This window comes from Leptidea sinapis, chromosome 37 (assembly GCF_905404315.1).
Source record: "Leptidea sinapis chromosome 37, ilLepSina1.1, whole genome shotgun sequence".
Lineage (NCBI taxonomy): Eukaryota > Metazoa > Arthropoda > Insecta > Lepidoptera > Pieridae > Leptidea > Leptidea sinapis.
The window spans coordinates 3947583-4019671 of NC_066301.1; the positions used below are offsets into that span (position 1 = coordinate 3947583).

A 72089-nucleotide genomic window follows, 5' to 3' on the forward strand; every position below is an offset into this window, starting at 1 on the left:
TTATGTGACTCATATTCCTGACTCTGTCTATCACATACCGTCATTCTAGGTTCCTAATTGCCTCAAGTTATTATTTGTAAACGCTGTACATTAAGTATAATTAAAGCAGCCCAAATAACATGCGGTTAGAGTAAATCGTTAGTTTTAACTATAATTTGTAGCCGAGCCCGTCAGCTATTATTGTAACTCGATTCTTGTTAGACGCAAATTGATCTGTAATTATTGACGTTTCGGTAAAGTTTGATGGAATTATAATAACTGTGGTATTTAATTGATTTAATTGGGATGTGTGTGAACAATTTTTTTATGAAAGTAAAGGATAAGACAAGCAGGACGTTCAGCTGATGGTAATTGATACGCCATGCCCATTACACTGCAGCTCAGGATTTTTGAAAAATCAAAAAAAATCTGAGCGGCACTACAGTTTAACTCGTCACCTTGAGATATAAGATGTTAAGTCTCATTTGCCCAGTCATTTCACTAGCTACGGCGCCCTTCATACCGAAACACACTTCACGGGAGGAATAGGCGCCGTTGTGGTACCCATAATCTAGCCGGCATCCTGTACAAATGAGCCTCCCACTGGTATACAGAACAGTTTGTAGAGGAGGAGCTGTATGAGAAACAAACGAGTATAAGGGACACCTAATAGGAAGTGATCACTGCCAACAATACTCTTTAATAACCCAAGTGGAATCACAGAAGCGTTAGCAGCCTTTTAGGTAGATGTACACACTCGATTGAGTTGTATCATATAGTTCGGAATACCGTGCAAGGTAATACATTCAAAGCTAAGCACGTGGTCGTATGTCTCTTGAAAACCACTAGAAAGATGGTACAGATGATAAATAAGTTTGTGGCGTGTCGTGCGATTGTGGAATTAGGAGGCAGTGATCAGGTGAAACAGCTGTCCGGTATACCCCCGTGATGAACACGGAAAAACACACAAAATGAATCCACTTCCCTACGCAGGCGAAATAAAATTCAGATAAGCTAATTGGGTACTCAAACTAATTCATTTGAAATTCCAATATAGTAATTCTTAAATTAAAAGTCTTATCAAATCAATCAATAATTGACAAGTACGAATTACGGTTGATGGAGGAAATAGAATTTATACGAAATTCATGTAAAATAAAATTATATTAAGTATCAGTTTTACTTATTGCAGGTTAAGGCATTAAGCTCATAATGTTGTACACATATTATAATATTAAATAATTAATGCTTTAAAAGGCAAAACAAAACCAAATTAATAGTTAATTTATTCAATTTTTTATTTTGTCAAAAAAATTTTTAAATAAAAAAATCTTTGAAACTCCTAAAAAACTTTTAAGTATTTATTTTTGTTCCCGTCTATATCCCACAGCCCTGTTTTTATTGCATGTCAAACACACAAATTTCCAATAACAAAAATTTATAAAATTCCTTTCATTTGGAATATTCCAGTATATGAGTATATGCTTTAAACATATACTTATATACTGGAATATTCCAGTAATACCAAATAGTTTATGAACATTTTACAATTTCATTTGTGCTATGACAATTGGTTGAATACAAAGGCACTAATATCGAATTTCAGTGGCAAGGCGAATGGAACAAGCCGCAGACGCCCTCAAACATTTGGATCTTATTACTCGTCAAAAAACATTTTACACGAAAAATATTTGTCCTTTTGTGAAATAATACTTGTATTTTATAGCCCTGGGTTGCTATGTAACTGATTTAGATAGAGTTTTCAATGAGAACTAATCCTGTTGGTATTGTGTCCCTAACATGTCACTATTTTATAATGAACCATGTGTGATTTTTATTAGGGTTCTGTAGCCAAATGGCAGAAAACGGAACCCTTATAGATTCATCATCAATCATCATAGATCTGTCTGTCTGTCCGTGTATGTCACAGCCACTTTTTTTCCAAAACTATAAGAACTATACTGTTGAAACTTGGTAAGTAGGTGTATACTGTGAATTGCATTTTTCACACAAAAATAGAAAAAAAAATTGTTGGGGGATCCCCGTACTTACAACTGAAACAAAATTTTTTTTCATCAAACGTGTGGGGTATTTATGGATAGGTCTTCAGAAATGATGTTTAGGTTTATAATATATTTTTTTTCTAAACTGAATAGTTTGCGCGAGACACACTTCCAAACTGGTATAATGCATCCTCCAATGAGTTTCTTGCGACTTCTTCTCATTAGCTCAACCCTTTACGAAGTAGCGGTAAATTCAATAAGAAAAAATATTTTTATTTTTTGACAATCATAATTGTCATTTCCGTGACCTACGTGAATAAAGAGTTTTTGAATTTGAATTTGAATTTGATGATGATTATGATTCAGGGCCTAATGAATTTAGATTTGACTTAACTTTACCGAATCCTTTATTCAACCAATCATTTATTTGTTTGTACAGGATCAATGTGACGCTAGAATTATTCAGCAAAACCATATAAAGGACCTCTGGGAATTGTTCTTACAGACTCAGTAGCAATACAATAGCAAGTTTATAAATTAAAGTGGCATTATGCTCACAGCTCACGCCATTACAATTGTCAACAACAACAAAGAAGCAAGCTCCCTATTCTCAAAGCCTTCTACTTTTCAATAGAATTATGTCATCCTACTCGTTACAATTCACAACAGTTGACACGGGGATTTGAGAACCGCCGCTGCAATGTCAACCTTGAGCTCTTGTAATAAGATGGAAGAGACGTGAAATTTTCATTGAGGATTATCGTGATCATCTGACGCAGAAGGGCGTACAAATAAGCCGTATTTGTTGATGGATTTGATGCAATTGGACAAGGGTTTTTGGTTTCTCTATTGATGCGAACATAATAAAATACATTACAATTTGACAGTCAACCCATATTTGAAATAGTTTTTATTTATGTAGTATTAAAGCAGATTAATGAAAAAGTGATTAAGAATTAGTGTCACAACGAACAATTCTAATGAAGTTACAAAAATAACTATAAGTGTTTTAAGAATAATTCTTATAATACGGAGAGTGCTTAAAAGAGCTGTTTAGGTTAATTCCAGGAAGCCGGCACACAACGGCGCCTATTTCTGCCGTGAAGCAGTAATGTGTAAACATTACTGTGTTTCGTTCTGAAGGGCGCCGTAGCTATTGAAATTACTGGGCAAATGAGACTTTTGCGAAATTGTAGTGTCTCTTAGAATTTTTGGGTTTTTCAAGAATCCGGACCGGCACTGCATTGTAATGGGTAGGGCGTATCAATTACCATCAGCTGAACGTCCTGCCCGTCTCGTCCCTTATTTTCATTAAAAAAAACCGCTTACCCCAAAGTGTAAAATTCCACACAACTGCGTCACGTTGGTGTCTGGAATTTCACAACCTCACGTTTCTCTTGAAACTTTTTGCGACGAAAAGCAACTTTGTGGAATCATCTGCCGACTATTGTATTCCAGAATCGCTACGACTTAGCATTCTCCAATCTCAAAGGCTGGCAACGCATTTCTGTGGGCGGCTGGATTTTTACTTTCCAATGAGTGACCCAAAAGATAAACATTTGGCGGAAAACATCGCTATCTTAATTGGCTATTGAAACGACATTAGTTACAAAACTCAAACCAATATGGACATAACATGGTATACAGCTGTGGGGACTCCCAATAGTATCACTGATATAAAAGAAAGATTTCTTTGTAAAAACATTGAGAGCCATATTAAGCACCGGCAGTGTATCACTAATAAATACATGTACCTTGACCTTGGCATTAAAACTGGCCAGTAAGAAATAGATGAAACCAGCCTGAAATACCAAATGAAACTTACAACTCATCTAATTGAGCTAGCCAAGACTTTAAGCGGAACATTCAGTACACCAGGCTTAAAAGACATGACATCACTTTGAATAATAGATTTCAATAAAAACAAACGAATATTTTAATGTGAAGTAATCTTACATCAATCTCGAACTCTCCACGATTACACTTAAAAAAAAAATTCTTATGGTTAAATTCGAGCATATATAAAAAAGGCTCTTAATAAGTACCTAACGTACTTTACAATATTTTCCTCAAATTTTGTAATCTTTTTAGTTTGATATAATTATTGTATTTGTGTTCGTGGTCGCTGATAACCTTGTTGTTCTAAGCGACCTTAAATAAAGGAAAAAAAAATATTTTGGATATTTATCAATACAATTTTTCTTTTACTAATTCATAAGATATTTCTGAAGTAAAAAGTGATGTGGCCTGATCGAAAATTCGTAAGACAGTCGTTGAAAATATGGTTGAAAGTTAATTTTTCGGAGAGATAAACTTTTTTGTATAAAATAATTGTAATAGTTCTGAAGTGTTAAATTTTTATGAAATTTTACTGTCAGTTTTGTGTACGATAACGTAATAAATGAATATTGTATAGAACCAGATAAATTCTAGTACTTTTATACTGATAAATAAAGCAATTCGTGCGAAATTATTCCCTAACCATTCCGAAATATTCAAAAATGCCGGCAGAATTGAAGTTTTCATTTCTGCCGGCACTCGCGGAGTGCAACCCGTATTTTTTTGTTTTATTAAATCTATTAAATATACTTTTAATTTTTACAATGATATCGCTTAACAGACATTTTAAAAGATCGGCCTACTGTTTGGTATTCTTTGTGTTGTGTTGTTTGATTGCCAGAGATATATTAAATACTAATAAATTAGATGTAGGTATAATTATAGCTGTACATAATACGATATAAACAAACACACAATCAATATAATATATACCAATTGACAATTACTTATTATTATTATTATTAATATTATGCTTACAATGTCTATTAGCTCAAATTTCATTAATTACTTATTAATAAATTTACTCGAAAAGATTTAAAAATAAGTGGATAATTATTTTTCCTATGTTTATTATTAGACATATAGGACATACATACAGACGAATAGACAAAAATATTTTTAAATATAGAATTTGTGTAGCCATAGTACTAGGAATTCTGTGTGCTACAAATATACTTAGATCATTAAAACGTCTAGATAGACTATGACAGCTGTAAAAACGTCGAAAAAATAGAGTTTACAATAAACCTCAATTTGTGTTTAGTTGTAGTTTATGTTCGCATCAATAGAGAAACCAAAAACCCTTGTCCAATTGCATCAAATCCATCAACAAATACGGCTTATTTGTACGCCCTTCTGCGTCAGTCAGTCAATTTGGAACAATGCACGCACACTAACACAATGTGGTATACAAATCGCGAGTGTAAGACGTAGCTTTTCACGCACTAAACGAATATTCCTGGCCTGTTTTTATCAGTTGTCTAAAAGCAAAAGACTATATCGAAATGCATTAATTATCTAACCAAATGTACATATGTATTTCATTTCGTCTTAATTCTGTCATAGAAAAATAATATACATATTACAATAATTTTTACAGAATGTTTTGCATAAAAAAAATCAACGATGTGCCTTGATAAAACGATACAATAGTAAGTAATTGTTCATTAATTTGTAAATAAAAATTCTCGTAGTATTTTCAATTTATTTCAAGTCATTTAGTATTTAGGGTGGGATGAATTTGTTATGAAAGATTTTTATTTGTAAGACCGATAGTTACAATTATTTTGTTTGAAATTATTACAAGGTTCTGGTGGCTTTAATGTATTTTTTTTTAATGAAAACAAAGGGCGAGACGAGCAGGACGTTCAGCTGCTGGTAATTGATACGCCCTGGCCATTGCATTGCAATGGGCAGGTCGTATGAATCCGCTCAGGATTCTTGAAAAACCCTAAAATTCTGAGCGACACTACAATTGCGCTCGTCACCTTGAGACGTAAGATGTTAAGTCTCATTTGCCCAGTAATTTCACTAGCTACGGCGCCCTTCAAACCGAAACACACAATGCTTACACATTACTGCTTCACGGCAGAAATAGGCACCGTTCTGGTACCCTTATGGGTATGGGTATGGGTATAGATTATTCTAGCATTCGGCATCCTGTGCAAAGGAGCCTCCCACTGGTAATATTTAAATATGCAAACTACTAGTAATAATATAAACAAATAACACTAGGTATATAAAAAAAACTTGCATTACTCGAAAACCGTGTCAATTGGTATAATGAATCGCGTTGTTGATTGGAAAGGATAAGTTTTAATATTTAATGTATTTTTTTTTAAATTTATTCTAATAAAAGAAGAGAAATTCTTTTATACATATATACTCAAAGTTCTTTGTACAATTTCTATTATTTATTTTATTAACTAGGTACTTAAAGCGAATGTACCAAACTTGTCTTAATAAATTAAACTTTATAAAGAGTTTTAGTACTATTTAGCTTGTAAGTCAAATTATTTCAATTTTCATTAAACCAGGCCTGATTCAATATGCATTCAAAACAATAAGTCAACACAAAGCATGTAATTTCATAATTTACTTATCGCCTCTAAGCCTTCACAAACATGCAAGCCAGTTTCACTACTAAACATAATAACTGTTTGAAGAATAAATCAACCACATGAAGTGTGATAGCGATCAAGATCTAGAAGGATAACATTCATTACTGCATTAAAATATGCCGTATTGTTATTTAAATAAGGTTTCATTTGATCTCAGATAAAATAAATCTGTTCGTGGCAGCTGTAATGACAAATCCATCCGGCGCTGTCAAAAGGCGTACATTCATGCGAATAATTAGCACTCGACTCGACAATACCATTTGGTCGACAATACAGAGAGTTGTAAATAGACCCCTATAATCCGTCCTTTAGGAAGTTGTATTAAAATTTGGAATTAACAATTGGCAGCTATTGTAGTTTTCTTACTCGTATTCCAGTAAAATTTAATCGAACATAGTTACTTGCTTGTCGAAAAAAACGGAAACATATGTCAGCAAATCTTGTTTTTTTTTTTTGTTAAATTTGAATCTTACACAATCCCGTTTAACTAATTCTGCTTATAATATAGCTCTTCTGGAATTGGGGTTGGAATGATAAGTAACTGCCCACTAACTTTAACCTCATTGATCACATTTCAAATATTTCAATATTTTAGATTTAAAACAATCTAGGGAAGTCTCTATTTTTGCCGTTATACGGATCCAATTATATTTATTCGAGAGAACTCGCAAGACATGATCTAATAATAGCCTGTTTTTTCAATGGTCTTATAGTTCGTTTCTCGTTAGCATCAACAGTCCCAACTGTTGTTTTCTATAACGAAGGTTTGTTATCCTATTGTCAATATGACAGCGTTGACAAGCCGCTATTGTGGCGACGGCTGAATGAGATTGTCAAAACGAGGTCGGCAGTCGGCTCCTGTTTCAAGTAAGGGTGCTGTAATCCGGGATGAAAGGACATTTAGCCTGAGTTAGGGTGAAACTATTACTTTTTTATTTGTTTCGTGAATATTAGCAAGTTTCAGCCTAACCTGGTGATAAGATCATAGATACAACACAAACTAGCAGATGTGAACGATTGTTTTCTTTAAGAGGGACACGGACTAGTAAAAAAAATAAGGACTCCGTGTCACCTTACATAACAGTGTAGCACTAACACAAGCCGATTAACGTGTAAATACATAGCCCCACGCACACACTTACACTACTACAGGCCGATAGGCGGCCATTATTGAATTAGTTTGCGACTCAATAAAATATTTTAAAAATGCCGTCGTGCGTTGTGAAAAAGTGTAAAAATCAATACTATACATATAAGTATTATCCCCCGTATTCGCACACACACTAGCATAACGGTGCTTCACTTGCACTTCACGGCGCAGAGACCTTCTTTTTTTTACTCGTCCGTGAAGAGGTAGTATTTTCGTTCTTCCCTTATTTATATCCATTTAATGATAAAATATTGATGATAGAAAAATTTAACACGCAGTAGCTGAGTTTTGATCTTCTGATAATTCAGAAAATTTATTGAAGTAGGCGTTACTTTGCGGAGTAAATATTGGCGGATTTACCAATTAAGAAAACTTAAACTTAAATCATTTGGATACTGATAATTCAGATCACCTTCTACACATACCTAATAGGTACCTATTCCACATAAGAAAACGATGTAAAACTAATAAATAATATAATAAAGTGCTTGGGACGGCTAAAGAAATGTTCACTTTATAAGTAACTATAACATTAAAGTTATATTACATTATTTTAAGAAAAAACATGTGCATTTCATACATGGTAGAAGTGAAACCTTCAAAAATTTTGGCTTCAAAATGACGAGACGATGAGGATAATTGTAGGTTTTTGTAATGATCATAGTAATACAAAGTTTGATAATCATTTTACATTTTATTCGTATATATTTATTCAGACTCAGAGCTTACATTTTCGATAAACGACAAGAGGGTTAAGGTAACTAAAGTATGAAATAAATACTTTGGTCTTAATATGGTTCATATATCTTTTGAATACTGCGTCAATTACATATTTGATCTTATTGTTGATACAATACGACTGCTGCACATTTTCAAATTAAATTTGGCGTCGACAAACTCAATCAATGTATACAATGCTAAATTTACATTAAACCTCTAAATAGCACATGAAGTCCTGGTACTTGTCGCTAGGATGACACATGATTTCAACCGCTATGAAAGACATTACTATCACTCGCGGTGATACAGCACTTATGTTATACTGGTGTCTATGTAGTAATACGTCGTGCGTATGACGTCAGAATATATTAAGGTATACTCATACATAAGACAATCTCTTCTTTAAGTTTGATCGCCTGGTACCAAAACTCTTATAGTCTTATGAATTTATGTGTCTGTCTCTTTTTACTGTCCGCTTTTTCGTTTCATCGACTTTCACAACGATGCTAACGAAGTTTTCATTTAAAAAATCATAAACACATTACATTTAACCAAAGTATTGAGTACACCACAGTGGTATCATATTTTAATTTAGTTTTATCTATGTCTTGTTCGACGTTATACAAACACAATAAATTAAAATGACTTTATAAAAGCAATAAAATGACACAACAATAAAAATGCTATTCATATTGCCTTCGATAAATCAAGTAATCAATATCGCGTAATGACAGACCAACGTATTCCGGCCTCGCGTATTCATACTACGTATAGCTAACACTATAATTTTGTCATTTCAATTTACAATTCCCTTGCAAACATAATATCTTAATCCATGACGTGTACCTGTACGAAGGCAACACGTCAGTTCTTGAATATTTTATATAATGTTGGTGGGCATGTTGTTGGAAGGCTAATAAGTAGCAACGCTTTGAATATTATTACAGGATTTGTACATAGAAAATAAAACGCCGTTACATAATTTATGCAAAATTATCAAGTGATGTATTGCTAACATATTTTTTCAAGGCGCTATTTTTTTTGTATTAAACTTAGAATAATGTTACAATTTTTAATAAATATTCAAATAAGCAATTGTATTTATAGAGTGAAAAACTTCAAGCTCGCAAGCATAATTGTGTTCAATTTCGAAAAGCGCCGTAGATAATTAAATTATTGTGCTTATGAGACCTAATATCTTATACCTCAAAATGACCAGTGCAATTTCATACATATATATATATACATATAAACACCTAGGCTCACAATCACGCTCAAAAGTTGTCTGATTGTGAAGCAAAACAAAGGCTATGTTTTCGTTGAATTTGTGTTTCGACCGCGCTTTGAATACAACGCCACGCAGTAATAGATTGATCAGTGAAAAACTGTCCAAATAACAGCATACCCAAAGTTAGAAAGGATGAAGTGTCGTATTACAAATAAGTGCCCCTTTAAACGAACAAAATTGTGTAACGAAATTCACGTTTTTAATCATTTTGCTAAATAATTATATTTTAAAGTATAAATAAAAAGTTCGTTTAAACATTACTTGCCACGGTATAGGGTGATAATTTAAATGAATGTTTAAATCCTGTATATAGTACACAACGCCGGTCGCACATTTTTTGACGATCTTTTGACCTTTTAGCCTAGTTGTATATATGACGTCAATGTTCGTAAGCCTGGAAAATATTGTTGTATTACCTTTTTATGTTTTTTTTTTATGAAAATGACGAGACGAGCAGGACGTTCAGCTGATGGTAATTGATACACCCTGCGCATTGCAATTCAGTACCGCTCAGGATTCTTGAATAACCCAAATTTCTGAGCGACACTACAATTTCGCCCGTGAGACGTAAGATGTTAAGCCTCATTTGCCCAGTAATTTCACTAGCTACGGCGCCCTTCCGACTGAAACACAGTAATGTTTACACTTTACTGCTTCACGGCAGAAATAGGGTACCCATACTCTAGCCGACATCCATTGCAAAGGAGTCTCCCACTGGTAAACATGTTACGAGGTAGGGTAAAGATTACTTAAGCATGAGAAAAAAATTATTGGAAACAATTCTACGTGTTACTCGATTAAACATCTCAGCTTACCAGTATAAATCAGACATCGGCTACAGAATTTACGAAGGTTTAGAATGGGACAGCCGACAGAGCGTTTCACCAGGCAATAAAATATTCTGTAAGGTTACTTTTGCCGGTGATATATGGGGTTAGGTCGAGGTGTGAGGTCCGGGTGGAACATTCATCACCCTGACTCCAACTAACATAGCTTTCACATAGTCCTTAGCTTGTTGAATCTGTGCGAGTCAACGAATTAGGTGATACTAATGCGACAATATTATGTATATATTATAACTATTATGATACACTATTGAACTCACACAAATTAATATTTATATTTAAATTAAATGATTTTTCATTACTTATATCTGGACGTAGGTTCTGAAAAACGTTCCAAGCCTCAAACATCATATTTAAAGAAATTTGTGTTTAAAGTTTAATAAATATTAGTGTGTGTTACATACATGTGGGTTCGGCTACTACTTCGGTAGTTATGATGTCATCGGAAGAGTGACAGTAGGGCCGCCATTTTTTGTCAGTCCGTTAACATGATTCACGTGGCCAGTTTTGTGTTCTTAGCTCAATTCACCATGATTGTGGTTTGGAACGTTTTTCTGGAATTACGTCCAACTAAAGTTCGAAATGGAACATCTATTAAAGAGTATACAGCATTCACAAAACAAAACAGCAACACAATAGTAAAAAAAATATTGAAAATTAAATAAAAACAATATTAAGCTAGTCGGTCACAGTTATTGGACCAGTTTCGCCAAAGCAAAATTATTAAATGCTTTCAGTATGCCCTGTAGATGATGACTGGACTTGAATTAATCGACATAAGTTCCTGTACCCCCTATCTGGGGCAGAGGGCATTCACAGTGCATCTCCATTGCGATCGGTCCTGAGCATCTCTCTTAATTTCACTCCACTCCACTCCTGGTTTTTCCGATGTCTGGACTGTATTTGTAATAATAATGAGGTACCAAAACAAGCCGGTAAACGTGTAAATACATAGCCCCACGCATACACTTACACTAATACAAGCCGATCGGCCACCATTATCAGATTTGCCATCGTCTGTAACAGATCAGTTTGCGTCGCAATAAAATATTTAAAAAATACCGTCGTGCAAGTGTTAAAACAATAATATACAACTATTTATGGATATATGATCATTTAAGGGAGAAAAAATTGTGTAACTGGTATACGCCGTAGCCGCACACACACTAGCATAAAGGAGCTTCACTTGCTAATATCAAGGCGCGGAGTCATTCCTTTTTTACTAGTCCGTGGCCTTTAGTAAATTAATTAATTTCTTTCTTATTAATCTATTAGATTACATATTATAAATATCAAAATTCTTGTACATACATAAACTCATTCCAATTTCACAGTGTACAAAAGTTCATCGGAATACATAATATTATTTAAATTTAAAGTTTAATATTTAATTATAGTAGCGGCACGCTATGATGGCCGTTTTGACATATTTTTAGTAATGTGAAATGTTAATTTATTCTCGAAAAAAATATAATCAAACCTATTAGTTTTTGTCGCAAGTAGTATCTGATTTAAAAGATTGAATAAAACAAAAATATTAATGTTTACGGCATCGGCATCAAAGCTCTCGATGCCTACGACTGGTTTTGCTTGTTTTCTCTTTTTTGGTGTGTGAAGTTTATTTTCTTCTGTGCCAGTCTCGCCATATTTTTCTTTATTACTCGTCTAACAGTTCGTTGTCCAATATTAAGCGCATCAGCTACGCGTTAGCCACTGACGTTATAGGTAAAATTGGCCCTCCATTTTGAGATTCACGATCGAAATAGTTACAAAGGCGTATAACGAACTCACGTGTCTGACTGTTCAGAACAGTTATCTGCGTACGTTCGGCCATATCGACAAAATCCACAACAAAAGGCGTAAACAGAGTCCAAATTAACGAGCAAGGGTCAACAGTAATGCAGTATCAATATCCGAAATCCAAAGCCAGGTCAAAACTATATCACAATCGCAGTGCACTCACAATTTGTACTTTTCGAAGCAACGTCAAGTCGAACTGCATTGTTTTGCATTGAGCATTGACAAGATTTTGCCGGAGGTTGTAGTTATGCTGGCTAGCGATCCTATGTGACCATCGTATTAGATTTCATATTTAAAAATTTTGATTTTCGAAAAACAAATGCCGTAAATGTTCGCGATACCCTAATTGTATTGAGAAATCAATGTGATAAATAAATTTTGTGTCCTAAAATTATACATTCGATCAATTTTTATGACTAACTGCACGTCACTATTGACAATAAAGAACAGTAATTTGCTCCTTCAATGTAATTATTAATTAATACGAAACTTCATGAGTGGACAAACGTCAAAACGGCCATCATAGCGTGCCGTACTCACGTATAATTATAAAAGATATAGGGAACAACTTAAAACTACATACAAATATTCATTATGTAGAAAAAAAACAAAAACATATACATTTAGGTGCTAAAACATTATTTAAACAACATAACAAACTAAATAATTTACGAGTACCCTCAATATTAACACTAAAAGTGTTGTTGCTTTTTATACAGAGTGAAATATTGTGCCTTAGTGTTGAATTTAACCTTAATTATAGAATCCGCGACATCCAAGTTGAAACAAACAATGTCTCAGTAATTGTCGTCATTTAAATAAAATCTCCCAAATAAACCGTCACTGCAGTTAACCTCCAATGAATATTCATAAATGTTAACAAGATTTATACGCTCGTAAACTCACAAGTTATATGCAGCTCGTTTTATATTTCGTGTCGTTTAACAATATAGGTCAATGGGTCTTTATATTATACCCGAAGATTTATGACTGCTATGGTTTCCTTTTTACTTAGTTACAAGTCGAACCAGAGGCGTTTGCCGCTTTGCGCTTTCTTTGAAACGTTACCGTCACACGTATTTCCAATGACAGTCTCCTTTTTTTATGACAACAATGGACGAAATGAGCAGGACTTTCAGCTGATGGTAATTGATTAGCCCTGCCCATACAATGAAATACCGCTCAGGATTAAAAAACCCAAAAATTCTGAGCGGTACCACAATTGCGCTCGTCACCTTGAGACATAAGATGTTAATTCTAGCTGTAACACAGTAATGCTTATACATAACTGCTTCACGGCAGAAATAGGCGCCGAAATTACTGGACAAATAAGACTTAACATCTTATGTCTCATGGAGACGGGCGCAATTATAGTGCCGCTCAGAATTTTTGGATTCATCAAGAATCCTGCATTGTAATGGGCAGGGCGTATCAGTGACCATCAGCTGAACGTCCTGCTCCTCTCATCCCTTATTGTTATATAAAAGACGGAGTTGCAATACACTACCATTATTCTTCTTGACTTGCCTTTGCCATACTGGAAATTAGAAATTAGCCCTCAGATCAGCGGCCTTCATCCAATTTTGTGCCAAACGAAACAGATGTTGAACTCTATTAACACTGGTCCATCCCCGGATGATTTGTGGCCATAATATGTTTCTTTTTCCCTTTAGTTTGCCCATTATTACAAATAATAGGTCATATTTTAAAAGACATTACCCAGATATATATCCAGACGAACTCCATGAGTTTCCCGGTTTCTGCTGACTCATTGGTATACCTTGCCGTTCCGTCTAGCTGATATATACAATTATCTACAGCCAATGCTACATAAAAATGGTAAATCTAAAACCTAACTGTCAGACTTGCAAGACAAAAACAAATTTTATTGACATAAGAATAACCAAAAGCGACCCATGCGTTTCTCCTCTACAGCATCACAAGGTAACAAACATTCATAGGTGCACAGGAAAAACAGCGCCGAACATCCCGCGGTGTCAGGGAAAAAAGAAAAAGAAAGTTCAAAAGAAAATTGTTCGGCGAGCTCTGTTTTAGTTGAACGTAAGGAAGTCGAGCGGGCCGGATGGCATTTTTCCAATCGTGCTTAGAACGTGTGCCCCTGAGTTGACGCCGGTGCGCTGACTCAAGAATTCCCGAAATTCACGAAATTAGGATATCATCCCCACCATCTAAATGTGTGGCAGTCCTCCACAGTGCGGTTTTCAAGGAACTTTCTTCAACGTACCACAAAGCTATCGAATGAGCCTCCTTGTGCAATGTTTCCGGGACGATATATATGACATCCTTTAAGACCAGCAACGCGGCAACGCTCCTGTAAGGAATCACAGGGTGTTGTAAGATAATGTAGGCGGCGGTGATCACTTAACACCAGGTCACCCGTACGCTCGTTTGTCCTCCTTTTCTATAAGAAACAAAAGGCACATAGCCGAGTAAACATCTTTACAAAACTTAAACTTTCTTATAATTGACGAATCAAAAACTAACCCGTGAAGCAAATAAAGCACTCAAGGAAAAAGCGCTTACGAAATATTGTATTTGGAAGAACAAAATTGTCAGAGTAACTGTTGGAGAGATTAGCGAAAATCTTCAAAATACACGGCGTGTCGGTGGAGGATACAGTAGAATGAATTTGTCAGCGCTTGATTCCTGGCGGGCGCTGAGCAATATATCACGAACGAGTGGAGCGCGGTACACTCGCGACGACAGATATTTATTTATTGTTGCCGCCGAATTGCTGCTTCGACTTGATACAAACGAATTTATGTCTTTCCTTGCGTATAAGCAGATAAAGTCGTAAAGTGATTTGAAGCGTTGCATAGTCTACTATTTAGAAATGACAAGTTACATAACAGAATGCTTATTAATATCGGTTGATCAATCTATTGGAAAACTAGGCTTTAATAATGTAACAGATATTGTTTATATGAGTTGATAGGTATTTCGAATCGACGCTTTGACAGTGAATTATCTGGAAATAAATATAAAATTAATTAACGGTGCAATTATTCAAATTATTTTAATGGGATAGGAGTACGAAATAGTCAAATGATCACTGTCTCAGGAATCATAGCAGAGTGACCAACATATTATGGAGAAAGTAAATGCATTAAAGGTGACAACGGCATAATGACATAACAAAAGCAAACGCCTTCCTTGTCCACGAAAAGGTTTACATAAAGCAGAAAAGCGAAACATCTTTGACGTAAATTCGTGAGCCGGGCAGTACAGAAAGTCGAGACCAAGTGATTTATTACGTGATGAAGAACTTCCTCCATAAAATACGCCTGCGGACGACCTCCCCTCCCGGCCCTCGCCCGGCCTGTGGCACTTCACACCCTCCTCGCAAGATATCATACATAAAATCATAGAAATACACAAGTGGTGTTCAAAAATCTTTAATCAAACTGATAATTCATAAATAATATTATGTTAAATATCACTTCAGCTGATTCGTAGAACTTATTTTGTTTATCGTCAATGTTGACACGACCCAATAATTGCGTTTTTATCTATTGAATCTGTATAAAACAATGGTTACATTTTAAATTATATTAAAACAATACATACATACACATGTACATAGAATTTCTAAGATGGAACGTTATTCAGTGTTAAATAATAAGTTTTAGTGTACGATATTACATTGTGATAATAAAGGTAGTTAAAAAAAAAACTAAAAAACACGCTTTGGTTGAAAAGATAAATGCAATTTAAAATGAACATCAATTCCTGCCTTATCGACGATAGATTAAAAAATTATATTAATTAACGAAAATCTTATTTTTCAAATTGAAAAATGGAAAAATTTTATCAAATTAATGTATTGTCATCGGTCCTCGATAAATCTACGAAGTTTGACTGAAATCAGCGAATGGGTGATAGTTTTTTACTTTCAATAAGTTACATCATATTATCCTATTTTTTTAATAAAAATATTTGAATTCGAATTAAGAATTTCAACACAGGAAGACGCGGAAAATAGTGTAAGAAATACTGACACCAGTGTTATATCGACGAAAGCGTATTTTCATTCTGTAACAGTTAAAATGTTATAACAATTTGTTTAAAACACCCTGCTCTCAAATATAACCGACAGAATGATAGACTGAACATACGAGAAACAATTCAAAGACAAACTAGAGTCACGTCATTTCTTTCCCATAAAATACGAGTTCGCTAGACTTGGGGTTAAATCTCCGGGGAAGTACATTTTTGCAGTCAACAATAAATCTTGTAGCGAATTGCTTCCTCTATCAATCTTTCTTTTACGTGTTTAATTAAAAACATAAAACTCTTTTATATTGGATCGAGATATTGTTTAGTAGACAATTTGATTCTAAAATAGCATAGTATTATAATTGCGTATCTTCTATCGTATTCTTATTTGCTATCTTATCGTACCAGTGGGAGGCTCCTTTGCACAGGATGCCAGCTAGATTATATACCACATGGTGCCTATTTCTGCTGTGAAGCAGTAATGTGTAAACATTACTGTGTTTCGGTATGAAGGGCGCCGTAGCTAATGAAATTACTGGACAAATAAGACCTAACATCTTGTCTCCGAATTTTTGGATTTTTCAGTAATCCTGAATGGCACTGCATTGTAATGGGCAGGGTGCATCAATAACCGTCACCTGAATCTGAAAATCCTGCACACCTCGTCCCTTATTTTAATAAAAAAAATATCTGAATGTGGTTCGAAGAACTTTGACGTCGAATAGGATTCATATGGTAAAACAAAATTGCAATTTCGTTTCATACGTCATTCAGCAATCGAGCACCGTTCTATTATAGTGAATTTTGTCGTTTCTGTTTGTTTATAAAATATGTATATATATAAGATATTGCTGTTTTTAATACACGCTACTTTAATATCTAGAAAAATTAAATTTCCTATACAATGACGTAAATTTTATTCCAATATAATTAACCCATATGAAGCTAGCTAAATTAAAATAGAGTCAATATATTTTTTTTTTTCAAATTTTTTACATTTGAAAGACCGACATCTTAAGTCAAAGTCAAAAAAAAATTGGATTGAGCAGGTTATCAACTGTGAAGTAGATCTCGTAGATGATGCCACAACCTGAGAGTAGACTAATACAGATTATTGAAACTTACGTCACTCGATGAAATTGGCTCAGTTGAAAAAGCGCTTGCACGATACGCGAGAAGTCACGATTTTGAGTCCCGCATCGTTTCTTTTTTCAAATTTAATTTGTGTAATTAATCCCAGAGGTGAGGGTTATCACTTTAAAAAAATAACAAAATGTCGTATAATTATAACACTAAATTCAATTTCAGCAAATGATCTCAATTCATGTAAAGGCTTACTATAGGAAACAAAAAATATATATAGAACGAAATGAATCGCTGCATAAATCTCTTTCATAGAAGTCAGGTGTTAGAGAAATATATGCTCTGTGTCTCGCTTACGACAGCGTGCGGTGATTTATGAACGCTCTTTTTATTTGTCGGAGCATTTGAGCTACCGAACACAGACATACAGATATATAATGGCGTGAACAAAGCATTAAAAACGGCGTCAAGGAGCGAAGTATTTTTGTATTATCTGCCCTTACCATTGGCTGACTTTATCACACATGAGACAGCGGGTGAGAGGTTTTAATCGCTTGTGGCAGCGTCATGGTGCGGGTCGATCCTTAAATTCCAATAATATGTTCAGAGAGTCATCTTATGAACTCTACTTTTTCCGAACATATTATGGTAGATTCAGTAATTTAAAAGAAATATTTATATTGTCGCTTCAAAAGCGCCTAGTTGAAGCCAATTTGAATTGAGTTTACTTACCACAACAATTACTCTATGTTTATTTTACCCCATCCCAGTATCAGGTCGGTCTAAAATTGTCGGGGACCCAGTGCTCTGTGAACGGCTGTATCTTTTGGCGTTGCGTAGAGACGTCGCTTCATTGTGTGTCTTTTACCGCATTTATCACAGTGAGAGTTCAGATAAGCTGTTTACTCTAATTCCTGAAACCGAATTACATCTTCGCACGTCACGCATAACTACGTCACTATCTGGATGTGTTTCTTTCTTTCCTCCACAGTGCGGTTTTCAAGGAACTTTCTTCCAGAGGATCCGTACGCACGTTTTTCCGTCTTTTCCATATAAAAAGTAGTAAATGGTAAAAAAAACAACATTCATTCCTTGTCCTAAATAAGTAAAGTGATTTTTATTTGATTTGATTTGTTCTACAGCGGCCATACTGTCAGTAATACAATAAAATAAATAATAATTAAAAAAAAAACTAAAAAAAACACGTTTTTTATAGAAAAAGAAATATTATTTTGAAATTTAAAATTAACATCAATTAGCCTTAATTAGCCTTATAGACGATAGATGAAAATGATATAAATTAACAAAAATCTTATTTTGAAAATTGAAAGGTGAAAAAAAATTATCAGATTAATGTATTTTTATTGGTCGTCGATACGAAGTTTAAAGTGGGTCAAAATCGCGTTCAAATGAGTCGGTTACAAACAAACATACATACAGGTGAAGCTAATAAAAAGCGATGAATAAAATACTCAATGTTCGAGCAATTAGTAACATCCATATCCGAAATGGTCATTGTTTACCGCCGTTCATCAGATTAGCCACGGGTTAATCTCCTCTCCCGTTCACCAGCCATATTTCAGAGCGGGAAGACATTTTTACGAGCTCTTAATCAAGAAATATACGATTGTAGGGGACGATTAACAGGCAAGATTTAGAAGTGCTAATGTAGTTTGTGTGAAAAGGCGTTCCCTTATAAAACTAATATGAGTACTTACAAGTTTCCATAATTATTTCCCCCTCATTTTCTAGCACTTATATCGGGATATGATTATTATTATTATAATGATTATTGTATGTTTAGTTTCCAGATATCTGATTAACGTTTCCCGATTAACATTTTTCCAAACAGCATGTTCACGGGGCGATAATTTATAAGTCGGCCAATTAGAGTTTGGGAATACTATTCCCCTGCTATTTATAAAAAGGCTTTCCAAAAGGTTTCAGCTGTGTATATTGATTTAAACAAAATTATTTAAACATTGAGTTAATATCTCGCTCTCATTATAATAGCGCTGTCAAAGCGCTTTTGTGCCTGTTTGATATTCGACATTTTGGCGCTGTTGGCCATGTAGCGAGAGTCTGCGGGACTAAAACTAGTGATGAAAACCGCAGCTAAACAAACATCAATAGAAAAGCTATGTACAAAAAAAATGTGTACTTTATTACGTTGATTCCTGAAGTATAAATAACACGGAAAACGACCGAAATTAATTCAAAATGCAAAAATTCTTCAGAGTATTGTACGTTTCTCTCGCAGCCATTTGTATTATATGTCAAAATTTGTTCTCTGCACGCTCGCGAGTGGCGCTTCAAATAGGCACAGAAAAATTCCTGTCAAACATATGGAACAGCCTGTCCAGTGGTATTTACACAGGTCAGTGACTACGTACAAGAGAAAACGTCACACCTTGTTTATTTGGAATGCGAGTTATAGCCAACGCACTTAGTGTATGTTAAGCGTTTGAGATTTAACACGCATATTCACGTGTATTGAGATACTGTTTTAATAACTATCAAAACACAAGTATAAGATGTTTGCAACAAAAATCAGTGATTGATCATAACAAAACTCAAAAGAATAACGAGTGCAACAGATATGTATCAATCCGCATACCTCTGTAAATAAGTAGAGGTATTATGCGAGTAATTAAATATTATTTAAACTAATAAATTAAAATGGTTTATTATCAATATAAAATTTCATCATTAGTAATACTAACAAGCTAATAAATAACTAAGAAGTATTGCGCAATAAAGGCTCAATTTAATAATAATTCTCAACTTACATTGAGTGGGATCTCATTTACTAGTGGGAGGCTCCTTTGTACAGAATGTCGGCTAGATTATGGGCACCACAACGACGTCAATTTCTGAAGAGAAGCAGTAATGTGTTAGCATTATTGTGTTTCGGTCTGAAGGACACCATAGCTGGTGAAATAATTGAGCAAATGAGACTTAACATCTTATGTCTCAAGGTGAGGAGCGCAGTTGTAGTGTCGCTTAGAACTTTTGGGTTTTTTAAGAATCCTGAATGGTACTGCAGCCTCCCTTCATGCAATGAGCATGGCGTATTAATTACCATCAGCTGAACGTCCTGATCGTCTCGTCTATTATTGTCATCAAAATAAACATTAGCAGTGATTTTGTATCGTATGTGTTAGTGTTATTTTGAATCCACAAACAGATTCATATACACAAGGCTTTTGATTTATCATACAATTAAAAAGACAAACAATGAATAACGAAACGTACTCAATCATATCTAAATAACTTATCCAAGTACAATATTACTTCAGCTAAGAGCTAGAGCAAAGTTTCCGCGGTGAAATATGTATGCAACTGGAGAATTACTTACCTTAGCTCCGGGATATATATCATGTTGAGATATGTTCGCTTTTATTGAGACAAACGGCTAAATGTAGCTTGCTGAGAGCCTTTGTAAGGCTTCTATGATGTCACTGAAAAAAATATAATTTATTTTCATAGATGTGAGCATAATGCTTCTATTATGTATTCATTATTATATTATTTTATGACAATAAGGCACGAGACAAGCTGTACTTTCGAGCTCATGGTAATTGATACGCCCTTCCGTGGCACTATAATTGCGCTCGTCTGCTTGAGACATAAGATGTTGAGTCTCGTTTGCCCAGTAATTTCACTAGCTACGGCGGCCTTCTCACCGAAACACAATCATGCACATTAATGCTTCATGGCAGAAATAGGCGCCGTTGTGGTACCCATAATCTAGCCAGCATCCTATCCAAAGAGTCTCCCGCTGGTAGTAGGTGACGAATAGAGCAGAAATAAACCAACCAGTCGACAGTTTCAACCAGTGTGTTGCCAGTGATGACTTACGATACGCAGATGTGGTAGCTCACTACAGGTCTTTGAGAAATCTGGAGAAGATGAGAGGTATGTTCGGAGTATGGAGGAGAGAACCAAAGTCACCAACACAGCCCAAATGATTGCGAAACTGAAGTGGCAGTGGGCAGGGCACATAGCTGGACGGACAGATGGCCGTTGGGGCAGGAAAATCCTCGAATGCCGAACACGTACCGGAAGACGCAGTGCTGGTAGGCCCCCCACAAGATGGACCGACGATCTCGTCAAGATCGCCGGAATAGATGAGGGCAGCGAAGGACGGATCGTCATGGCGATCATTGGGGGAGGCCTTTGTCCAGCAGTGGACGTCTTCAGGCTAATGATGATCATGATTAATGATGAGAGCAGCAATGTCACGCTTAGTGGCATCATCTATACATAACAGTGACGATATTATCTAAGTCATAACGCACCCTAAAATGGCTTCAGAAATAGCATACCCTGACACGACCCTGAGACTTTCTTAATCTCTTAGCCTATAGTAGTATACTGGTTGTAATAGTAAAGTGTGACCAGATGTTTAACCCGTAACTATTATGGATATCAAAAAACTTTAAATTCATATCGAAAGTACGTTACCTAGTCGGTTAAATAACATCAATAACTTTGTAAAAATCAAACGATATGTATACAAAATTATGCTTTTTAAAAATTAACAGGATAACTATGTGGCTGGATGAACCATACTTACTTAGCTTTACTGTTTCTATAAATATTTAACCTGTCTCTATCTCTGATGCAAACGACCAACGATCGAAGATGTAATCCGGATGAGTCTCCTCGAGTAGGAATCTCAAAATTTATTTCAACAAAATTTCCAGTTAAAAACATTAAAAAGCCATTCAATATGTTATTCATTCTACATGATTTACTATTTATTATGATATTATGCTAAGCTAACAGTCAACTAAGCAGTTTTTGCTATGAAAATACCCAGGTTTGCGTATTATTTATAATTTGTATAATATAAAATGGAAACAAAACTATATACAATAATGCTTCTGCACAGATCATATCGCGTTCTCTAAAACACGGAACAAAGACAAAGTTTGCCAGATCCGCCACTCCGTCTCAAGCAGATAGTGCACAACGATAAGTCATTGCGAACATGAAGTATATCTGGACGTGCTATCAGCCAAATGTGCCATTCGGACGTGGTAAGTGCCGCAATTTATATACGGACCTCATTGTGGGTGTGGTACAAGTGACTTCGATGAGCGGAGCTCCCTCGATCTAGTCTCTATACTGTTTTTTATTTGCCTTTAATTTTTATGACAGTAAGTGACGAGACGAGCAGGATATTCAACTGGTGGTAATTGATACGCCCTGTCCATTACAATGCCGCTCAGGGTTCTTGAAAAACCCTAAAATTCCTGAGTGGCGCTACAATTGCGCTCGTCACCTTAATACATAAGACGGTAAGTCTGATTTGCCCAGTAATTGCACTAGCTACGGCGCCCTTCAGATAGAAACACAGTAATGTTTACACATTACTGCTTCACGACAGTAATAGGCGCCGTTGTGGTACCCATAATCTAGCCGGCATCCTGTGCAAATCAGCCTCCACTCCCACCATTTTAAATATAGGTAAAACATTAAAAATAAATACAAAAACAATACAATTAATCTATGTAATAATAAATTTTGGTACCCACGCACTCATTTTACAATTTGCCAGAGGCCTCCGATTAAACTGCATTCATTCAATTCTCTTTCGACGAATATTGGACCATTTTATTTTTCTACTTCAGCGTCTCAACAGTGCATTTCTATTTAAGCTTACTCACAGAATGTCCCTTCTATTTAAAAAAAAAAGTAATGCCTGCTACACACGTTCTTTCTCAGATATATCATATCAATTATATTTTGTTCCTTATTATATTATGATATTTACAACATCCCAATTATATTATGATATTTACAACATTTTTAAGAGCGCTGTTTTTTATGAAAGTAAAGGAAGTTATTATCTACGAAAGGATAGTTATTTATGGGTCTTCTGCTACAAATTATAAATAAAATCCTTGCAAACATTAATGAATATAATATTAATACAGCATATTATATTCCGTTAAAAATAGCAGCGTTATAACACCCCTGTACTTTCTTAGGTGAAATTCTAAAGTAATTCTCTTTAGTGTTGTAAAAGTAAAAAAGGTAGCGAGGTTAACCTTCAAATTTCTTTATCATTGCACTCTTATAAATAAATATTATCATCTTTAATCAAGGATTGTTTGTACATTCGTTAAAGATCTCCAATTAAATGTTTCGGAATACCAAGTCGGGATTCAGTGGTTTGGTCGTGAAGAGTAGACGGATGAAAGTATATTTATTGACAGCGTGACTTTAAAAAACGAAAATGAATGAAAATTTTGGGAAGATAACCATTTCAAAAGCACCAAGAAAACGGCTTGAATAAAAGAGTGGATGATAGTCTTTAAAGAGACCGAGGAAGAATATTAGGGCTGAATGAAACAAATGGAGCTCTGTAATCTCTACTCAACCCTCTGGGAGACAGGTTTTGATTGTTTGTAAGTGTTGCTTCATGATTTATCGAAATGTGTAGCAAAATAATCTAAAATGAAGCTTATAAATTCTTTAACATTAGTTTTTTTTTAATGTTCTTTTTCAGTAATCATTGGTTAATTAAACTGTCCTTAAGAAACTTTAAATCTTAGTGAGAAATTTCTAAGGAACAATAATTGTTTTAGCATTATATATTATAAGCTACTTATATGTACCAAGATTTTAGATAATTATTCTGATTTTTCTCAACGCAAGCACATTTTAATTATGTCCAATCCACCTTAAGTTAAACGCTACAGCTTGCTCTTTGTTCCATGTTATTAGTTACAATATTTCACGTTGGGCGGACATTTTTATAGGTATTTAGCGAAAACGTCGCCTCCGCGGACCAATTTGAAAGTTGTTTGCGTGCCCAATTTACGAGTGAAGTTAATTCGGAATGGCGTGTCTTCGGCTTGTTTATTACAATTATATGAACTAACTTTATTATATACTAATTACTTTGTGTGCTATTAAACTAAAACAAAGGCCATTAAATTATTGGGTGCTTTATAGCTGAACACATTACCCGGAGCAAGGTTATGTTTATGATCTATACTAGTTTAAGAGAGTTCCCTTTTCTTTTCGCACTTACACCCGAAAGGGTTAAAGACCCTATCAATATGGTAAATTTTTTGTCATTCTGTAACAAGTAAGACTAGATAATATATTGTATTTTTTTTATGACAATGAGAGACGAGACGAGCAGAACGTTCAGCTGATGGTAATTTATACGACCTGCCTATTATATCGCAGTGCCGCTCAGGATTGAAAAATTTTGAGCGGCACTACAACTGCGCTCGTCACCTTGAGAAATAAGTTTTCAAGTAATTTCAAAAGATACGGCGCCCGAAAAAGAGTAATGTTTACACATTACTGCTTCATGGCAGAAATAGGCGCCGTTGTGGTTGGTACCTACCGATAATCTAGCCGGCGTCCTGTGCAAAGAAACCTCCCACTGGTAGTTATACAACTAAGTTAGGATATTATGCTCCATATCCCAGCGGAAACTCCATAGGGAGTGCCGCTTGCGCCTCTCTCTCCCCAAGAGAAGGTCGCCTTCGATGTAGGCTTAGAGGGCACCTGCCCAAAGCCAACTGCAGGTGGTGTTTAGTGGGTAGGCACCTAGGTTTTCACGTGAGTCCCACATAACCAACGCAGACTTAGGCTGCGTTGGTATGCATGAGCATTCACCACCTCCCTCCCGTCGTTATCCCGGAGGGTAGCCCATTCCCTTACTTGGGCGCAAAAAAAAAAAAATGCTCCATGATTTATTTGTTAAACATTTTATTAAATAAAAATATAAGAAAATTTATTTTATTGCTATATGATTAATAGTTATTTAGGGAAGCATAAGACATTAAGGGTGGACTCACCTGTCACTATTAGATACGTTCACTACCAAATGTGACTTGAATAAGTGAATTTATAATAATAATATAATAAATAATAAATTTATTTATTTCAGGCAGCATTGCCCATATATTGTTAGTATTAACTTATTCTAGGATTAGTAATATTACAAGGATTTATTTTTAGATTTAAGAATAATATTCCATTTTCTATTAATAGAATTATGTACATTATTTAAGAGTCTTAATATACTATTTTAATTTTTATTAATTCTATTCCTAATTTTTTTCAGAATAGCGTAAAAATCATCTACACAATGAGAACATATGAGATGCACTACAAAAACGTGGTAATCCCAAGAACATCCTAAAAGCATTATTATATTGAACTCTAAAAATGTTCATAGTTTTACGTGTATGCTTCACCCACAAGTTACTTGTATAAAAGGACTGACAGTAGGTGGTGAACATTAGCTTTTTGACATTCCTACTGCACTTCTGAAAACTTCTTATTATCATGTTCGCCCTAACTGACAAATTTCTTCTCTCTCTCTGTATATCATCATCACCAGATCATCTGGACATCATTTAGATATAGTTACGTTACCCAAAATGTTGAACAAGACATACAAGATTTATCGTCATATCGTGATACGTCACTCGAACGGTTGGCTCAGTGGAAGAGCGCTCGCACGAAACGCGAGAGGTTGCGGGTTCAAGTCCCACATCGTTCATAAATTCTGTTTTCAAATTTAATTTGTAGTAATAAATCCCAGAAGTGAGGGTTAACACTATAAAAAATATAACAAATTGTATAGTTACGTTAATAAATTATTTAAGTAATATATCAGCTTATTAAGTATCACAGATTTTAAATTCAAATTCAATTTTCCCATGTCAAATTTTACAAATTTTTCTCATCATGGACATCCCTTATATTCCACGAGTAAAGAGTGAAAGACCACAGGAGGTATCTTCACCACAGACCGTTGTACACCACTTTGCAAAATTTATGTTGTTCTAGTACTTCTACTACGCAGTCTCTTGGTTTTAGGGACAATCTAGCGATTTTTGCAATAATTACGAGCCAAACATCTTATTTATCAACAGGCCTTTCCTTATTTTAAATTTATGTGTATTTCAAGAATCCAAAGTCAGAATCTAACACCCTTTCAGAACGAAACAACTCAGACCAGAAAAACTTGCAAAAGAAACTCCGAGGGATATATCTACTATATAAATCTATTTGACGATGTTTTTCTTACCTTTTTATGGCAATAAGAGCAGGACAGGAAATACAATGCAGTGCCGCTCAGCAACATTCTTTTTTTTTTATGGAATAGGAGGACAAACGAGCGTACGGGTCACCTGTTGTTAAGTGATCACCGCCGCCCAAAATCTCTTGCAACACCAGAGGAATCACAAGAGTGTTGTCGGCCTTTGAGGAAGGTGTACTCGCTTTTTTTGAAGGTACCCATGTCGTATCGTCCCTGAAACACCGCACAAGGAAGCTCATTCCACAGCTTTGTAGTACGTGGAAGAAAGCTCCTTGAAAACCGCACTGTGGAGAACCGCCACACATCCAGATGATATCCTAACTTGTGGCGTGTCGTGCGAAGGTGGAATTCGGCGGCAGGAATCAGGTTAAACAGCTCTTCGGAACACTCCCCGTGATAAATGCGGTAGAAGACACACAATGAAGCGACGTCTCTACGCAACGCCAAGTGATCCAGCCGTTCACAGAGCACTGGGTCCCCGACAATTCGAGCTGCTCTGCGTTGCACGCGGTCAAATGGATCGAGCTGATACTGGGGTGCGCCAGACCAGAGATGACAGCAATACTCCATGTGTGGCCGGACCTGCGCTTTGTAGAGCGCTAGTATGTGGGCCGGCTTGAAGTATTGCCGTGCTCTATTAATGACGCCTTTCTTATATATATATTCTTTGAAGCCAATTTTGCTTTGCCTTCCAGATGAGCACGAAATTGGCAATCGCTCGAGATTTCGAGACCCAGTATTCCGATACTAGGCGAGGCTTTGAGGGAAGTGTTGTCGAAGAGCGGGGATATGACAAATGGGGTTTTTTAGTGGTAAACGTGCAAACTTGAGTCTTCTGGGGGTTAAATTGGACAAGGTTCAATTTTCCCCATTCCGCGACCTTCTCATGAGAGGACTCGATAGAACAGCGTGGGAGACAGCACACAGCCTTGGGGCACTCCAGAATTCACGGGCTTCGGGTTCGAGCAATATCCGTCGACAACGACCTGTATGCTACGCCTAGTGAGGAAGCTGGAGGTCCACTTGCACAAGCTCTCGGGGAGCCCAAATGATGGAAGTTTGGAGAGGAGTGCCTTGTGCCATACACGATCAAAGGCCTTCGCTATATCCAGGCTAACTGCCAGGCCTTCCCCCTTGCTTTCAATAGCCGCAGCCCATCTATGTGTCAGGTATACCAGAAGATCACCTGCCGACCGACCATGGCGAAACCCGTATTGTCGGTCGTTGATCAACTGGTGACCCTCTAGGAATCAGGGACTACGCCTTTTGAATAAGAGTGCCGGAATAAACGCGTTAGCACCGGCGTCAACTCAGGGACACACGTTCTAAGCACGATTGGAGAAATGCCATCCGGCCCGCTCGACTTCCTGACGTCCAACGAAAACAGAGCTTGCCTAACCGTTTTCTGTCTGAACTGTACTTCAGGCATAGAGCTCGGACACCGCGGGATGGTCGGCGGTGTTTTTCCGTTGTCGTCAAGAGTCGAGTTGGAGGCGAAAAGAGTGCACAAGAGATCGGCTTTCTCTTTTGCCATATGGGCCAGGCTGTTATTCCTCATGTGCAACGGCAGCATGGACGGCTGGCTGAAGTTACCAAGAGCAGCTTTCGACAACGACCAGAACTTGCGTGTTCCGGTCGGGTAACTGGAAAGCTGCTCGCCGATTTCGCATTCCGCATTCTGAGCAGCACTACAGGTGCACTTGTTACCTTGAGACATAAGTTGTCAAGTCTCATTTTCCCAGTAATTTCACTAGCTATGGCGCCCCTCAGACCGAAACATAATAATCATTTCAGCTGAAAGACGTCCACTGCTAAGCTTCCCCCAAAGGTCTCCATGACGATCGGTCCTGCGCTGCCCTCATCCAACCATTCCGGCGATCTTGACCAGATCGACGGTCTATCTTGTTGGGGGGCCTACCAACACTTCGTCTTCATCTTCGGACTTCAACGGACATCTGTCCGTCGAACTGTCACACCTGCCCACTGCCACTTCAGATAAGCAACCATCTGAGCTATGTCGGTAACTGTGGTTCTCCTACGGATCTCCTCATTTCTGATTCTATCTCTAAGGGTAACTTCTAGCAAAGCCCTCTACATTGCCCGCTGAGCGACAATGAGCTTCCTCATAAGGCCCATAGTAAGCAACCACTTCCATAACGTCAACTTTTTAATTCCCGTCAATGTTATTGACATTGTTATTGTTGCCAAAGAAACAAGTAAACATTGCATGATAATTTTATCATTGCACTGTTTTCCTTTTGGAAAGTGAAAATGGAAGAAAAACAGAAGCACACATTAAATCCATCTAATACACTTTTTCAAAAATATGAATGAAACAGATATTTCACACAATTTACCACGTCATGGAGTAAAATAACGGTTTACCTACGCGTGCTACTTCGTTTAATTCCTAATCCATAGTTTTTGCATGATAATCACTAAAATATTAAAAAACGTCCGTTTAAACCTTAATCAGTCGTTTATTATTAAAACGTCTGTTGGTGAAATCGGCTCTAATTGTATTATGATGGTCAACTATCTGAATAAATAAAGCAACGATATCAAAGTAACAAGTGAATAATTAATTTATTTAAGTTCAGGAATAACAAAGAGTAATTAAAGTTTAATAATTACTAAATTATATTTTTTATAAACAATAGTTATAGCCCCTAAAAATACGAATACGAAATAGATCAAAACAGACGAATATTGCCTTTAAAATGTTAGTCCCCTTTTGGCTGTCAGATCATATTTATATGTATAAATGAAATAGTTTTAAGTATAAATAATAAATAAATAAATAGGAAAATAGAATAGATTGAACTTTAGCTGAACGATACAATATTTAACTCTGAAAGAGCGGCGATATCACAGCACGAATCTATCATAAATCACGTTTTTTTTACCAAGCTTGTTTATCTAGCAATCCATAACATAAACCGCATAATAATACCTCAACTATTTTTAACACAAGCGGGTATAGCGTCTCAAGTGGCGGGCGTCGGGTTTGGCGCCAAAACAACTCAGCAGGTGGCAGTTAAGGTTAGCTCTGGGTTTCAGTCCATCTCTATCTCCTGAGTCCTAAGGTAAGCTAAGCAAAAGCAAATTAGAAAAATATCTGAATTTTTATAACTTGCCAAAACAAAACGATCCAGAATTCGACAATCATGAATGGTAACAAAGGGCTAGAGTTGATCAATAACACGCTTACACTTACAACTCAGCAGGTGGCAGTTAAGGTTAGCTCTGGGTTTCAGTCCATCTCTATCTCCTGAGTCCTAAGGTAAGCTAAGCAAAAGCAAATTAGAAAAATATCTGAATTTTTATAACTTGACAAAACAAAACGATCCAGAATTCGACAATCATGAATGGTAACAAAGGGCTAGAGTTGATCAATAACACGCTTACACTTACAATAAACGAGGAGGTATATAAAACGATGACGGTATCAATTGTATTTTATTCGAGACTCATAAAAAGTTATAACAAAGGAAACGCCAAGGATGTCTCAGACGATATAATACATCGTGTGATGTAATACAATTTCGCAACATAATATATTGGAATATTGAAAATTTCGACACAAGGCCTCTGTGGGATTGGTAATCGACACGGTAATGGAATCCATCATACCGCTCGAATACACCTTATATAAATTCGATATACCTCGGGGATGAGAAAATAAACTATTTTGCATGAAATGCTTCTGATATATCGGATAGGTGGATATAATTTAAAAAGACCCCCAAGTCGTTGATGATCATAATAAATTATGATTAGCCTAGAGAAACTCTCTAAGAAAAAAGCGATTCACACGATTGTATGAAACGTGCAGTCATTGACAGAAGACCTGAAATCCTCTACGTTTTAAGCAACTGTTCGCTTTCAAACTTACCCAGATTATACTTCGTGGCCAATCGCGATACTGTCATCATCATCAGCCGGAAGACGTCCACTGCTGGACAAAGGTCTCCCCCAAAGATTTCCATGACGATCGGTCCTGCGCTGCCCTCATCCAACGTATAGCGAACACGTACCGGAAGGCACAGTGTTGGTAGGCCCCCCACAAGATGGACCGACGATCTGGTCAAAATCGCGATACTGTAATTACTACTATTTCAAACTTATGTTCAATAACTGCTCGTTTCCTACTAAACTAAATTTTAAATTTTTACTTAGGCAATCCCGCCTCTTATTACGTAGTATTTACATCCTCTTTGTCATTTATTACTGCTTGTTTATAAATTGTCATGACTTTGACGAAACGAGCATAACATTTTGTAGCATTATTATGATTAGCTTCCATTTTTGAATGTTATTTGGTTAAAAGCAATTATAACTGAATATAGTGTCATCTTTACATAGTAATGTTTACACCATCCGATCATTTGTAACTCATTCATTCAAAACCGCTGGGTTAGCAAATCGTTGGAAAAAAAATACATGATGAACACGAAAACAACGTGTCTTGTTTAAACAACTGTTAGCTGTTAAAAGGTCGGTTACGTAATCAACGATTATATAGCAGTTGATAAACTAGAGACTTATAATAAGAGTAAGTAAGTACACAAAAGAAATTACACTATGACATGACTTTAAATAACACATTTACAAGACTGATAAATATGACAATGATGAACAACTATACAAAACAAGATAAAGAAAAAAGTTGAAAAAGATAACAATTCGGTTTCTATGTGGACGAGATCAAAAGCTATTCAGGTTAAAACATTTCCCATAGAGTTAGTTGCTACCATTGCGTATGCATAACCAGGCAGACATACATGAGCAGGAGGCAGTTACCATAACATATTACAGTCAACTTATCGATTAAATTGGCTCATATAAATTCTGGATCCAACAACCGTAATTCTAAAATAATTTTCTCTCAGTCCTTTGTTTGTTCTGCTTGCAGTAAATTTATTTCAAGATAAAATGTAACCTAATATCATTATCTGTACCCCTGACATCGTATGTGCGATATTTTTAACCGACTTCAAAAAGGAAGAGGTTCTAAATTCGATCGTTATTTTTGTATGTATTTACACTTAGTAAGCTGAGACTTATGATCCGATTTACGTGATTCTTCTTTAGTTCTCAAGCCAGCTCGCTTGGGTTTTTTGCTCTAGACGAAGTTATCCCGCTCAAAACCTTCTATTCAATTTGGCTTGGCACCGACTTCAAACCTATCAATAGGCCTTTACTAATTTTATTCATGTTAAAGGTATCAGGTTTGCAGATTTTGTTTGTATTTACTTTTCAGTTTTTGAAGTCGGTTTTTTTTAACGTAGTTTTTTAGTGATTCGGTAATTAAGACATTAAACAAATTCAGATTCAGATTCGTAATATCACTAGTAAAACTAAATGTTATCAATTCTTTCTGCCATTTTGCTTTCATTAACTCGGTATGTTCATCATTAAAAACCTACAGTAGCATGTTTATATAAAACATACATCATCCAAAATGTACTCTATTCATGCACAAACACGAACCGTGTAGTTCTTTGTATTTTCAGAAGAATGGAGTACTAAACGTAAAAGTAATGACATTTTGTCGTCGGAGGGCGACGCGGCACGGTGCTACAGAAGGCTTTACTACTTCCGGTGGCAAGATGGCGGACATCGCGAGCAACAGGAAACTGGCGCGGGCATGACATGATAAAACACGTTCCAGATAAAGTACAGTCGGCAACGCAAGTAAATACAGATAATATTAATATATTCATATATTTTTATCAAAACAATGACATACCTACTCGATACACTAAATGTGCTTTACAGAAACATTTAATTACGTTAAGATTTATTTAAAAATGCTTATAAATTTAATACAATTTACTATCCACCACCACACCGGAAAAGTTGAACTTTATGAGAAGAAGTGGCAACAAAGTCACTGCTAGTCTTTTATTTACAACTTCAGCATTTTACATAAAATTAATACAATCTATGCAACAAAAATTCTCAAATGTTTCTTCCTACTTACTTACTTTAAATTTAAAGAAAAATAAAACTAGTTGAGGGAATGGTATTATGTCTTTCACGTATTTTCTCAAATTTATAGATATATTTTACAATATTTTATAATATTTAAAAATTTTAGTCTAGATCTATGTGACTCTCTTTGTCCTCCTCAATATAACTCCAACAGCTCTTTTCTATGGCAAAAGAATAGAATTAGTATCAGCAACACTATCTCGGAACAATATACAAATAGATAATGCTGTGAAAGTAACAAAAATATACCAACTTTGCAGTTTTGAAAGAGAAATTGTGCATTATATCTAATTCATGCATTTGTCTTTGCTTTCAGCTTTCTACAAAATTAATATAACTAGATTTTAGAGCTTAGATTAAGGATTGGTCTCCGCTGCGCTCCAACTACACACCGCATACAATAGCTTTTTTATTACGGCAACTATTAGATGCTTGTGTTCGTGACATCTTGACACTCAATGGCATCTTTCAAATTTTGTAACATACGCTTTAAGGTATTTTACATTGAAATGAATAAAATACAAAATACTTACTGATGATATTTGATCCCAATTTCTTTCTTATTTCTTGTAGTATTTTTACAAAGTCTTACTACGCAATCTGACATTTTAGTTTCAATTATTACCAAAGTTTAAAAGAACACGTCAACGTCACTTATTGTTCGAGACTGACTCGAGTACGCCCACTTGGGCGTAGTATTAGTTGCCACACTGCGACTATGCCTGCGGAGACCAATCCATAATCTAAGCGTACCTCAAACTATTCTATACTATATACACGTCAAATAAACCAACATAAATAATTTTGAAGTAAAATACTCCAACTGTACAATCTTGAGATTTCACTTCATACTAATTTCATTTCTAAACCTTTGACTTACGAATCATTTCACTTTGACACATGCCGTGCACACCGATGGAAGCGTTGTATTTTAAGAGAATGTAAGAATACATTAGCTTTAGCGAATTTCAAACGCTATTTATACAAGTACAAAGTTCATTTTCATTTGCTAGATTAGCGAATTTGTGTTGATCGCTTTTGGAGTCAGACATCAAAGGCTATAGCCGTCAAGTAGGATCGCTTATTTCCCGCATCGGGTATGATGTAGAGGTTTCCGTTTCAGATGATAACACGTAATGGTGATCGTTTGCCCTTTGCTTCCACTAAATGGTGCTGTTAACCACCTTGTAGAGAATTATTAGGGTTACGAAGTTGTATTCTTGGGGGTTATTGATCTTTCACACTAGCACGTTAGAATTTTATCGGTTCATTCGGGAGTATTTAGATAACTGATATTTTTATTATATACCTAGTATAGAAATAAGGTCTGTTACAAATAATGCACTTTTTTTTGGTTATTTCCAACTTCTTTACGCAATAAATGTGTGATCCGGCGAGGCGCACGGAAGTTGAGAGGGAGATATAAGTTATTATTATTTGCAGAGAGTGGCTATTTGGATTATCCTGTTTGGGTCCTAGTAGCACCGCGTCCATAATTGAACTATTGTGTTCGACACTGATACTTTTAGCTCGTCGTCAAGCCCTGCCGCATTTAGGAACCGCAGTATCTTCTTGACGCGAGTATTACAAACAGCATCGGGGAGCAGATGCTATGCATTATATATATCTCCTCCCGTGGGTGTCGTAAAAGGCGACTAAGGGATACAAACAACAGAGGATGAGTAGCAGCATCATTCGTTAAGAGCACACCACTTACTGCGATCGCCAACCCGCCTGCCAAGTGTAGCGATTAAGGCAAAAAAAAACCCCAAAATATGACAGACACAATAAGGCCCCGGTCCCCAGTCCCCGGCGGCCCCTCTCGTGGTGGCCACGGTAGCAGCCACATAAGCGACGGAGCAGGGGGTGCTAAGAATTCCCGGGTGCGGCATCGCTACCACAACTGAATTAATTTTAATTTTTAAATATTATTTTTATTATTAAATATTTTTTTATGGGAGATAGTTAGTGAAGTTAGCAAGAGGGAGAGTTAATTTTCGTATTTTAATGAATAATAAGTACTTATGATATTTATTTTTAATAAATTTTAATCGCTTCATTGATATTTAAGTGTCGTAAACGTCAAATATGTTTTACTTCAATCGCGCGTAAAGATTACACGCACCATATACTTGGTATACTACTAAGTTTATGGCGCACTTTTATGACGTCGTGTAATGTTAATATTTATACAAATTTATTTATTGAAGTCTGAGCAATAGATAAAAACGATTTATATTCGATGATGACTACCTATGGCTTTCTATTCTAAACTAAAAAAAAAAACTATCAAAATCGGTTCTGTAGCTCCGACGTAAAAGCGTAGCAAACAAACTTACATTTACATTTATAATATTAGAAGGGATTTACAGGATTTGTTGCAATTCTGGTTAAAATGCTTTCCATTTTCATTTACAATTTGTTAGATCCGTGACCGTCTAGATTTTAATACTTACAATCAGATAAAGTAACATTTTTAGTTTTTTTTCTGACTTACCCCATTCAACTTATTTGTGTTATACAAAATAAAATTCGTAATGCCAAGTGAATACACATTCCAAAAATGGAAGAATACTCTGCAAAATTTAGAAGAGTTAGTCAAGCTAGACACTGAGTACCAGGCATGTATCCGATACTTATTAATCCTGTTTTCTTAACATTTCAGTTCTGTTAATATTATTATAGAATGTGTAACGTAACATTACCTTTTATATAGAAGAGATTTACAAACAAGCATGCGTATTAACTGATGTTAAGTTGTCACTGCCCCCCATTCTTCTGCCTTTTAGAAAAGTGCCTATGTCGTATCGTACTAGAAACACCGAAGAGGGAAGCACTTTCCATAATTTGGTTGTACGTGGAAGGAAGTTCCATGAAAACCGCACTGTAGAAGAACACCAGGTATCCAGATGGGGTTGCTATCCTTATTTGGCATCCCGTGCGAAGGTGTAATCGGTGGCAGGAATTGGCTCATGCAGCTCTTCGGAACACTCTCCATAATTAAACTTTAAACCCTGCTGACTTAGATTAAGGATTAGTCTCCGATGCGCTTCAACTAGATACCGCAGGCGTAGTCGCAAAGTGCGGCAACTAATACTACGCCCAAGTGTGCGTAATCGTATGCCTCAAATCGGCGCGATTTTGGCGCTCGCGCTCGTCAATGCGTATTATTTTACGTGTAGCAATCTAGCAAAAGATTGTATATGATTAGGATGATTTGAGTGACCAGTGTATCAGAAACATATTGAAGTAAACTATAAGACCATACAAAATAAACCATCTTATAATAGAATTAAGGTTCAGAACTTGGTGAGGGATTAGGATGCCTCTGAAAAATCTAGTGCCCTGGGGCACTACCGATTTGGGAAGGCTAAGTCTACAAATAGAGACTCGCTTGGAACCTCGAAGTTTTCTCTTCAGTTATGTGGTTGTTTTCCTTTTATGGAAAAAGGAGGACAAACGAGCGTACGTGTCACTTGGTGTTAAGTGATCATCGTCGCCCACATTTTCTTGCAACACCGGAGAAATCACTGGAGCGTTGCCGGCCTTTTTTGAAGATACTCATGTCGTATCGAAACAGCGCACAAGGAAGCTCATTCCACAGCTTTGTAGTACGTGGAAGAAAGCTCCTTGAAAACCGCTGTGGAGGACCGCTGCACATCCAAATCTTTTTTTTATATCCAACTGTATTTATTCAGACGAACAAGATCCATGATGCAGATTGGTGCGATGCAGTTATCCGTTTGTCCAGCGTCCTCGCCAGTTATATATTCTGCTACAACAACGCAATCATTTGCTACAAACAGAATCTTCAAGTTCAAAAAACTTCGGATATTCTCGCAGTCTTGAAAGGTATATTAGCACGGTGAGTCAATAACGAAGCCATACTTATGATCTTTGTAATTAGGCATGAAAATTATATGTTTTTAGTTTTACATTATTTATTATAGTATTTTATGTAACAGTTGTATAAGAAGGGTCAAAAATCGTGAGTGGTGTGCCAACATTAATCAACCACAACGGCGCCTATTTCTGCCGTGAAGCGTTATAGTGTAAGCATTATTGTGTTTCGGTCGGAAGGGCGCCGTAGCTAGTGAAATTACTGGGCAAATGAGACTTAACATCTTATGTCTCAAGGAGACCAACGCAATTATAGTGCCCCTCAGATTTTTTGAGTTTTTCAAGAATCCTAAACGGCACTGCATTGTTAGGGGCAGGGCGTATCAATTACCATCAGATGAACGTCCTGCTCGTCTCGTCCCTTATTGTCATAAAAAAATAGAAAAAGTATTTCTCAAAATACTTATAAAAGCAGAAACATGGTTCTATTAAGGAGTTCCGATACCTACATTCTTCACCATAACATCAACTATTTCCACTTCTTTTAAACATGGTTAGAGTTGCTTATGTGTCAGTACTTGTGAACTACTTACCTCTATCAGATCTCTTTTTATACAATAGTACCAAAATGCCGATTAAAAGAATAAATAATTCAACCCGCATGTAAAAGCAGGCGATGTGATGTAGGTACTAAACAAACACAAAAATATACAGTCAACCTTCTTCATTTTCTAAGTCGGTTGTAAATGTCCAACATTTAATACTTACAGAAAAGATTACCATGTTAACAAATATTATCTGACTGAAGTAAAAACAAGCATGCAAAAAGGACAAAATAGATTTCTTCTTCTTCTTCGTGAAAGTCTTGGCAGAGCGGTCGTGGTCATCACGAAGTGATATATTTAGGGCAGATGTAATTCGTCCCACATGAACTTTCGCCACTTTTCCCTACTGGCTGACAGCCCGGCACACTCCTTCTATGGACCGCCCACAGCAGATTGAATTTGGTCGGTCCATCGCATGGGCGACCTTCCTCGCCTTCTGGTGTCCACTTTGCCCTGCACGACAAGGTGCTCAATAGACTCACTCTCGCGCCGGGAGACATATCCGAAGAACTTAAGAATGCGACTTTGTACTAACACCGGAAGGTTAGTGTTAGAAACCGTTGTTTAATGCCAAGTTCTTGGAGAATGAAGACGTTGATGCGAAAGATAGAATTACAAATTTTTTAATGCTCACTGAGCAAATGATATACAAATATTATTTTCACTAATAATTCTCGTGAAATTTCAGCATTCACGAACTAAGACACCAAGTACGTCGTCTTGAAGGTGACTATTATCCATACATAAGTGGAGGGTTAATCCAAAACAAATTAACATTTGACGATGTCGAAATGAGAGACATACTAATAAACAACAAACGGCCGGCAGTAATACGCCAAATGATTGAAGAAGCTTTTGACAAATCTAAAAAGCTTCAAGAAGGATCTCTTACAGGTAGAGAGTGTTGTTTCTATGTTAAAAGTAAAATTTGCCAATGATAAAATGTTATAATTTTATAGTTCTTAGTTCTCATCGCGTAAATGTTATCGATTAAGCTATATGTTTCGGAAACTTGATTGGTTACCGAAGAACATAATTTGTGTTTAAAGTTATTAATTTTCTGTTTGTTTCCCTTAAACATAAAAATAAATAAATACTTAATAGATATGGCTCATGAATACCATAGATTTAATTTAGTCAACAAATAATTTTTGCTGATGATAATATGATAACTGTCCTTGCCCTGTGCTTCCCCGGAGCGTAAAAAGAATAGGGGAGTCCCAGTCCCAAGGGCGTCGTAAGAGGCGACTAAGGGCTTTTTAGAAGTGTGAGGGTCACGCTGCCGTCTTATCACGTCAGCACAATCGGGCCAGTCTCGTCCGGGCTACTTACCACACGAGCACAGAATACTCTGGTGTTGCAAGAGAATGTAGGCGGCGGTGATCACTTAACACCAGGTGACCCCTACGCTCGTTTGTCCTTCTACTCCATAAAAGAAACTGTATATACAATCTTAAATATAAAAGGTTTAAAAAAGGCTAATCAGTATTTTAAAAATTGATTTCAGGTAATATAGAGGAGAACTCTAAACATCCATCGGCAAATATGGATGTAAATTGGTGGGATGAAATGGATTCGAAAGAGGAAAAGAAAACAAAAAAGGGGATAAATATCACAGCAATATATAAAGTACAGGTGAAAATATCAGAAGAGACTTTAAAACGGAGAAGCTTATTAGCACTTATAGAAGCTCACGAGAAGACAAGGTACATAACATAAAATTAAACTCTTCCTAAAATATTAGTTTTACAACTCCTCTATGATTTATAAAGCCACTACTCTATGGCCTTAAAAAAGCATTGTTTACCATGCCACCCATTTGAGGATCTACATGCTACGTAATAAGAGGCTGACTGCCGAAGTTAAAATTGAAATTTAGTTTGGTATGAAACGTGCAGTGAGATTTGACATACCTACCTCAGTTTGAAATAGTAATTACAATTGGGCGATGTAATATAATCCAACTAAGTTTGAAAGCAAGCAGTTGCTTAAAACGTAGTGGATTTCGGCTATCTCCGGTTTTTTACATTATTACAGCTGACAATCTATCAACGACTGCATGTTTCATACAATCGAGTGATTCGCTTTTTTCTTAGAGTTTCGCTAGGCTGATGCCTCCTAAACTAAGTTTATTTTCGGATCTGTAGACACTAAACTTGATGATAATTCTTTCGATGTCCATACTAGTCCATCGAAGTCCATGCGTATCACGTGATTGGTCGAGCTCATATTTTATTTCGCTCATACATTTATAACCAGAGGTTAGAGAGACTTAGCGGCTGAAGATATTATAGGACTATTTATATTTTCACATGCAAACTTCTTCTATCACCGAATGTGTGAGTGAAAGCCCACCCAGCTTACTATATTTATGCTATCGCCAGTTGCAGAAACGATATTTAAATGTTTTGTAATGTTTTGTTCTAGGCAAGTAACGCTGTCAAATAACTTGAAAAGATTAAGCAGAATTAGATGGGAAAAAGAACTACGAGGAACTTTAAGAACCACAGCGCTTTTATACCTCAGAGAAAGGAGTGCCGATATTGTTCAAAAGTTATTTAGGTATCCATATTATTACAGTTTTATACCTTATATAAAATTTGATCCATCTTAAAATACATTATTGAAAAAATATTGAATAAGGCGGTATTTTGCGGAAATCCATAACTATCCAAATGTTCTAAGATGCCTCGTGTTGGTGAAAGTCTGGTGTTAAGTGATCACCGCCGCCCATATTCTCTTGCTACACCAGAGGAATCACACGAGCGTTGCCGGCCTTTAAGGAAGGTGTAAGCGGTTTCTTTGTAGGTAAACATGTCGTATCGTCCCGAAAACACCGCACAAGGAAGCTTATTCCATAGCTTTATAGTACGTGGAAGAAAGCTCCTTGACAACCGCACTATGGAAGACCGCCACACATCCAGATGGTGGGGATGATATCCTAATTTATGGCCTGTCATGCGAAGGGGGAATTCGGCGGCAGGAATCAGTTGAAAAAGCTCTCCGGAACACTCCCCGTGACAAATGCTGTAGACGACAAAAAATGGAGCGACGTGTCTACGCAACGCCAAGTGATCCAGCCGTTCACAGAGCACTGGGTCCCCGATAATTTGAGGTGCCATGCGTTGCACGGGGTCAAATGGATCGAACTGATACTGGGGTGCACCAGACCTGAGATGACAGCAATACTCCGTATGTGGCCGAACCTGCGCTTTGTAGAGCGCTAGAATGTGGGCCAGCCGTATTGCCGTGCTCTATTTAAGACACCCAGCTTCTTCGAAGCCAATTTGGCTTTGCCCAGATAACCGTTGAATGTGCAATCGCTGGAGCTTTCAGGACCCAGTATTCCGATACTAGACGAGGGCGGTGATACGACAAATGGGTTTTGTTTATAGTGGTAAACGCGTAAACTTAAGTCTTCTGGGGGTTAAATTGGACAAGGTTCAATTAACCAACAGAGGACTCGAGAAGTTTTCCCGGCACTGGTCAACGATTTCCCGAGAGAGACCTGCATGGTCCGTGTATACTACGTCACCAATGCTGTCGTCTGCATCACAATAGTTATAATAATAGCGTGTTTTACATTATAAGGAAAACATTGCTGACTGAATTACTGGATCTCTCAAGCTATATACTTATCTGATTGGCTTGAAGCATAGCATTCGGGATGTAGACGCCCAACGCCAAAGAGACTCAGGTTTCAAACAGAGCGATTGATTCTTCCGTACATGGTAAGAATCCGATCCGATAAATCTAACACCGTTGAAACTGAGAAAGTAGCGTGATTGCAGTCACAAAATTGGATAGTAAGTTTTGCCCGTTTCGGTTATTTGCCGGATCTTTAAGCCAAATGTACATGTAAACACATATTTAATCGTACTCAACTGTATCTCTATGTGAACGTAGCTTTACAGATTTTTGTTAATCGCGGCCAAGCGCGAGTCGGACTTGCCCATGAAGGGTTCCGTAGCCGAAAGTAACAAAATATAAAAGTTTTTGTAGTTTTCTGTAACTTTATAGTTGAGTTGATTGAATGATAGCTAAATTGCGGCTTACGATTTATGACGTATTAAAAAAAACTACATGCTAGATCTCGTTCAAACCAATTTTCGGCGGAATTTTGCATGGTAATGTTTTAATAAAATTTGTTAAGTTTTATCATTCTCTTATTCTAAAAGTTACCGGTGGGGAAAACTCAATATCATTTTTGAAGACCTATCCGTAGACCCCACCCCACAAGTATGAGTTTGATGAAAAAAAAATTGAGTTTCAGTTCTAAGTATGGCGAACAATTAAAAATAAGAACCCCCTAAATTTTTTTATATCTATTACTGTGTGAAAATTGAGTGTGAGAGTGTCTTAATGCGGTTCACAGAATACATCTACTTACCAAGTTTCAACAGTATAGTTCATATAGTTTCGGAAAAAAGTAGCTGTGACATACGGACGGTCAGACAGACATGACAATTCCATAAGGGTTCCATTTGGCTATGGAATCCTAATAAAAAAAGTGTCCGTGGCGCAATAGGTAGAACCGTTGACTCTCACCACGGTGCCCTCGGTTTGAGCCTCACGCACTGTTCGAGATAGATTGCGCAGAATCAATATCGGCACTATGAATGTCTACACTGTTTGCTGATAGATGGCGCTAGTACCAGAATGTATGTACTTAACACGCGCCTTAAGTATTTGTTTCGATATTGTCACTATATTTAATATTGTTTGTTTATAAGGCTAACAGCCATAAATAGCAAGTTGAGGGTAAGAAACTAAAATATTTGTATTGTGGTGTTATTGTATATTATAGTAGTAGTTCAAGTGTTTGCGTGAAGTTTCATTTAACAAATAGTATAGGTCATTTTAGCAAAAGTCCCAACTCAGCTATCATCATTACGCCCCATGTACAAATGTGTTTACAGTATATGCTTTCATAACATGTACGTCTATTCAACACTTTAATATTGAACGGCTTCATTGTGGGATACCATCACACCAGTGGGAGGCTCCTTTGCACAGGATGCCGGGTGGATTATGGGTACCACAACGGTGCCGTAAAGCAGTAATGTGTGAACTTTATTGTCTCGGTCTGATGAAGGGTACCGTAGCTAGTGAAATTATTGGGCAAATGAGACTTAACATCTTATGTCTCAATTCGACGACCGCAATTGTACTGCCGCTCAGAATTTTTGGGCTTTTCAAGGCATTGCATTGTAATGGACACAGAGAATGGGCCGTGCTCATACATATACATCCACAAGTGATCAGAATGTGTATGCTCATTTGTCCTTCTATCTCATAAAAAAAACTTAAATACAAGTACGTACGTTCTTTTCAGAGCATACTTTAAAGTCAAACGTCAAAGGATCAGCAGATTACAGCGCGATGAGCTATTGGGATTAATGTTTTGTTGTAAAACAAACTTTGATGAAACAAAACGCAATGAATCGACGGTATGCAATAATCATTATCTTAAATATTGTTAAAGATATTTAGGATGTATTCTTTACGCTATAAACATGCTTATGAGTAATGTGGTTGATGAGCAGTCGAAAAATTTGTAAATAGTTTTATACATTAGTAAATAAAGATAAAATGATAATAATTGCACACGAATTAAATAATTTCAAATCTATTAGAGCGCTAGATATAGGAATTCAGTGACAATACAGAGTCTAGTAGCCGAGTTTATTGTTTAGTGCTCCAATTGTATTGATTGTAGGAAAAACATTTTAATTTGCAAATATTTTAGTTTTGGTGACATTGGTACTCATACAAAATAAATAAAAATATAAGGTCGGTATTTTTTTAAGAGCTTGCTTGCTACATTTATGATTAATGTAGGTAAATTTAACACCTTTAAATTCGCATGGTTTTCTAGCCTGTTCGTATAATAATGCCATTAGCATTACTGTAACTACAAGTAAAAAAATTCCTTTCCAATTAATATTGGGAATTAACAAAACACTAGCAGAGCGTGGTTTCGATCCACGGATATGGGCCCAGCACGCTTCCACTGCGTCACTCTGCTCTCGTGAGTTACATTGAAATTAAGCTATTATATGATAATATGGTAAAATAGTACCAACACACTGCTATCCCCAATAGTATAAAAATATTTGTTGAGTCCAAAGAGTACGTAAATACTACATAATAAGAGGCGGGATTGCCCAAGACTGCCTGAGTAAAATTGAAATTTTGGTTTCTAGTATGAAAAGTGCTGAGATTTGATATTGTTTGAAATAGTAGTAATTACAGTATGGCGATTGGCGACGAAGTATAATCCGGCTAAGTTTGAAAGCGAACAGTTGCTTAAATAGTAGTGGATTTCCGTTTTTTTCTAGATTATAGCCGTCTTCTGTCAATCTATCAATGACTGCACGTTTCACAGAAACGAGTGAATCGAATTTTTCTTAAAGAGTTTCGCTAAGCTGGTTGAGTCCAAAAGCTATTAAGTTATTTCATAAGTTATAATTTCATAGGTTTACATATAAACCTAAGAAATCAATAATTCAATAGAGATAAGTCGATGAAAAAAATCCGATGAATTCATCATTATCAAATAATATAACGTATTTATTTATGAAAAAGGAGGACAAACGAGCGTACGGGTCACCTGGTGTTAAGTGATCACCGCCGCCCACATTCTCTTACAACACCAGAGGAATCTTACATGAATATAAATCTTTGCTATCCCTAAAACCATAAATCAATTTAAATAAAACATACATTAACATAATTTGGGCTAGTGTCCTCCAGTAAGCAATTGATGCATGTATTGAAAGAGACTGCTCTTCGTCCATTAAAATTCTTAATGATACCACAGATTGTGAATTGCGCGAACGCCCTTAACGTATTTAATCATAAATTTTATTATATTAAATTAAATTGTAATGAAATTTGCCTTTTTATGCCTTTTATTTAATAAGTGATTATAAATCCTATTTTGAAAAAATACTTGACTTTGAATTTGACAGACTCATATAAAGAAGAGATATATCTATAATTGGCTTTGTTATCTAATTAATTCTGCGATGAATTATAACTCATTTAACATAATCTTACTATAGAAATATCCTGAAATATCATCTCTATTATCGAAAAATATACACGAGTGGCAGACAAACTATCTCAGGTTGAAAAACGATTTTTTGAAAAGAAGAGGCGATGATATTGCGGAAGATATTCAAGATTTTGTAAGATATTGGTTTAAAACATGGTAACGTTAATTATATTTTATATATAACCAACATTTATCATTACTAAAATTGGACGTAGTTCCTGAAAAACGTTCCAAGCCACAAACATCACATTTTAAGGAATTGGTGTTTAAAGTTTAAATAAATATTAGTGTATTCCATACGTAAGGGTTGAGCTACTAAGTCATGATGTCATTTAAAGAGTGACAGTAGGGCTGCCATTTTTTGTCAGTCTGTTAATATGAATCACGTGACTAGTTTTGTGTTCTTAACTCAATTGCGACATCATTGGGTGGTCTGGAACGTTTTTCTGGAATTACGTCCACTTAGAAACGGGATTATAAGTTTTCAATTCTTTCACAAAAACCATTATTAAAATTAACATTATTTTTCACCTCAGCCATATTCAGTAAATAATTGTTATAAAAAGATATTACTCGTTGTACTACTACTAATGTGTTTTTATGCGATAAGAATTTACTAGAAAGTTACCAAACCTAAGTGAAATGGTACAAGTTTTACCTACCTACAGGTATAATGAAGCAAAGTTTTTCCATGATATACCAAAGGAAAAGCAAGGTGGCCTAGCAAAGATTTTAGAAGATGAAATTCCTACACCATTGGAATGGTTGGAACTGTATAAGATATACTTGGAAGAACAAAGATTGAAGAAAAGTAAAACAGCTATGGAGGTAAAATATAGTACTTATAGAGACTAGTTGCCATCGGTATTAATTAATTATATCAACTATTCTTCCTCTTCGTCGGATTACTCTTGACAAAGCAGTCGTGGTCACATCGAACGATTCAACGCCAGTTATCCCTGGCTGTCGCTTCTCTGGCACATGTGTTGAGGGTAGTATTGGTTAGGGCTTTGATCTGGTCGGTCCAGCGCATAGGGGACCGTCCTCTTGACCTACTGCCGTTGACCCTTCCCTGAACAACAAGTCTCTCTATGGTATGCTCTCCGCGTCGCGTGATATGTCTGAAGTATCTGAGGAAACGCGCTCTGACTATAGATGAAGCCTTTCACCTTGATTTCTTCAAGTATCGAGACGTTTTTGCGGCGTTGTGTCCATGATACTCGTAGCATACGTCTCCAACACCACATTTCTAGTGCGTCAATCCTTTGTCTCTCTCGTTCTTTGACTGCCCATATTTCGACACCATATACCGTAGTATCGGAAATACTAGAGATCTCACTAATATCAACTATGGCCAATGGCAAATCTCTCGCCGTCTCTCCCTGTTAGACGATATTATATTCTTCACTGTTCATGCACTGTCTAATATAATATCTTAACATTTTATTATGTCTTAAAGTGATAGCCATTACTTCTGGGATTAATTAGATTTGCAAGAGCGACATCTCAAGTCAATTTCCAAATTTGCAAATATTAGGATTGAGCAGGTTATCCACTGAAAAGTTGATCCTGTAGATGAAGCCACAACCTGAGAGTTGAACGAGTTATCAACGATACGAAACTCGAACGGTTGGCTCAGTTGGAAGAGTGCTCGCACGTGACGCGAGGGGTCGCGGGTTCGAGTCCCGCATCATTCATAAATTTTGTGTTCAAATTTTATTTGTGTAATATTATAAGTATCTTTTTTTGAAAATTAATGGTTTCGTGGATTGTCTGTTAGAACCAGTCTAGAATGCACTGTTCTATATTGCTTTCAAAGTAATATAATACAACTGCTTTACAGTACCCTTGTGCGTAGTAAGCTTGAAGCGAGCTCGTGGGTATGGTTTCCCTACGAAGTAACCTATTCCCTTATGCTGAAGAAAATATAAAAAGCATTTTTGCGTTTCCTATATAAGTGGAAACTGGGTTACTACCCGTACTTGTACCCGACGGCGTATCTCTGGAAACCAGACAGTCTCTCCAGGCAACTACCTTGAATATAGTTAGCCAGGGCTTAATATCTATTAAGGCTAAGGCTAGGCAGGCTAAATTCACTACTTTCTCTTCTGACATCTGCCCCTGACATTCATAATGAGCAGATTCTATTGTATACACCTGACAGTTATATTCGTAGTAGAAATCACCGTCTGCTGGCGGTACCCGCGTGTCGTGCTACACGCACGGCGGCGCCCGTGCCGCGAGTCTTGAAATTGTTTAATCACCTCGTAGAAGCCCGCCCTGATTGTGATCTATTTACTAATAGACTTGAGGTGTTGGTGCAGTTGCTGCTCCAACTTTGTGAGTCCTGCATAACAGCGTCTCGCAATAGTATAATGTACTTGATTAATGTTTATTGGTGTTGTAACCGTTTCAATCAAAATAAATAAATATATAATAACAAATGACATTTTTATTAGTCAATTGCGAGGTGATGTGGGCTGACGATGAATTACAGATATTTTTATATTATTGTATAGTATTATGGGATAACTGATATTTAACAGTTAACCCAATTTGGTCATGGTTCCATTCCGTGGTAAGAGTGCTTTCGTATACGTTCGATCCGAATCCAATCAGTATCCTTGAAAACAAGGTCTGAAGTAGTCGTTGAACTATTTTTATGGTAGTTTACGCACTAGATCCGGCTTCCGTCGTCCGATTTCTTTCAGTCAACCGTAAGAAATAGTTCTATGACTACACCGGACTGTATTTTCACGGGTACGGGTCGGATTCGGATCGGACGTAGCTGGAAAGCGCTCTTACTATACAAGTGAATAATATGCAAACTTGAAGTCTAACTAACTTATATAGACTAAATTGGTTGAATTCAGGTATGATGATATATTTTTTCCATCAAACAGTATAATAAACTACTGTATATCGTCAACATTACATACCAGTTTTCGGTACAATGTAAAAACATACAAATATTCTCATATTATAACATTGTAAATTAAATTAAATTTAAACTAAATATTTTCCGTTTACGTTCTACTGAAAAGATGAAATTCGAGAAAATGGAAGCAAAACGGGAAAAACATCAATTAAAATTGGCAGAAAAGAGAAAGAAAAAAATTGAAGCAGATCTAGTAAAGAAAATGATGAAAAATCCTAATCTGAATCCAGGTTACAGTTACCCGATGTCCACAAAAATTATGGATATTACACAGGTCTGCAAGACATTTAATCTCATATTACCGTGATTTTTACATCTTGTTCAGATAATTACTAGACAAAACTTAAAAGAGAAGCCAAAAAACGACAGGAGAATAGATCTTAATTTATTCTATTTTAAATATAATAATCGAAAGCATTAAATTGACTTAGATACAAATTATTTTTATTACAATGTATTCAAACACCGTATTGCATACCTTGGAATAGGAGGACACACGAACTTACGGATCACCTGATGTACCGCCTGATGTACTTACTGATCTACGCTCATATTCTTTTGTAATACCGGAGGAATCACAAGTTCGTTGCCAGCCTTTAAGCAAGGTGTAATCACTTTTTGAAGGTACCCATGTCGTATTACCCTGCCAACAGCGCACATGGAAGCTTATTCCGTTGTTGAGTTTATATGGGAGAAAGTTCCTTGATATCATTCATTTCATCCAACTTATTTTTGGCACGTCGAAAGTGGAATTCTACGGCAGAAATCAGGTCAAACACCTGTTTCAAACACCCCCATGATTAATACGGCAAAAGATACACAATGAATCGAAATCTATACGTATCACCACGAGATCTAGCCGTTCATAGATTACTGGATCTCCTACCACATTGGTAGTTTATAAGGAAGTATATTATATTTCTCAGGCAATCAGAAAATATAAAGAAACATGGCTTGAGCTTGATCTGCTAAATATAAACGACGTTAAAGAAAAGTTTGTACGATCAATTGATGTAGAAAATATGTGCGCGGAAGCAAAAAAGGAAATTTGCACTAAAGTCGAGGAAAGCATGAGGTAGAACTAAATATATATTTATAAATATGCGAAATCTCATGCAAAATATGTTGCAAGATGGCTTTTTGTTATGGAATAGGAGGAAAAAAGAGCGTACGGGTCATCTGGTGTTAAGTGATCACTGCCTCCACATTCTCTTGCAACAACAGAGGAATCTCAGGAGCGTTGCCGGCCTTTTTTTGAAGGAAAGAAGGAAGCTCAATCCACAGCTTTGTAGTACGTGGACGAAAGCTCCTTGAAAACCGCACAGTGGGATGATATCCTAACTTGTGGCGTGTCATGCGAAGGAGCTCTTCGGAACACTCTCCGTGATAAATGCCGTAGAAGACACACAATGAAGCGACGTCTCTACGCAACGCCAAGTGATCCAGCCGTATCCAGCTTTATTTGAATGTCTTAATGTACCAGTACATTATTCAATAAACTATATGCTTAATTATGTTATTCATATTACTGCGCATTACATTACATAAGTATTGAATGTCGCAATTTTTATGTTAAAATCGACACCAACTTCAAAATGTTGTAGACAACATAAATTCAACAATTTTACTTTTTAACTGTCTTGTTTTAAAGTACATGCATGTTTGAAATCAGTATTTTTGTTGTATCGTAGAATCGACCAAGGCCTTGAAAGGGAATAAAACATAAGACAATAATAGGTAGTTTATTAATGTTTAAAATTTTAGGGCGGAGTTAAAGTTATTGAGGATATCACTAAAAAAAGACTATGATCTTGAGAATGCACAAATGCCCGAAAATTTTAAGGAAAAAAATAAATATAAAAAGAAAAAACGGAAACCTAGAAATCAAGCAAGCCTTAACCTTGATGATATAAAAGAAAAAATGGAAGTATGACATATAATTATTAATGCACAATATTAACATAGAGTAGGGATGGATATTTACGTTATTAATAATATATGACAAAGTTATGTGAAAGAAATTGATGGTTGAATTGTGCGCGCTGGTATACTGTCATAGATTGCTTTGTTTTTTGTTATATTAGAGGGTCAAAGGCTCACTGATGGAAAATAATAAGCAGCCGCCAATGGGCATCTTGTGGATGTGAAACGTCAAGAATAGCTCACGGTCAAGCGATGTATGTTCATTATGCTCTTAGCTATCTTAGCTGTCATGATCGCCGGAATACGTTGAATGAGGGCAGCGCAGGACCGTTCATCGTGGAAATCTTTGGGGGAGGTCTTTGTCCAGCAGTGGACGTCTTCCAGCTGATGATGATGATGCTCTAAGCTTGAAGGACCCGAAGTCGTATAGGATGGAAATATAGCAGCTGGCAGACGAGTCCACAAAGTGACATAGTTTCTGGTCATAATAGCTGCGGATATTAACTTGAACAACTCTTCTATACTATCGTTGCAGAGATATCCCACATCTCTACGATCGGAGATTATTTGAAATTCGAAAGTTATTCGAGTATGTGCTCATTATATACAGATTAGCTAACCTAATACTACGTCTTACAGTGCACAACAAGATTTTTGAGTCAAATTAGCCTTCCCTTCCAAGTGAACACGATACTAACGTACCTCCATAGGATATCGACCCTAGAACATGCCATACGTATAGTCTGTGGTAGTCAGGGTTGTGTTCTCAAATCAAGAGGATGCAATAAAAGAAAATTTTTGTAGCAGTGAACTCACAAATATAATAATAATAATAATAATAATAAAATATAATTTTTATTAAATTTTTAGGGTTTAATTTCAAATGGATTCGTTCGTGAATACCCGAAAACAAGCTTACAAGACTTTTTAGGTGATCCACAGTTTGCTGGCGATGACCTGAAGTATTTATATAAGTATGTAAGATTTTAATATAATATAAGTATTCAACTATATTTTATAGCAGCAGCTGTTGAGTCCAAATATTAGCATATTTTTGTAGATCGAGATATTTTTATACTAGTTATCTCAAAATATTTGCAGAGACAACGTCAGAATAAAGTTATTTTTGCAACTATTAACTCTCGCATACTTATCCTTAAAGACCTATCTTTAAATACTTAAATGGTTTGTATTTATCACAGAAAGTGAAGTAGATTTGTTATACAACGTGTATTAAAACAGAAGGTAAAATGCCATAGGATTGAGAAAAGTTTAATGAAACAATTAAATATAGTCTAACAGGAGTGCGTAAGAAAAGTTTGCCTCTTCCTTAACCTAGATGTATAATGAAATTTATCACAATAAATGAGGATATTATAATAAAGTGGTCGAGAGTACTGTATGACTATGTGTTCGTCTTCAGTGAACAAGAGATGAAAAAGGGAAAATATGGGAGCCAATATATAAATGATTCCTAGCTAAACTTATATAATGTATGACAATATATAATAAACCACCAGTGCTTCTCTAACGTGCAATGTGTATGTAAATATTGTGAATCCATGTTTGCAGATCTGTCCATCCTTCGGGTTGGGAGATTCGTTCAGTTTGGTGGGAGAAGTGCGAGGAACTAACGCATGGCTTTAGAAGAATATTGTTAGTTGGTGGGAACAAATGCGGAAAGACTACTCTAGTTCGGGCGATGGCTACATTAAATGGTAATTAATTCATCACTGGCCTAATGGTGAATTGACTCTCACTAGGTTTGCACGGGTTCGATCCTCGCCAGCCAAGTTCGAATGTGTTTTCGTTTTTTGAATTCATATGTAACATCAGCTTAGCGAAACTCTCTAAGAAAAAAGCGATTCACTCGATTGTATGAAACGTGCAGTCATTGATAGATTGACAGATGACAGCTATAACCTTGTAAAAAACTGAGATAGCCGAAGTCCACTAGCAACTGTTTGCTTTCAATCCTATCCGGATTATACTTCGTCGCCAATCGCCATACTGTAACTACATACCTACTGTTTCAAACTTATGTGAAATCAATGGACGTTACATCTATACATATAAATAAAACTGGAGTGTCTGTTTGTAATATTGAAATAACCGTTTTTCACTACATGTATATGAATATATTTACGGTACTTACACTGTTTACTGTCTGTTTGTTCCGGCTAATCTCTGAAATGGACCGACGGGACATTTATTGGCATGCAGCTGATGTAATGAGGAGTAATTTAGGTTACGCTATTTTAGAAAAAAACATTTATTTAAGAAAAATAAAGTAATGTTGCTATGTCCAAGAAACGGTCTAACTCTAAAAATAATTTAAATGACAAAACAACGTTTTCCGGGTCAGCTAGTACTAAACTAAATTTCAATGTATATTGATTTAATAATTATTTTGATAATTTTAGATGCCCTGCTCTATCAAATAGATCCAGCCAATCTCGACGACTCTAAGGATTATCTACAAGACCTGGCATCTGACATAGTCACCTGCGCCAAAGCGACACAACCTTCCATCATTTATTTTCGCAACGTACATCAGTTGTATTATAAAAAGGTACTTTACATTGTTTTGCATTTACATTCAATACATATTGTATTTACTTTTTTTTTTTTTTTTATGGAATAGGAGGACAAACGAGCGTACGGGTCACCTGGTGTTAAGTGATCACCGCCGCCCACATTCTCTTGCAACACCAGAGGAATCACAAGAGCGTTGCCGGCCTTTAAGGAAGGTGTACGCGCTTTTTTTGAAGGTACCCATGTCGTATCGTCCCGGAAACACCGACAAGGAAGCTCATTCCACAGCTTTGCAGTACGAGGGAGAAAGCTTCTTGAAAACCGCACTGTGGAGGACCGCCACACATCCAGATGGTGGGGATGATATCCTAACTTGTGGCGTGTCGTGCGATGGTGAAATTCGGCGGCAGGAATCAGGTTAAACAGCTCTTCGGAACACTCCCCGTGATAAATGCGGTAGAAGACACACAATGAAACGACGTCTCTACGCAACGCCAAGTGATCCAGCCGTTCACAGAGCACTGAGTCCCCGACAATTCGAGCTGAAGAAATAATAAATAATAACAAATAATAATAATTAATAACTATTTTATGTGATACTTCACATAAAATAGTTATTAATTATAAATCTTTGAGATAAATTTAGTAATCAATTTATGGCCTTTATACAGCAGTGGAAGATGATTATGATGATGAATTGAACTTTCAGGTTCCACCAAATATTGTCATAAATGCGGATATAATTAAAAAAACTTTAGTAAAGAAGATAATAAAAAAAATTAGTAAAACTGATAACGTTACAATAATTGGTGAGATCATATTTTAATATTATTATAAATGCGTTAGGCAGTGAAAAGGTAATAAAGTCTAGCGAAGGACATGAATGAATTGTTTTAAGAAAATAACGATTCTCAAAAATGGCTAAGGTTTAATTTAAATATTGATATTAATGGAATATTCACGGACGAGTAAAAAAAAGGACTCCGCGCCGTGATATTAGCAAGTGAAGCACCTTTATGCTAGTGTGTGTGCGGTTACGGGGGATACTAGTTACACAATTGTTTCTCTCTTAAATAATCATATGGCCACAAATACTTGTATAGTATCGTTTTTACACTTTTTCACAATGCACGACGGCATTTTTCAAATATTTTATTGCGACGCAAACTGATCTGTCACAGACGATGGCAAATCTCATAATGGCCGCCGATCGGCTTGTACGTGTATGCGTGGGGCTATGTATTTACACGTTTACCGGCTTGTTTTGGTGCCTCGGTTATTGTATTGTAAGGTGCAACGGAGTCCTTCTTGTTTTACTCGTCCGTGAGAATATTATACAAAATAAAAGGATAAAATCGGCAATCTCTCATGTTAATGTCACGTCTCAATTATTTTATTTTACATTTTTTGGAAAACTTACAGCTAGGTTTAAAAATATAAGTTACATACATAATTACAGAAGGACAATTAAAATTTTTCACCTGATTGAAAAAGTTCTCGGTAAGGAGCTGTTTTACCTGCCTAATTGGAGTGGTGAACAAATCCAGGTCTAATAGTTTAGACAAGTCGTTGAAAGACCGACCAGCCCGCAGTAGATAGCTATTTTGTCTATAATTAGTTCTAGCTCCGGGACCATGCAGGCAGCATGGTCTCCGGAGTGAAGATGTTATATTATTATGTCATAATTATCTATATATTTATATTCAAGATTAGTACATCAGGGGCCAACAAAAAATGTATCGATGGACCAATGTGTAAACATAAAGATACATACGTTAAATATTTATCTAACTTATATATTATCGTATTTCCAATATTCTATTACTATTTTATGTGTTTACTTCATCCCATGACGCGAACGAAACTATTCAGGTACCCCTTCCTAGACTGCAGATTAATTTCGAATACATGGATATAAATTACATATTGTATGTATATTTTTTTAATTTTCGGAGTACCTTTTAAGACTGTCCAACGCACAAACTTCTAAACATTACTTCTTTTTCTAATATAGATAAAATAAAATTTGATGATAAAGTTTATATATGCAGGAACTTGTATCGACCCATGGCTTACGAAAGGCAATACCATTTTAAAACATTTTCAATCTGTCATTATGCTGCCACAGACAACGTATTCAACCGCTCAAATGATCCTAAGGAACTGGGTTAACAGGTATTACTAAAATTAAAAATGCAGATAATGTTGCCATCGAAATATTTAAGCATTCGTTGTTCGACTATTTGACTTACAAATTACATATTTACTTAATTAATGTATAGCATTACCAGTGGGGGGCTCCTTTGCACATAATGCCGGCTAGATTATGGGTACCACAACGGCGCCTATTTCTGCCGTGAAGCAGTAGTTTTTAAGCAATATTGTGTATCGGTCTGAAGGGCGCCGTAGCTCTGGAAATTACTGGGCAAATGAGACAACATCTTATGTCTCAAGGTGACGAGCGCAATTGTAGTGCCACATAGAATGTTTGGGTCTTTCAAGGATCCTGAGTGGCGCTGCATTGTAATGGGCATGGTGTATCAATTACCATCAGCTGAACGTTCTACTTGTCTCGTCCCTTGTCATAAAAAAGGTCTTCCATACAAGCATACATAACCTACATAAAATCCAACCTGTCTCCCAGAGCGATAGGCAGATATTACGAACATAATTCCCCACTGCTTCCAATACTTACCGCGGCTTCTTTCAGTCATATCAAAACAGTCATACAAGGTCCTTTAACCCTTTTCAGCACCTTTTTCTTTATTTCTTACCACACAGTTTGTAAATCATTTATATCAGGTTCTACTTTAATTTTAAAGCACTGCAATTTTTAAGAAGAGCACGCTTCAAGCGTGAAGAAACATTAATACGCCCTGCCCATAACACAGCAGTGCCGCTCAGGGTTCTTGAAAAACCAAAAATTGATAGGATGTTTCTTAATAGATTGATTAGCCCAATAATTTCACTAACTACAGCGCCCTTTGAACCGACACAAGATAAGAAAGAAAACATTTAGAAAACACTCACAGGATACATTTAATAGAATAAGATAAAAGTAGAGAACAAACCGAAAAAGAACGTATTTAAATAATGATTGATTTTATGTTGGAGAGTTCCTGTGCAGTGCAGGCAACGGGTACGATTCAGAATTATTTGTAACAAGGCCGGGCTATGAAACAGCACTGATTTTCAACGGCTTCTATCCGGCATCGTGACAATAAGCCTCATACTTTTGCTTGCAAAATATAAGATACTATAAAGCTAGTTTATAATACCAATTTCTATTTCCAGACATCGGATAGTGCCATGTGATTTGGAGATACAAACCCTAGCTCGGTCTCTTAGAGATTTCTCATATGGCTTCATATTGGATACCTTGGAATCATTTTTAACATCTGATCGGATTATACAGTAAGTTTTTCCAGAATTTCATGTTGTAATAGGGCGAACCAACATGCGGATTACCGGATATTTTTTAAGTACATATCTATTTAAATCAAAATATTCTTTTGAAGTTTACTGAATCTGCGTGTGTTCAAATTGAGCTAATTGGACTTTTTTTTTATGGAATAGGAGGACAAACGAGCGTACGGGTCACCTGGTGTTAAGTGATCACCGCCCCCCACACTCTTGTGACTTGTGGTCTAGAAGTCAAAATAAAAATTTAAAGTATTTTAATTGTAGCTACCCATTTCACCCATTTCATTTACTGTGTTTCGGTCTAAAGGGCGCTGTAGCTAGTGAAATTACTGGGCAAATAAGACTTAACATCTTATATCTCAAGATGACGAGTTTTTCAATAATCCTGAGCGGTTATTCATTTTAATGCCCCGGACGTATCAATTACCATCAGCTGAACGTCCTGCTCGTCTCTTCCCTTGCTCTTCCCTTCTTCATCAAAAAACAGTCCGTAGAGGAAGGTAACGTAAGAATCACATTGTGACAATGCAATACATATGAAGCTTAGATAATGTATACGTCTAGACACTAGATAGTCTCTTGTTGTTAGACAACCGATAAAAAAATGCCATCTTTAAGAGACCCCGCAAACTGCAGACTTAAGATCGGCCGATAGTTTGCTTGAGTTCGGCTGTTAAGTGCGCACACTGGCCCGACTAAACAGCTGGGTATATGATGAGTGCGCACACTAGACAACTATCGGCCGACAGTTTTAGGGACGGTTCGCTATTAGTTTTAAATCGGCTATTGATGAGTCTGGCCGACTAAACAATCGGTGGTGTGCGCGCCTAGAATAGCGCTGTACTGATTTAACAGTCGGCCGATAGTTGACGGTTCAGTTTGAAGGCAATCGTGTAGCCCATTAAACTTTTTTGTCGGCCAATACCGAATCATTATAAAGTGCGCACTCTCATACATCTTCATACTGATTAAGAAACCAATCAAACTATCGGCCGATCAAGTCTGCAGTTTGCGGGGTCTCTAATACTTCAGTGCGCGTGAAAACGTGAACTAAGCTATTTTAGTAGCTAGCTTGCATAACCATCATATTTAAAAAAACACTAAAAGACACTTTCCAATAAAAAAAAGAACTGCATAATTTATCAGTATAATCATTATAATGAAGGCTAAGCAAAACGTGACTGTGTGCAAACAGTGCTAAGAAAATTTTACGTTATATAGCTAGGCTGACCGAATTGATCAAATTAAATAGCAGCTGTAGGGTTCCTGTAGCCCTATTGATACTACTACTGCTCAATATCCATTCCAAAATAATATTATCATATTATGAACGTGCTAAATTTAATTAGAATTATTTGTTTTTCAGCATAGCATCTCAAGGTCTAAGATCGCAGGATATCCATGAATACTTCTTACAAAATGGGACACAACCAAAAACTGTCAGTAATATTTTTATTTTATGAATATCGACAATTAATGATTAGGTCATTCCTCCACAGGTCTTGTGCACCGCTCAATATCAGCTGAAACCATTTGAGGGGTCATTGCACGGGAGTGCAAGGCAGAGCAGAGCACTCCACACACCACAAATTTAAACACTACTTTACCAGTGGCAGTGTGTAAGCATTACTGTGTTTCGGTCTGAATGAGATTTAACATCTTATGTCTCAAGGTGACGAGCACAGTTGTAGTATTGCTCAGAATTTATGATTTGTTTTTGAGTTTTTCAACAATCCTGAGCGGCACTGCATTTTAATCGGCAGGGCGTATCAATTACCATCTGCTGAACGTACTGCTCGTCTCGTCCCTTATTTTCATAAAAAAAACACTATCCTCTTAATCTGGATGAGTGACGAATCTACAAAACATCGGTTTCTCCAAACTATCTTTCACGTAAACAAAACTATTGAACGAAATTCCTTGCCCGGTGTCCAGGAGAATTAAAAAAATCGCACACCTACCTAAAGGGCCGTCAACGCTCCTATGACTTCTCTAGTAAGTTTTAAAGCTAGGGACCGAGCCAATGGCTTTTTGGAATCGAGTGTGGCTAAGTTATATCTCTCGCACAAGATCGCCATAGTTTTAATTCAGAAGTAGAAGCTTTTTTATTTTACTGCAAACATTATACAAATTTCTTTACATAACTAACAAAACTATGTTTAAACTTATGTGTTTTATTTAAACATAGTTTTTCATTTAACTCTTATAACCATTATATATATTATTATGTAACGCACCTTCGAACTGAAACCTTAGCTAGGAACTTCTTGTTCTTTTTGGGAGGGGGAGTGATAGTGGACTCAGTTCTTGATTTCAATTAATCATTTACAATTTTCTAACAGTATATTCATCACAAAATAGTTACACAAGTACCCCAGATTCAACAGTTACACGAGACCCTTCATTTACAGTTCAAAATACGTCATACAGATTGTTATACGACTTGGTATTTAGAATATTTTAATATAAGTATTTAGTTAAGATAAAATATTTTTAATAAGTATAATTTATTATTATCTAGTCTATGTATTTATCCTATTTAATAGGCATAAAAGGCATTTATTTTCTCCAAATTGATTCATTTAGAATTCTTTTTGATGTCATTTCTAATATACTAGACTCTACTACCGTATCGAAAAGAAATGGCGCTCTGAAAGAGAAGAAGTGACGCAAGAAACTCTTGTAGAATTCTTTTTTTAATGAAATATACAATATTGTACTATCATTGTTATTGCTATAAAATAATCATAATCTATACCCAGGCTGTCACTTAGATATTCTTAATCATATTATTTATATAATATATTACATAATAGAGGTTATTATTGTTCAATAAGTTAAACAATATAAATATAAGTACTTATTGTTTATTTCAAGGATCACGATAAATACAAAAAATGGTTTACGGACAAAACTCACTGGGGCAAATTTGAAAGGAAGGCTCTGGAAGAACGACTTCAATTCAGAGAAGCTGTCCTTAGATGGAAGGAGAAGGAACAGAAGAAAAAGAAAAAAATGACGCATTAAAGTTTTAAGTCAAGTCGCAAAATTCCTACATTGGCCTTATAAACAAATTAAGTACTGACCTATTTCTGACGAATGCACTACCTCTTTCATAATGTAGCTATGCATTTTATTAAACAGTTAGTATTTTAACGAAATTTTAAATAAATTGCGTAACGGTAAAGTAGAGTATGTTTTCACTATACCTCCTGGAAAGTTCGTATTACCCTTAGATAATATATTATATGATTAGACAGAGCCTCTTGCTGTTAGAAAACCGATAAAAACAGGCCAGGAATATTAGTTTAGTGTGCTTGACAAGCTACGTCTTACACTCGCGATTTGTATAATACTTTGTGTTAGTGTGCGAGCATTGCTCAAAAAACAGGTTAGTTCTGAACTCAATTTATAATGCATAACCAATTTTGATAAGATATAGTGTTGGTACGTTAGCTGTTAGTGGTTAAATATTCAAAATAATAAGGACCTAATGCAAAACGTGGCTGACTCAAACGTCTTATCCATCAAAATCGGTTACAGTACAGGGCCGTAGCTACCAGCGTATCTGCCGTATACCGCGCCCCCGACGTGCTTTTAATATATTAAATATTTAATATCTAATATATCAAATTCTCATGTCTCGGTGTTTCTAGATAAATTCCTTCGAAACGGCTTGACCGATTCTCATGAAATTTTGAGTGCATATTGGGTAGGTCTGAGAATCGGACAACATCTTTTCATAATTGTTTTGACATTTTTTTTAATTTGTTTGATTATGAGTCAGCATTAAAAAATACATACAACTTCAAATTTTCAGCCATCTACGATCAACAGTTGCTTTTGTATCGCGATTTTAATATCGGCAATACAACGTTTGCTGGGTCAGCTAGTCTGATATATAAAATTCTCATGTCGCGGTGTTTGTAGTTAAACTCCTTCGAAACGGCTTGACCGATTCTCATGAAATTTTGAGTGCATATTGGGTAGGTCTGAGAATCGGACAACATCTCTTTTTCATCCCCCTAAATGTTAAGGGTGGTCCACGCCAAATGTATTGTTTTTAATTTTTTGACATTTCTTTTTAAATTTGTTTGATTATGAGCATTAAAAAATACATACACCTTTAAATTTTCAGCCATCTACGATCAACAGTTACTTTTGTATCGCGATTTTAATACGGCCATACAACGTTTACTGGGTCAGCTAGTATGTATATATACAATATACTATTATAAATAGATTACAGTTAATTTATTTTCTTACCAGTCCCCACAAATTTTCTAATGATAATAAAAAAAAATATAAAATAAGCTAAATTAATCTTTTACAATACCTCAAATATAAAGACTCTATTTTTTTTAAATAAAGTGCCTGATAAACAAAGATTAATAAACACTCCCCAAACTTTTTTATTTCAGAAATGACATAAGACAAAAAATGCTTAAAAAAAAACTAAAGTCATCATCAGCTATAAATGATTTAATAAATCAGTTTGCCGAAAAAATGTCAAGGAGAGTCTATGTTTACTTTGAATTGCTTGAAAAAAAAAGAAAAAATGACAGATAATTATGATGAATAAATATTTCTTTTGATTTTATGCTTTTGTGAGAAATCTTTACCCTTGATTAGGTTTACCCCCAAACAAATTTTTATACAGGGCCCCGCCAAGGTACGCTACGCCACTGTTACAATAACATTAGATTCCCTTACCTTTTCTATTTTCCTGTATTACCTGTTAGACGTTTTCTTCTCTCTTACACGCTTAATTCGTATATACAAATATTGTGAGTCTATTACTGAAAGTCTACTTCTGAAATTGTCAAAGTGTGTATGACAATAATTGCCGCAATAGTAACAGATATAAGTAATTAAAAAATCTCGAATACATTTATTTGAAAAAAGTATTAAAAAAGTAGATAATATTTTAATATAATATGTCTTCTGCGATGATAAATTAATCTTTGTATACGAAACCACGTCATTTTTTTTTCGAGCTTTAGTTAGGGCGTAAAAGCTCTATTCTAACATCATCTTGAATCAAATAAAATTAATGTAATAACAGATTGCTGTTCGATCTTCACACATTTGAGAAATAAAATAAAAAAAATAGTAGTTAAAAAAAACTAAAAAACACCCTTTTTAGAATACCGAACGATAAAATTTTAAATGTTTCCTACTTTCAAGTTTGGTTTATTAATAGAAGTGTTTTTTTTTTACTTTTAATATTCGAAAATTTCCTAATATTGGATAAACCGGTTAGATAATGACTGAAATTTAAAATAATCATCAATTCCTACCTTTTAGAATTTAGACGATATATAAAAATTATATAAATTAGCAAAAATCTGATTTTGTCATCGGTGCTCGATAAATCTACGAAGTTTGAACGAAATCTGGCCGTTTAATGTGGGTCAAAATCGCGCCTATATAAGTCGGTTACAAACAAAAATAGATTTATTTATTTATTGCACCAACAGGGTGAACACCAATACAATTCCATAATAACTAACACAGATATAACAATTTAAGTGACACCCCAATTATAGGTGCAAATCGAGAACAATTAACAAACGAACACAAACAGAGTTTTAGCAAAATTAATAAGCAATATATATTAAAAAAAATAGTATTTCAAAATTTTAAATAAATTAATACTACCAGAAATTAAATTTAAATTAAAATAAACTAAATTCGTCCTATGGAAAAAGAGCTCATCAAATAAATCATTGTCGATCACAATTGCAAAATTAGACATATTACACATATTAGCGAAAGCTGCATCAGATGCAGGTGAAGCTAATAAAAAGCGTGTAAAAAGGGTTATGCTTAAGACACACTGACAGAAGTGAAAACTTCATTTACAAGAGCGAGGTAAATAGTAAGAAATACAAATATACTCACCGAGCAGCTTTATTAGCTTAAGCCCGGGGTGACTGCTTAATCAATATGATACAATTTACCAGTGGGACTCCTTTCCACAGGATGCCGGCTAGATTATGGGTACCACAACGGCGCCGTGAAGCAGTAAAAGGCATAAAAGACATTTATTTTCTCAAAATTGATTCCATTAGAATTCTTTTTGATGTCATTTTTAATATACTAGATGCTACTACCGCTTCGGAAACGAATGGCGCTCGGAGAGACAAGAAGCGGCGCAAGAAACTCTCCCAGCATTCTTTTTTTGCGCTCTTTTCAATATAATTATACAATATTGTAATGTGTAAGCATTACTGTTTCGGTCTGAAGCGCCGTAGCTATTGAAATTACTGGGCAAATGAGACTTTACATCTTATGTCTCGAGGTGACCAGCGCAGTTGTAGTGCCATTCAGAATTTTTTGGATTTTTCAAGAATCCTGAGCGACACTGTAATGGAGAGGGCGTATCAATTACCATCAGCTGAACGTCCTCCTCGTCTTGTCCCTTAATTTCATAAAAAAAAAACCTAATTCAATACCCACAAATAAAGTGCTCAACGCACCTAGTTTACACGTTAAAAAAAATTATAAAATATGTAACAGAGCGCGGAATGACAACAAAATAAATATTGTTAGTCTATTGTATAGAGATAAGCTGGCGTAATGGAAGTGTGCAAATAAAGCCGGTATGGTGCGTCAATTTAACGTGAATGGCAAGAGGGGAATTTTTGTGGCGGTATTTTTGTGATTTTATCGCAAAGTGTGTTTACTGAACTGCTGATGTGGCTATTTTACTTCTTTATTGCGAACGAAATGCGAACTCTTTCGAGATTGTAGGGTGACTACACATTTGAAATTAGCTATTTCATCTTATTTGTCCTTACTGTAAATCAAAACAGAATTCAATAGAGCTATAGTAAAATGGCAATAAAAACTTTATCATTCTTTTAAATCAATGTTCACTACAGCTAAAGTATTTTTTTTAAATACCAATAATGTCGACATATATACATACACAGTCTATTCAACACGATACAAAATACATAAATAAAAACAGAAAAGCTCAAAGTATTAGAAGCACGTTTATTATTTTAACGGTGTTTTAGCATGATGCAACTACTGTGCTCATAAATGCTTAGAGATTTCCGTTACTTTGTTATGTTTTTTAAATTACTCATGTAAGTTGAACTTTCAAGTGTTTCCTTGTATCACTATGCATAGACTGCATTATTGTTACCAAAGGAACCTGAAAAATTCATTATACATGTCATATTCCAATATATTTCAAATTAGATGTCAATAATCTAATCAGTATTAATTACTTATAAACAAGATTTGTAAAACCTCATAGCATATATTTATGCCCAGAGGTTCTCACAAATTATTTATAGAACCAGCTTACCAAATAAAATTATCAACAAAAAAGTATGAAACACACACGTACACCTTCCTTAAAGGCCGGCAAATTGTGATTCCTCTGGTGTTGCAAGAGAATGTGGGCGGCGGTGATCACTTAACACCAGGTGACCCGTACGCCCGTTTCCTCCTCCTATTCCATAAAAAAAATGTAAGTAGCGTTAAATTGAAATATTTCAATTACTTGAATTCGTTGTCACCCTACCCTCGCCCTTTTTAATATTCCACCGTAGTATTTGATATTAAATTCGGGTGTTTAAATATTGTCCGTGTGTTTCATTTCGTTATTATTGTTCAACTTAGCATAATAGCCGACAGGGTTGTAAATTTTTGGAATGTTGACGAAAAAATAAAATTTCTGAAATACGGCTTTACTGAAATAAGACCGAATAATTGTTATTTATATCTACACAGATGTAAAACGGCCGTAGTTTTATGGAGAGTAATAATTATAAGAAAACTTTTTATAAACGTTATTTTTACGTATTTTAAGAGACCCTACTCACTACACAGCCTAGCTTTCGGCAGTCGCAATAGTGAGCTTACTACTAACTTACAATTTAATAACGTATAGACGAAAAAAAACGTGCAAGAACATCTCTAACGGAGATACAGTAAAATAAATAAGGAAAGCAATTCCGTATAACCAATGGGAGGCTCCTTTGCACAGGATGCCGGCTAGATTATGGGAACCACAACGGCACTTATTTCTGCCGTGAAGCAGTAATGTGTATCGAAACATTACTGTGTTTAGCTCTGAAGGGCGCCTTAGCTAGTGAAATTACTAGGCAAATGAGACTTTACATCTTATTTCTCAAGGTGACGAGCTCAATTGTAGTGCCGCTAGAATTTTTGGCTTTTCAAGAATACTAAGAGGCACTGCATTGTAATGGGCAGGGCGTATTAATTACCATCAGCTGAACGTCCCGCTCGTCTCGCCCCGTATTTTCATATAAAAAAGGTGCTGTTATCGATTATAATTGACAAGTTGTAAAGAGTCAGCCACGCTTGGAGTAGCTCATTAGTATTTTGAATAATATAATAAACCACTAGCTAACGCACACATTGAAAATTGAAATACTACTGCGGCAAATGTGCGGAAAGCGGCAACTACATACTCAGAAATTCTCATAAATTCGCTCTTGCTGTGATCAACTAGCTAAGCTGACGTGCACTCAGGCGCCGTCTGTGTGGCACCGTGGCTGCCGCAGCCAGGAATGCGCAGGGGTAAAGCCCCTGCGCAGGTTATATATATAACTATGGTTATTGAAACTACTTTCTATTCGTATTCTACTATCGGTTTTTCATTTCGATGAAAATAGCTACGTTAAGTGCTACTAAAGTCAAAATCAAATATTATTCATCATTAGATAATATTACCACTAATTCATAAAGTTGACAATAATCGGCACGAAACTCAACAAATTAATGTTGTTTTAAAATTATTAACATAATATACAAAACTGACAAACTCGGAATGGAAAACGAATCGTAACAGATTTACAAGACACTTTGAAATATATTTTTTATTAAAATGCACTGTGGCTTTCTGTAATTCGTCAATTTGGCTACAGTTAATTGTTACTATAACAACAATAAAACACATTTTTTTAAATTATATTCTTGTAATAATATCGGGTCTGATAATGAAATAAAACTGCATAATATAATAAACACTAAAATATTTATTGAAATAATCAGGTACAATAATTTCACAACCATTAGCTATTCCAAGTAGCATTACAATTCACCGCGGTTCCTTGTCTTCTAAGTAATCGTTTACAAACTACAATAAGACATATATTATTTAAAAAAAAAATCATGAGAATTTAATATATTGTATGGATCACAGTCAGTTTCTAAGTGAATAAAAATTTTACTAACGTGCATATCATCAGTCTGTTATTAAAATAAAGGCGGTGTTATTACAAAATATAATAAATTAAACATGGCTCAGACACGAGTTTTGTTAAACAATATTTTAAAGATTAACGTTAAAACACCAGAAAGACACGAATTTGTAATAGAACTTATTTTAAATAAGTGTTAAAGACGTGTTTAACTTTTTTGTAATAGCATCGTAAATGTTTACTAAAACAGTGTGTGTAAATGAAAAGTTTACACAAAATAGTGTGCACAACGTGCCTAAAGAAGTTTTTATTTCACAGAACAGTCTAGAAGTCTCGTTCTTTTCAATACTTACAAATAATTTTCTAACGCGTTTCTAGTACGGTCGTAGTTTAACAATATGTTAAGGTGCGTACAGACTGGTGAAACGTAACATAAAATGTATCATTCTACCATTCATTGCATGTTCGCTTGATGTGTATTTGTGAAGTTAGTTACAAGTTGCTACCATTGTCTACGGCTATGTATCGACTATCGACTATCGAGTAGTACTAACTTCAGTCATTAAACCAAGCTTACCTTGTGCGAACGCGTTTCATTTAAACAATACCCAAGCATATATATCATCGCTCCATAGCGCACTTATACTGCGCATTCACTACGAACCTCCCGCGCACGTCTGTTTCCATTCAACCGCAAATCGTCCGTTTGTATTCGTTCGAAAAACCGAAAAATCACTGGGTCGCTCCGGGCGCGGCTTGTAATACTCGTAGCACTGACCTCTACAATATACCATTGAACTGGCGGCTGTCAAAGTGTTTTTGTGCCTGTTTGATATTCGCCATTTTGGCGCTGTTGGCCATAGCGAGAGTCTGTGGTACTAAAACTAGTGATGACAACTTCAGCAAACATCGATAGATAGTGGGAAACTATTTACAAAAAAAAATTGTGTACTTTATTACGTTGATCCTTGAAGTATAAATAACACGGAAAACGAACGAAATTAATTCAAAATGCAAAAACACTTCAGAGTATTGTACGTTCCTTCACAGCCATTTGTATTATATGTCAAAATTGGTTCTCTGGACGCTCGCGAGTGGCGCTTCAAATAGGCACAAAAAATTTGCTGTCAAACATATGAAACAACCTGTGCAGTGGTATTTATACAGGTAATGACTAATGACTCGTAGCGTGCGCGCACAAGACCTCGTGTTACAGAATGTGTACCTTTCATGATACATTGCAGCGATGTGTACGGCAAATTATTAAGCTATTGCATAGCTTCTATCGCGGGCCTTGAGAAATTCCGTAACGAAAATAACCTAACACTTACTAGATGTATCTAAATATTTCGGCACACTTTTACAGTTGCCGTGGAACAGCGGTTATCACATATGCTCGTTGTGCAAAAGGTCCCAGGTTCGAGCCTGGGGTAAATCTAGTTTTTTTTTAAATTTCTTTATTATTATGCCAAGCATTTTTATTTAGTTTCACCTGTCCCGTTGTCTGTCTGTAATCAAATCTTGCAAGTTAAATTTTACTCAGTTCCCGTTTGCTTTTTTTTTAATTAATTTTATTAAAAAAAAATACTGCATAAATAAAATAAATTAATAATTATAATTGCATAAGTTGATAAAAAATGCTATGCAATAGCTTCACCGCGGCAGTCCCCGAGTGCCACACGTCTTTTTTCATTGCGTGATACATTTCATGTTACGTTTCACCAATCTGTACGCACCTTTACAGACTCCTTTGGCAAATAGTGGTTGAGGTTCAATAGTCCCTGATGCGACGGCATTGCTGGTTACACTTGGGGTGCCTGTGGCTTGTTGCTGCGGCAGCCGGCAGCGACAGGTTAGCTGCGGTCAGGTCGCTCTGCGTGAGTACACCGGGCTGCAGGTACCCAATCACCCGGGGCACGTGTTCCTCCACTATCTTTTTACGTTCCTCCAATATATCACTGTCCCTAACAATGTCAGTGTTGGAAATTAACAACAAAAAAATCAGTGTTTAAAGTGTTTACGGTTCATTACACCTAACACAGCTGCTGGGGTACAAACCAACGTACTTATAAATGACCATAGATTGGAACTTGTGTATAACACTTCGGTCTTCTTACGTATCACGATACCAGTGGGAGATTCCTTTGCACAGGATGCCGGCTAGATTATGGGTACCACAACGGCGCCTATTTCTGCCGTGAAGCAGTAATGTGTAAACATTACTGTGTTTCAGTCTGAAGGGCGCCGTAGCTAGTGAAATTACTGGGTAAATGAGGCTTAACATTTTATGCCTCAAGATTACGAGCGCAGTTGTAGTGCCGCTCTGAATGTTTGGGTTTTTCATGAATCCTGAGCGGCACTGCATTGTAATGGGCAGGGCGTATCAATTACCATCAGCTGTACGTCCTGTTCGCCTCGTCCCTTATTTTCATTTGATGATAGAATGCTGTTCTTGTTAGTAAAATAAAATTATTACCTAGCGAGTTTTGTTTATTCAATCGTAAAATAACCCTCGAATGACAAATAAAGGTACTCAACTTCATATAAAAAAGTTTGAAATGGCGAACTATTTTCAACGATTCAAAATAAACAAATAAAATATGTACCATTTCGCATATGTATTCTGTAAATTCTTTAATGTGTTCTCCTCGATCTGTTTCTCAGCCTGTCTGTGCTTAACGTTGTTTTGAATCTGTTGTTTTAGTTCCACTCTATACTTCTCCCTCGACTCCTTTTTCTTTCTCTCTTTTTCCCTTTCTTTCTCGTCTTCGATCGCCATCTTCGCTTCCGTCTGAAAAAGGCAAAATATTACTATTTTTGAAGACTGACAGACGAAATTTAAGATATAATACACAATATACGAACATTGGCCTCACCTAAAGGAAATTAAAATGCAATTCTGTATAGTGTCATATTTAAACTGTCGCAAGATGAGTATTATAAGACACACTCTAAAAACAAACAGGCAGCCCATGTATAAACTAACTACTATTACTATTTTAGAGTTACTAGAGCATCGTTATTAAATTAAAATACTGCGATTGGGGGACTCCTTTGCACCGGATGCCGGCTTGATTATGGGTACCACAACGGCGCCTATTTCTGTGTGTGTTTGAATCTGTTACGGTCTTAAGGACGCCGTAGCTAGTGAAATTACACTGGGCAGATGAGACTTAAAATCTTAATGTCTCAAGGTGACGAGCGCAATTGTAGTGCCGCTCTAATATTTTTGGTATTTTTAAGCCTCCTGAGCGACACTGTATTATAAGTTACCATCAGGTGAACTTCTTCTTTTTTAATTTCACGTTTCGAACCGATCGATAGCTACCAAATTAGATATTTCATCATCACTGCTTTTAAGGTGGCTGACAAAGAAATTAATGTCTTACTAAGTTTGATTAAATATACTCACATCTTTTCTAAACTGTTCATCTCTAATCCTCTGCTCGGCAGCAAGTCTCTTTCTAGTCTCCATCTGCCCCATGAGAGATTCTCTCGTGTCTGCCTTCACTCTCTCCGCCTTATTTCTTTCTGTCAAGTCGTCTTGCACGTTTTTTTCTAAATACTCTTGTTCTTGAAGAAGTTTTATAATGTTTTCGCGCTTTTGACGCTCAGCCTAAAACGGTATATTTTTCTATTACATTACTAAGTTAGCAAAATTATATTATGAAAAATAAGCTATATTCATAATTTTCAAAGGTGCGGAGATGTCATAACTCCCATAATAGTTCATCAAATGTAATTTACAAATCGTTTAAAATCATAGATTTTTCAAAAATAAATAATTATCACAGTGAGGGCAGTATAAACAACTAATCTTTTATATTGTAGATTAAGATTGCGCGTATAGACAATTTAAAATAACGCCATCTGTTATCGTGTTATTAGATTGTTTCAGTGTCATCGTATATTGCATGGGAAGTATTCACGGGTAACCGTAGTGTTAAACTATTTTTGTAAACGGCATTTAGGCTATATTCTAAGCTAGCAGACCCGACAGACGTGGCTCTGTTCATAATAAAATAAAAACTCTTGCAGATGGAATTTTGGAAAATCCGTTTTTAGCTGACCTCCACTCGGTGAAAAGAATATTCCTACCAAATTTCAAGTCTTTAGCTCTAATTGTTCCAGAGATATCGTGATGAGTATAGGTGGAAATCTCTTATATATATATATAGAAGATATGGTCAATAATTAGCCAATGATTAAGAAAAGTAGAAGAACTGAGCATACTGCTTCATTGAAAAAGTGGATTTATTATTGTCATCGTATTGAGTTCTTAAAAAAATAATTGTAAGGTTAAAAGTTCTATTAGTTTGTAAAGGTAATCTTTTCCACGCTCTGTATATTACATATATTGAAGTGAAACTTCTTTAGAATCGTTGTGATTTCAAACCGGATGCAACGGAAAAAATGACAGGTAAGAGACACAAATACAAAAATGTGTAGGATGAAGCCGGCAAAAAATGAGACAGAAATATGCATACTATTGAAGTGAAAACTTCTTTATCATCGTTGTGATTTGAAAGTCGATGAAACGAAAAAGCGACTGTAAAAAGAGCAGTCACATCAATTCATTATATTTAACATGGGATAATGAGATAGGGAGCATAATACAATGTTTTGGTACCAGGCGATCATAGTTAAAGAAGAGATTGTCTTAAGTATTGCGCGAGTATACCTTAATATATTCTAACTCCAAGCGCACGACGTATTACTACATAGACACCAGGAGAACATATTATTATATATATAAGTGGTGGTAGGAATGTCTTTCATAGCGGTAGAAATCATGTGTCATCCTAACAACACGTACCAGGAATTCATATGCAGTTATACTAATATTATAAGGAGGAAAGATTTGATTGTTCGTTTGTTTGTTGGCAATGAATAGGCTCCGAAACTACTGAACCGATTTGAAAAATTATTTCACCGTTGGGTAGCTACACTATCCCAGGGTGATAGGCTATATTATATTTTCCAAAAAATTAGGGATCTTTACTAAAAAAATACCTAAAATATTCTTTACATCACGTGCGCTGCGAAAAGTATTGATGATAGAATAAAATAATGTACTACGCCTTTGTAGATCACTACATTTTTTACAAAAAGTGTCGCGACAGCATAATATGTTATCATCGTGGGGTATCTAGTTTACTATAAAATTTAACGCGAATAATATGGCCAAAAACTCAAAATCAACGTACACAGAAAACGAGCCATCAGATTTAGCTGACACAGCCCAAAACGATAGGCAACAATAATGTCAACTATAAGTAGCAAAAGTGACATTTTAATATTATGTGTTAAGAATTACTCTCACACACAGAAACATTCAGTGCGACCACCAGTCCGCGACAAAAATAAAATTTGGAAACAAAATTTTATGAAACATGCGGGACTCGAACCCACCTCTGGTTGAATTTTATTTGTATACTAGCTGACCCAGCAAACGTTGTATTGCCGATATTAAAATCGCGATACAAAAGTAACTGTTGATCGTAGATGGGTGAAAATTTGAAGTTGTATGTATTTTTTAAAGCTGACTCACAATTAATCAAATTTAAAAAATATGTCAAAAAAAATTAATGATTAATCCTAGAAGTGAGAGTTATTATCACTTTAAAAACATAACAAATGAGTCCGCGACATTTCAATACCGATATGACATAATTACCTTTCAGTCAAAGATCATGATGAAATAATTATGATTACAGCCACCATCACTATGACAACATGTTACCACTCTTTTATTAGTTACAAAAATCAATATAATAAAAAGAGTACCTCATCAGCTAATATTTTCTCTGACACCTTCTGATTTAGTTCTTCTTTCAGTTTAAGTTTGCGTTCTCTCTCTGCAATACTGTAAAATTGATAAGAAAAATATTTAAGACTAGATGACCCGACAGACGTTGTTCTGCATATAATAAATAAACTAACGTTTTTTTTATGAATTTGTCAATAATATATCATAACATCAAGAATTATTTCGTAAAATATGCTCCCTGTTGTTGTATTGAAATTGTTTCATAGCAAAACTGTCAAACCGTGCGTCAATAAATTCTCTCATAGAAAATATGTCCATACAAAACAAATATCGGACGACGGGGGACACATCAAAGGAAAAACAAAATTGTTGTTCTTATTTAATTCCGAACACTTTCATATTTATTCACCTTATAAACCTTGCCTGGACTTCCACAAATAATTCAAGGCCAAAATTAGCCAAATCGGTCCAGCCGTTCTCGAGTTTTAGCGAGACTAACGAACAGCAATTCATTTTTATATATATAAATTAAGTTTCCATTCCATTCCATTTCAGCCGGAAGACGTCCACTGCTGGACAAAGGCCTTCCCCAAAGCCATTACGATCGGTCCTGCGCTGCCCTCATCCAACATATTCCGGCAATCTTGACCAGATCGTCCATCTTGTGGGGGGTCTTACCAACACTACGTCTAAGGTACGTAGTCGCCACTCAAGGACTTTACTGCCCCAAAGGCCATCAATCCATCGAGCTATGTAAAATTAAGTTAAGCTGTTCAAATTCCTACAGCCCAAACATTGCTGCTTGTTGCAATGGTACACCAGTGGAAGCCTCCTTTGCACAGGTACACACTTCTGCCGTGAAACAGTAATGTGTAAACATTACTGTGTTTCGGTCTGAAAGGCGCCGTAGCTAGTGACATTACTGGGCAAATGAGACTTAACATCTTATGTCTCAAGGTGACGACCGCAATTGTAGTGCCACTCAGAATTTATGAGTATTTTAAGAATCCTGAGCGGCAATGCATTGTAATGGGTAGGTCGTATCAATTACCATCAGCTGAACGTCCTGTTCGTCTCGTCTCCCTTATTTTCATAAAAAAAAATATTTACTGGGAAATGGAACTTAGCATTTAATTCAACTCTAATTCCCAAGGATATGTACCATCATCTTTTTAGTTTCAGCACAGTTCTTCGGGCATTTACCCAAGACAAAGATTACAAAGCCTTGAATGACATTGTAAATAATACCACAGCCTGGGAATAAGGATCACACAATACAAATGTAATAAAATTGACTTAAACAGTAGAAAAATGCCGTTTTTTTGCACACATTCTTCTTAAGCAATTTTTTCATTCAATAAAATATAATAAAATCCATTGTTGTATATAATTATTTGAATTAAAAAATTTTCGCACCACTTAATTACTCTTTTTGCAGTTTTTTTTTATTAAATTTTATTTTGCAAAGGCAGCAAAATATTATATTAAGAAATATTTCAAGTGCACCGTTGTATGTTACTAATACTGAAATACATGAACACCTAGGCAGTACCACAATTGTTTGATACTAGTTTCAGAGAGATATAAAAGTAGAATGTCTTGCCACCCCAATGCTTTAGTAACACCTCTTGTAGACATTAACTATAGAAAACACTTGATCCACTATGATTTGCAAACACTTGACTTTTTTTTTCATGAGAATAAGGGACGAGACGAGCAGGACGTTCAGCTGATGGTAATTGATACGCCCTGCCCATTACAACGCAGTGCCGTTCAGGATTCTTGAAAAACCCCAAAAATTCTGAGCGGCACTACAACTGCGCTCGTCACCTTGGGACATAAGATGTTAAGTCTCATTTGCCCAGTAATTTCACTAGCTACGGCACCCTTCAGACCGAAACACAGTAATGCTTACACGTTACTGCTTCTCGGCAGAAATAGGCGCCGTTGTAGTGCCCATAATCTAGCCGGCATCCTGTGCAAAGGAACCTCCCACTGGTTACTTCAAAGAGTAAGTAGTAGATGCTTCCATGGGGAAGCACACTCTACACGTGATAACTGGCAACACATCTGACTATAGTCTAAGACTGATTGCAGTTTACCAAAAAAATTATGAAATGAAGTTACGAGGTGAGCAAGATGTTCACCTGATGGTAAATGATACGGCCTGACCATTATAATTCAATGCTGAGCGGCATCACAATAGCACTCGTCACTTTAAGTGCCCCCGCGCATTAGGCGGCCAGGTCGCGCGACCAAACCGCATGACCTGGCCGCCGTAGCTGCGATTCATCTGCGACCACGTAGCGACCACATTTTGTCAGTTGAGTTCACATCGTGCTCAGAAATGGACGTCGAAGAAGGAATTATTGTTGCACTGATTTTA

General features: G+C 36.0%; 1 protein-coding gene and 1 non-coding gene across 2 annotated transcripts; both read left to right on the top strand.

Moving 5' to 3' along the window:
- Positions 1–34891: 34891 nt before the first annotated feature.
- Positions 34892–57849, top strand: LOC126975718 (IQ and AAA domain-containing protein 1-like). The gene is made up of 19 exons (XM_050823716.1): positions 34892–35045; positions 36123–36289; positions 37558–37763; positions 38377–38575; positions 39297–39431; positions 42205–42319; positions 43937–44085; positions 44598–44757; positions 46974–47141; positions 47794–47942; positions 48632–48794; positions 49661–49764; positions 50363–50508; positions 51214–51362; positions 52035–52134; positions 53377–53500; positions 54620–54739; positions 56115–56187; positions 57626–57849. Exons 1-19 carry the CDS (start codon positions 34962–34964, stop codon positions 57773–57775), a joined length of 2661 nt encoding a protein of 886 aa, XP_050679673.1. The 5' UTR covers positions 34892–34961; the 3' UTR covers positions 57776–57849.
- Trnah-gug (transfer RNA histidin (anticodon GUG)) lies at positions 45554–45626 on the top strand. The gene has a single exon. It is a non-coding gene; the product is annotated as a tRNA-His (tRNA).
- Positions 57850–72089: the final 14240 nt, after the last annotated feature.

Bases quoted from the DNA above. Each gene is read 5' to 3' on its own strand.
- LOC126975718 (XM_050823716.1), top strand. From the start codon at position 34,962: ATGCCAAGTGAATACACATTCCAAAAATGGAAGAATACTCTGCAAAAT. The intron at 42,320-43,936 runs GTATGCAATAAT...ATCTTACTATAG, and splicing joins CAAAACGCAATGAATCGACG to AAATATCCTGAAATATCATC. The intron at 52,135-53,376 runs GTGAGATCATAT...TTATATATGCAG, and splicing joins TGATAACGTTACAATAATTG to GAACTTGTATCGACCCATGG.